This window comes from Zingiber officinale, chromosome 4B (genome assembly GCF_018446385.1).
Source record: "Zingiber officinale cultivar Zhangliang chromosome 4B, Zo_v1.1, whole genome shotgun sequence".
In the NCBI taxonomy this organism is placed as follows: Eukaryota; Viridiplantae; Streptophyta; class Magnoliopsida; order Zingiberales; family Zingiberaceae; genus Zingiber; species Zingiber officinale.
In genome coordinates this window covers 163,141-233,472 of record NC_055993.1, presented here as the reverse complement: position 1 = coordinate 233,472, position 70,332 = coordinate 163,141, and the positions used below count along the sequence as shown (strand labels likewise).

Sequence of the window (70,332 nt, the reverse complement as noted above, 5' to 3'; positions counted from 1 at the left end):
CAAGGAAATGGGGAAATGTGAGGAACATGCTGGTCCTTCGCTGTCCTTGCGTTCGCCTCTCTTTTGGCGAGGTGGATTTGGATGATTTCCGACCGCACATCAGAAGAGGAAGTGACGAGCCGGCGAGCGTATGGCAATTGATCGACACAAAGATAAAGCCTTGCTTGCCATCGATCATGCCACGAATTAAAGAGTTGTGTGATTCCTTGGCATTATTGAAGTATGATTGAGTCTAGTTGAGGTTTATGATTGTGGGTATAATCGATTCTTGGTCAAAGTTGATTAGGTTGAATAAACTCGAGTTGATTTGAGTTGGAATTTTGATATTTGATTAATATGTTAGTTGGTTGAGGAAGATGTTAAGTAGCTTAAAGTTGATTGGATACTTGATGATCGGAAATTCAACAGATAATCAGTAAGAGAAAAGTCCAAGTGGATTATGATTGACCGAACACTTGACAGTTGGAAGTCCAATAAATAATTGACATGAGGTGTGAAGTCTCGGCAAATTAAAGTTGACTGGATGCCAGATAATGATGAAATCTTGGTAGGTCAAGATTGATTGGATGTTAGACAACGAGGAAGTTTCGACATATCAAGGTTGACTAGATGCTAGGCAACGAGAAATTTCGGCAGGTCAAGGTTGATCGGATATATATCGGGCAAAAGAATTCCTGATAAGTTAAGGTCAACTGGATACAAGATAAGATGAAAATATCTTTGATAAGGTTAAAACAAGAGTATTAGTCGATTAATAAGATATATCAATCGTTTGATGGATGTAAAGCCCCCAAAACCTAGAAAATATAATTGCTACAGTAGTATTTAGGGTTGCTACAATACTGCTATAATACCTGATCCTGTCCGAATCGCCGAACCAAGGGACGCTGGGCACGTGGCGCTCTCCTAGTCGATGGCGCAGGCCTCCGAAGCTCCGGCGATCCTGCACAGAAGTCGGGCCGGGAAGGAGTTCCCGGCGGCGACCCTCCGACGCTCAAGTCAGGTAAGTGGTGGAAAAAGTGGCTGCTAAGCTTGTATTATATGTACCTTTTGAGAAGTAAGAGGCTCTTTATATAGGGCGAGGAAGGAACTAATGCACGTCCACCGAGGTGCATACGTGTCAGCAACCCATACCTTGGTATGCACTTGTCAGAGAGCTTACCTGACACCATACTGTTACAGTCCGAACATGCCTTCGATGGGACAACAGGACACCCCGTTGTCAGATTAGGAGTATGGCGTAGCCATACGACTTGACGGCTGTCAGAAGATGTTCCCGTCTTTTACCCACCGCCCGGCCGGGACGTCCGTCCGGCCGGGACGTCCGTCCGACCGGCCTGGCGAAGAACGCCGTCCGGACGGCCTTAATTCCCCGCGCCGGCCGGGAAGCACGTCCTTCCGCTCGGCCATTATGTACCGTTTCATTTGAGCGTCGGAACCCTAGTCCCTACCAGGGTGCCTTTTACTACCAGATGTCCCTTTCTTCCAAGTCCGATCGGCTCGTCCTTCTCCGACGGGCCACTGGGCCCTTTGACCTCCCCGTGGCGTTGACCCCTCGTTATGGGGTTTCGGATTCTTACCACCGGATCACTTGCCTTCCCATCGAGTCTAGTCGAAGGAGGCGAAGTCCGACTGACTGGACTGCCAATCTGACTGAGCAATGCTCATTGCATTAGGCCGCTCGGCCAGGCATAAGGATGCTTATCCGTTCGGCAGTATCTATCCGTCCGGCGATATCTTGTCCGTGCCTTGTGTTTTCTTGGAATCCACGTCCGCTGTTCTCCCATACTGCCCATCACGTGCTCTGCGCACGGTAAGGGGAGCTCATTAAATGCGGCTAGTAACCGGCTGACACGTGGCAATCGTGCGTTTGTCAGCGTATGGCGGTTGCGTCACTTCCGATGGGACAGCCGCCGTTTGAAATGGACGGCTAGATGACAACCTCGATATCAATGACCTGGATCGGACGGTGGAGATTGCTCCCGGGCGGCGATATAAAGCCCTCGACTCTGTTTCCGCCGCATTTCGTCCTCCTCGTTTCCAGACACCTGTTGCTCCTCCTTTCGCCGGCGACCTAGTGCTCAGGCTTTCCGGCGACCATACGGCTTCTTCCGACCATCTCCCTCGCTTGTAAGACCCTTCTTCTCTCTCCTGACGCTTTCTTCTTTCTGCTAATCGTCTCCTTCAGTCGATTTCCCTCCATTCCTTGCTTGAACTTTCCCCTTTGGTCCCGTATCCTTATTTGTCGACCATGACTAGCACCTCGCAGCCGACCGGCGGTGCTCCGGGTCTTTGGTACTCGAACATGGAAAGCCGGTTCGACGAGGAGGACGCCTTGCGCCTCACTCGAGCCTATGACCTGCCGATCGACTACCAAATAGTGTTAGCCACACCGGCCGATCGGCCTCACGATCCGCCGCCCGGCACTGTTGTTTTCTTCCGAGACCAATTTCTGGCCGGACTGCGTTTTCCACCCCACAAGTTTTTCTTAGAAGTTTGCAATTATTTCCGTATTCCGCTCGGCCAGGTAGTTCCCAACTCTATTAGGTTGCTGAGCAGAGTGATAATTTTATTCAAACTGAACGGCATCCCCTTAGAACCAAAAACTTTCCACTACTTTTTTTATCCCAAGCAAGCCGAGTGGGGCACCTTTGTTTTCCAGTCTAGGATAGGCTTCGTCCTTTTTGATAATATGCCGAGCTCCAACAAACATTGGAAGGAGCATTTTTTCTATTTACGTTTTCCCGAACGGCCAACTTTTCGCACCAAGTGGCAGACAGCGATGCCATCGCAACCGGAGCTCGGCAAATTTAGAGGTGACGCGGCCTACCTTCATGCAGCCGACCGGCTAGTCGGCCAGCGCTATCATATTGACAAGCTACTCCTCCCGGGAGTAATGCACATATTCGGCTTGTCCTCTACCACAGCTGATCTACCTTGCAGCATGAGTAAGTTTCCTTATCTTTCCATTTGTTTTGTTCTAACTGATTTATTTTTTGCTCCTGCAGCTAAAGTCATGTGGCTCGCCAAAGCTACCGAGAAGCTCAAACTGAAGGCCGCTCAGATTGAGGCGGTGACGAACAAGGAGGCCGCCGAACGGGGCCTTGCTCCGGCTGATCCGGTCGGCGAAGAAGGTGAGGGGGCACCAACTGTCCCCGAAGCCTCAGACGCCCCCGCCCCTCATGATGAGGCCGCCGGCGACATAGAACCTCCCACTGAAGCTGAGGTGGAGGGCCGTTCGGCCGATGATGTGCCGCTGCGCACTCGGAAACGCCGACGACCAGAGTCCGCCCCTGCCTCTACACCTGATGAGCCCCAACCCGAGCGGGGCGCGAGTGCACCGGTGCTGTCCGGGACGGTTTCCCTCGAGAGTACCCCGACCCCTCAGGGTTCTCCGAGGGCCAGCTCTGAGGTGCCGTCCTCCAGCCCTTCAAGAACTTTGCGCCGTATCAGGCGTTTGGGCGAGCTTCCTTCCTCATCCACCGGTAAGGCCGGTACTTCTCAGAGCGAGCCGAGAGGCTCGAACTTAATAAAGACCGTTCTGCGCCTCCCCTCAGAGGCGTACATGGCTGCTGCTGATCGATCAGTGGTCCCCGAGCAGCAGATTACCCTGACGGACCCTCTCGCACAAGCTTGGATAGATGCTCGGCGTCGAATAGCCAAGATGACTCCCGGGCAGCTCGGTGACAGCAACCTCCAACAGGCCACCGGGGTATGTTCTCCTTTTCTTTGTTTGCATATTCGAATTAAGTTCTTTAATCTGCGCACATTTGCTGGCAGAACTGGGTGGAGCAGATCGCTATTAGCGATCGATTGGCCGAACTGGAAGACGAGTTGAAAAAACAAAAAGCTGCGGGGGATAATGGGCAGTCGACGGCCGCTCTGGAGAAGTCCCAAAAACTGCTGGATGCCGAGCGGAAAAGGGCGTCCGATTTGGCGAGCAAGGTCGTTCGGCTTGAGGCGATGCTCAAACAACGGGATAAGGAGATCAAAACGGCGACCTCTCGGAAGCAACAAGCCGTCAATGATATGGATCGCATGAAGGTGGAGATCAGGGGGCTGGAGCAACGCATCAAAGATTTGGACGCCCTGCTGACCACCGAGAAGGAGAGCCGCTCGGCTGATCTCCAGAGATTTGATGGGGACTTGAAGGAGCTTCAAGCTGCCAGTGATGCCGCCCACGCCGCGCTCAAGGAATACCAAGAGGGGGAGTCGGCCCGCTCGGATGAAGTGAGGAAAGCGCTCCTCCGCTCGGAAGACTTCGGAGAGAAGTTTACCGACAAGATATCCCTCACTTTCGAGGAGGCGATCAAGGCGGCGGTGGGCTATCTGAAGACCAAAGGTCACCTGCCTGCCGAGCTGACCATCCCCCCCCCGAGGATCTAGCGAGCGTGATGGACACCATCCCCGACGCTCTTTTTGATTTTGACGTGTGAGGAGCGTTTTTGTAAACCCTTTTTTTTTTTTTTTTTTGAATTCCCGCCGTTCGGCCCTGCTTATCTCTGTAATGACTTTCTTGGCTTGCATAATAGATAATCTTCTGTTCTTTTCTCTTTTTATTTTGGCAAGAAATTTTTCCTTCGTCACAACTAAGTGTTCTTTAAAACCCTTCCGCTCGGACGTTTATAGACGCCGGCTCGTCTCTCGATCTTTAACGTCGGAGCTCGACGGCGCGGATATTTATAGCCGGTCGGCGCGGCTCTCGATCTTTAGCGACGGAGCTCGTCGGCCTTCCGCTCGGACGTTTATAGACGCCGGCTCGTCTCTCGATCTTTAACGTCGGAGCTCGACGGCGCGGATATTTATAGCCGGTCGGCGCGGCTCTCGATCTTTAGCGACGGAGCTCGTCGGCCTTCCGCTCGGACGTTTATAGACGCCGCTCTCGATCTTTAACGCCGGAGCTCGGCGCGGATATTTATAGCCGGTCGGCGCGGCTCTCTCGCCGACTTTTCGCGCGGATATTTATAGCCGGTCCGCGGCTCTCGATCTTTAGCGACGAGCTCGTCGGCCTTCCGCTCGGACATTTATGACGCCGGCTCGTCTCTCGATCTTTAACGCCGGAGCTCGACCGATATTACGGCCGTGGCCGCGGCTCTCGATCTTTAGCGACGAGCTCGTCGGCCTTCCGCGCGGATATATAGGCGCGGCTCTCGATCTTTAACGCCGGAGCCGGCCTTCCGTTCGGACGTTTATAGACGCCGGCCTGTCTCTCGATCTTTAACGCTCCTCGGCGCGGATATTTATAGCCGGTCGGCGCGGCTCTCGATCTTTAACGTCGGAGCTCGACGGCGCGGATATTTATAGCCGGTCGGCGCGGCTCTCGATCTTTAGCGACGGAGCTCGTCGGCGCGGATATTTATAGCCGGTCGGCGCGGCTCTCGATCTTTAGCGACGGAGCTCGTCGGCCTTCCGCTCGGACATTTATAGACGCCGGCTCGTCTCTCGATCTTTAACGTCGGAGCTCGACGGCACGGATATTTATAGCCGGTCGGCGCGGCTCTCGATCTTTAGCGACGGAGCTCGTCGGCGCGGATATTTATAGCCGGTCGGCGCGGCTCTCGATCTTTAGCGACGGAGCTCGTCGGCGCGGATATTTATAGCCGGTCGGCGCGGCTCTCGATCTTTAGCGACGGAGCTCGTCGGCGCGGATATTTATAGCCGGTCGGCGCGGCTCTCGATCTTTAGCGACGGAGCTCGTCGGCCTTCCAAGGCTAACTCCTTACCATGCCGGACGAACTGGGCCTTCGTATCATATCCCGTGCTTGAACAATATTTATGCCCGGCCGAACAGCACGGGTTATTTGCTTACAAGTCTTTAAACATATAAACCTACCGGCCGATCGGCTCGGGGGCCTTCACTTTTAGAGCGCTGGGCTCGGATAATTCACCTCCAGCCGAACGGCACAGGGCCTTCACGTAGTAAGCCATTCGGCGGAAGATGCTCAATGTGTTTTCATCTTTTTGCTTCCTGCATTACAAGTATATAGGCGACTAGCATATACACAAAAATGGATTACATTCGTGCACCTTTCATCCAGCTCGATAAGGCTGGAGATGATTTGCACTCCACGGTCGATCCAGCTGCCGCCCGGCTTCATCTTCCAAATAATAGGCTCCCGAGTGGAGCTTTTCAATAACTTTGAAGGGGCCTGCCCACGGTGCCTCCAGTTTGCATACGTCGCCGACCGGCTTGACTTTCTTCCAGACGAGATCGCCGACCTGGAATGATCTGGGGATTACTCGACGGTTGTAGTTTTGCTTCATCCGCTGCCGGTATGCCATCAGCCGAACGGACGCCTTGGCTCGCTCCTCTTCGACCAAATCTAGCTTCATGTCCCTCCGTTCGGCGTTGCCATCATCATAGCTCTGGATCCGGACGGATTCAACGCCGACTTCCACCGGAATGACTGCCTCGCCACCGTACACCAAATGGAACGGTGTGGCGCCCGTCCCTTCCTTTGGCGTTGTCCGGATGGCCCACAAGACGCCCGGCACTTCATCCGGCCAACTTCCTCCCAAATGGTCGAGCCGAGCACGCAAAATACGAAGGATTTCCCGATTGGCCACTTCGGCTTGACCGTTGCTCTGAGGATAGGCCACGGACGTGAAGTGTTGTTCGATGCCGTAGCTTTTGCACCAATCCTCTAGCACCTTCCCTGTGAACTGCCGCCCGTTGTCGGAAACCAATCGGCGAGGGATGCCGAATCGACAGATGATGTGTTGCCAGATGAATTTTTTAACCATATGTTCGGTGATCTTTGCCAGCGGCTCGGCCTCCACCCACTTGGAAAAATAGTCGACCGCCACTAGTAAAAATTTCCTCTGCCCGGTCGCCATCGGAAATGGACCGACAATATCCATTCCCCATTGATCGAATGGGCATGAAACGGTTGATGCCTTCATTTCTTCGGTCGGTCGGTGGGAGAATTTATGATATTTCTCGCACGAAAGGCATGTAGATACTGTCCGAGCGGCGTCTGCTTGTAAAGTTGGCCAAAAGTACCCGGCCAAGAGGATCTTCTTGGCCAACGAGCGGGCGCCCGGATGCCCCCCGCATGATCCTTGATGTACTTCCTGGAGGATGTAGGCCGAGTCCTCTGAGCTCACGCATTTCAGCAACGGGCGAGAGAAAGCTTTCTTGTAAAGCTGATCGCCGATGAGTGTGAACCGACCGGCCCTCCTTCTTAGCAGCCAGGCTTCATACTCACTGGATGGTGTGGCGCCCGAGCGGAGGAACTCTATGATGGGTGTCCGCCAGTTGCTTGGAAATGTAAGGCCTTCCATCCGGTCGACGTGCGCTACTAACAGTACTTTTTCAATTGATTGCTGAATGACGACCGGCGTTATTGAGCTCGCGAGCTTGGCTAACTCATCAGCTGCTTGATTTTCTGCTTTGGGTATCTTCTGTACAATAACTTCTCCAAAATCAGCCTTGAGCTTCTCGAAGGCTTCAGCGTAGAACTTGAGCCGAGCGCTATTGATTTCGAAGGTACCAGAGAGCTGTTGAGCGGCCAACTGCGAATCCGAGTGAAGAGTGACCCGACCGGCTCCCACATGCCGTGCTGCCTGCAAGCCAGCTATGAGGGCCTCGTATTCTGCTTCATTGTTGGTAGCTTTGTAATCCAGCCGGATGGATAAGTGCATCTTCTCTTCTTGAGGGGAGAGTAACAATATCCCAATCCCGCTTCCGAGCCGTGTGGACGACCCATCCACATATATTCTCCACATAGCTTCTGGCCCCGGCCTTTGCACTTCAGTCACAAAATCGGCCAAGGATTGAGCTTTGATCGCCGAGCGGGGCTGGTATTGGATGTCAAATTCACTCAACTCCGTCGTCCATTTGATGAGCCGTCCGGATGCTTCTGGATTTAGTAGCACACGTCCGAGCGGGCTATTGGTTTTGACAACGATTGTGTGTGCCTGGAAGTATGGACGAAGGCGCCGAGCGGCGAGAACCAGAGCAAAAGCTAGCTTTTCGAGCCCGGTATAGCGAGATTCAGCATCTTTTAAAATGTGACTAAGGAAATACACAGGCTCTTCTCCGCTCGACCTCACTAAGGCTGAGCCGATTGAATGCTCGGTTGAAGACAAGTACATATGAAGTGGCTCACCCGCAATCGGCTTGGCTAATACCGGGAGGGAGATCAGGTATGCCTTCAAATCTTCGAACGCCCGGTCGCATTCTTCGTCCCAGTGAAATTTTGTAGCTTTGCGTAAAATCTTGAAAAAAGGAAGGCTCCGGTCGGCGGTTTTGGAGATGAACCTAGACAGAGCGATTATCCGACCGGTCAAACGCTGCACCTCCCTTGTATTTCTTGGAGGCGGCATATCTTGTAGAGCTTTCACCTTGCTGGGATTTGCTTCGATTCCCCGTTCGGTCACTATGTACCCCAGAAAACACCACCCTTTTGCTCCGAACAGGCACTTCTGAGGATTTAGCTTGACTCCATATTTGCGCAGCGTTCGGAAGGTTTCCTCCATGTCTTTGAAGAGATCTGCCGCTCGGACGGATTTGATGAGAATGTCGTCCACATAAACTTCTAGGTTCCACCCGATCTGCTCTCTGAATACTTTATTCATCAAGCGCTGATATGTGGCTCCCGCATTCTTCAATCCGAACGGCATCACATTGTAGCAATAAGTGTCGTCGGCCGTCACGAAGCTGACTTTTTCTTGATCTTCACGGGCGAGCGGCACTTGGTGATAGCCCTGGTAGGCATCGAGCATACAGATTAATTCGCAGCCAGCCGTAGAGTCCACCAGTTGATCTATCCAGGGCAATGGATAAAAATCTTTCGGGCAGGCTTTGTTAAGATCCCGAAAATCTATGCACACTCTCCATTTGTTGCCCGGTTTGGAGACTAATACCACGTTTGCCAGCCAGCTCGGGAACTGCACCTCGCGTATATGACCGGCTTCCAGAAGCTTTTCCACCTCCGCCCGGATGATGGCATTCTGCTCGGCGCTGAAATCTCTTTTTCTTTGCTTTACTGGCCGAGCGTCCGGTCGGACATGTAACTCGTGCTGCGCGATGCTCGGCGAAATTCCGGGCAACTAATGTGTCGACCAGACGAAGACATCATGATTTCTTTTAAGGCATTGGATCAGCTCCTCTTTCTGCTTCTCCTCCAGATCGGACGCAATGAAGGTTGTGGCCTCCGATCGGGTGGGGTGAATTTGCACTTCCTCTTTTTCTTCATAAATTAAAGTGGGTGGCTTTTCGATGATGACGTTTACCTCAATCCGGGACGTTTTCCGAGCGGAATTGGCTTCTGCTCGGACCATCTCAATGTAACATCGCCGAGCTGCTAGCTGATCTCCTTGTACTTCTCCCACTTGGTCCTCCACGGGAAACTTGATCTTCTGATGAAAAGTTGAGACGACCGCCCGGAATTCGCTGAGCGCCGGTCGTCCCAAAATGACGTTGTAGGACGAGGGAGAGTCCACCACCACGAAGTTTATTGTTCTTGTCCTCCTGAGCGGCTCTTCTCCCAGCGAGGTAGCCAGCCGAATCTGGCCGACCGGCTGAACTTCGTTACCCGTGAACCCGTAGAGCGGAGTCGTCATAGGTAGCAGCTCGGCTCGATCAATTTGCAGCTGATCGAACGCCCTCTTGAATATGATGTTGACTGAGCTCCCTGTGTCAACAAATACGCGGTGAATAGTGTAATTGGCTATTACCGCTTTGATGAGTAGAGCATCGTCGTGGGGTACTTCAACTCCTTCCAAGTCCCCGGGCCCGAAACTAATTTCGGGTCCTTCCGCTCGTTCTCGGCTACAGCCGACTGCATGAATCTGGAGCTGCCGGTTGCTAGCCTGTTGGAGTCTCCTCCGGTCGGCCCGCCAGCAATAACGTTGATCTCGCCTCGGGAAGTATTGCTTCTATTTTCCTCTTCCCGAGCGGACGGTCGGGACCGTTCTCTGGACGCTCGGCGATTCTCCTTCCTTGGAGAATGATGTCGATCGGGAGTCTGTCGTTGTCGTCTATCAGCTTGCGTCCGATCGACTTCATTAGCTCTTTGTCGCCTGTCGACTGAGGGAGACCGTCGTCCGGCGTTCCGAGGCACAGGATGAGCCACGAAGGGAAGACTTCGACAATCCCTTATGTTGTGGGTATCCGTCCGGTGGAAGGAGCAGAACATCGGGGTCTATCTCTTCTTTATCTTGGGCCGAGCGACAGCTACCTCTTGCACATGGGACCTAACGTGGGGGGATCGGATTGCTTCAGCCCTGGGTCCTCTGGGCGGCTGATGAGCAGCAGATTGTTTCCGCTCGGACGGAGGGGGTCGCTCGGCTGGAGTTTCTTTTTTTCCGAGCTGCTTGCGCTTCTTCCACATTGATGTATTCATTCGCCCGGTGTAGCATGTGATCATAGTCTCGGGGCGGCTTTCGGATGAGCGATCGGAAGAAATCTCCATCCACTAGGCCTTGTGTGAAGGCATTCATCATAGTTTCCGAGGTGGCCGTTGGAATGTCCATCGCCACTTGGTTGAATCGTTGGATGTAAGCTCGGAGCGATTCACGGGCTTCCTGCTTGATGGCGAACAGGCTAACGCTTGTTTTCTGGTAGCGTCTACTGCTGGCGAAGTGGTGGAGGAAGGCCGTTCGGAAGTCCTTGAAGCTGGTGATGGATCAGTCCGGCAGCCTTCGAAACCACCGTTGGGCGGATCCCGAGAGAGTGGTAAGAAAAACTCGGCACTTTACTCCATCTGTGTATTGATGGAGGGTTGCCGTGTTATCAAACTTACCTAGATGATCATCTGGGTCGGTTGTCCCATTATACTCGCCGATCGTCGGAGGTACGTAATGCTTGGGCAGAGGGTCTCGTAAAATAGCCTCTGAAAATTGGCGATTGATCCGCTCGGGCGATGCTTCCGCTCGGGTGGCTTTCCCCTTCCTATCATCTCGTCTAGGCATTTCATCCGAAGAAGACCCCCTATCTCTGTGAGTTGGTACGGCTTCAGGGGTGCGAAACAGAGCCCGATGAAATGCGACGGTGGCAGGTGGTGCTTCCGCTCGGCCACCAGATGCTGAGATTGCTTGCTGCTCCGGCCGCTCGGATGCGACTTTCTGTTTTTGCTCCACAAGCTTGGCGGCCCTTATCTCGATCAGAGTGTCGAGTTCCTCAGTAGAAAGTGTCACCGCGTGTTGTCGTCCAGCCTCGTCCATTGTTTCCGATCGGATGCAGGAGCGTTCCCACAGACGGTGCCAAATTGATCCTGTCTGAATCGCTGAACCAAGGGACGCTGGGCACGTGGCGCTCTCCTAGTCGATGGCGCAGGCCTCTGAAGCTCCGGCGATCCTGCACAGAAGTCGGGCCGGGAAGGAGTTCCCGGCGGCGACCCTCCGACGCTCAAGTCAGGTAAGTGGTGGAAAAAGTGGCTGCCAAGCTTGTATTATATGTACCTTTTGAGAAGTAAGAGGCTCTTTATATAGGGCGAGGAAGGAACTAATGCACGTCCACCGAGGTGCATACGTGTCAGCAACCCATACCTTGGTATGCACTTGTCAGAGAGCTTACCTGACACCATACTGCTACAGTCCGAACATGCCTTCGATGGGACAACAGGACACCCCGTTGTCAGATTAGGAGTATGGCGTAGCCATACGACTTGACGGCTGTCAGAAGATGTTCCCGTCTTTTACCCACCGCCCGGCCGGGACGTCCATCCGGCCGGCCTGGCGAAGAACGTCGTCCGGACGGCCTCAATTCCCCCCGCCAGCCGGGCGGCACGTCCTTCCGCTCGGCCATTATGTACCGTTTCATTTGAGCGTCGGAACGCTAGTCCCTACCAGGGTGCCTTTTACTACCAGATGTCCCTTTCTTCCAAGTCCGATCGGCTCGTCCTTCTCCGACGGGCCACAGGGCCCTTTGACCTCCCCGTGGCGTTGACCCCTCGTTATGGAGTTTCGGATTCTTACCACCGGATCAATACCCATAAATAGTATTTTAGTATAGTGTTCTATAGTCACAATCGACTAATAAGTTCGAGTAGTTGGGTTATTGTAGAAAATAGAAGAAACAAAAGGGTTCTGTTCGGGTTTAAAAACTCGATATCAGCGATTGATTACGGGTATCAATCGATTGATGTCATTCATAATCGAACAGAAGCAAGTTGATTTGATTGTTCAACTTGACTGACGACATTAATCGATTGATGGTTGTTATAAGTCGACTGATGTTGATCAAGAGTTAAATAGAAGTAGGTCAATTCAATTGTGAGACTTGACTAATTGTTATCAGTCGATTGCTAGATGAATCAGTCGACTATTCATAGGTCGTTCAACAACAAGAACAATGTCGAAGACCATAACAATCGACTAATAGATAAGATTAGTCTATTAATAGGCCAAAATCAACCCTGGCCAAAAGGCTTTAAAAGAGGCATTTGAGGAAAAATTTCCAACCGGTTCTTGAAGGTTTGTGTTGGTGCAATTGTTCTCGAGTTAAGATTGACCAAGTTGACTAAGCTTGGATTGACTTGAGCTTGAGTTTTAATGTTTGACAATATGTGAGAGAGAAGTCAAGTAGGTCAAGGGAAGACCGAATACTTGATTGGGAAAGTCCTAACTGGAGGTTAGGTAAGGGAAAACCCTAATTGGATGTTAGGCAAAGGAAAGTTCTAACTGAGGTTAGGCAAGGGGAAGTCTTTACTAGACGTTAGGCAAGGACGAGAAGTCTATCGAATGACTAGTTCTAACTAGAGGTTAGGCAAAGGAAGTCTTAACTAGATGTTAGGCATGAATGAAAAGTTTATCGAGTGATTAATCATAACTGACGGTTAGGCAAGGGAAGTCCAACGGGAAGATTGGCAAGAGAAAAATTTAAGTAGGTTAAGAAGGACTAGATAGTTGGTGAGAAAGTTCAAGTAAGTCAAAGATTGACCAAACATTTTGTGATCGAAGTCCAACGGGAAGTTGGCAAGGAAAAGTCCAAGTGGGTCAAGGAGTACCGAAAACTTGGTGAAAATCTCAGGCGGGTCAAGATTGATCGGACACTAGCTAACATGAAGTCTCAACGAATCACGGAGTTAGGCAAAGAAACCCTAAACTCGGGTTCAAAGTTTAGGGTTAGACAATTGATTTGGGCTAATAGATTAATTAGGAGGTTTTTCACAAAGCACACTAGGCTTCAGATGTGTCAATTGATTAAAACAATCGATTAACTGGTTTTTACGCGAGCATAGAAGACAGTGGAATCAATTGGGGCGATCGATTCAGACCTCATCAATTGATTGGAGGTTCTTCGCGAGAGAACAAAAAACTTTGGAATCGATTAGGCTAATCGATTAGAAGTTGGTAATCGATTGGTATGACTCATCAATTGATTAGACGTACGATAAAGAGTTTTTTTTTTGTAGGTTTTGAATGGTCAATTTTATATGACAATTTATTAGGAGTAAAACTAATCGATTGGGAGTCATTTTTCAACCCTAGAGAAACCCTAGAAAAGGGGGTTTCATGATGTTTTCGATATACCAATTCTTGGGAGGTTAAAGAAAAAGTGTTGTTGCATTTCCAACTTATCAAGAGGCATTTCCAAGCAATAAAACAAGCTAAGCAATATTTCATTATTATAAAGTCATTTTTTTTCATTTGCCTTTGCTTTTGTTTCTCTTGTTGTATTTTTATGCTTGAGTTTGTATGAGGATTATCCGCCCCTAGATTGTTTCCAAGAAAAATGTTTTCATAGTGCATACTATGTATGAAGAGTTGACCCTTGACTTAGTCACCTCAAGTAAGTGGATACCAAGTAAAATCTAAGAGTTAGCATTGTGAAGATTCTTCGCTTCAAGTTTCCGCTGCAAATCAAATTTGGAAAATGAAGCGAGTTATTCACCCCCCCCTCCCACTCGTGTCTAGCTCATACATGTCCTAATAGTTTGAGGATAAGGTAGTACTGCATTTCCAAACCAACAAGAGGCAAATCCAGAGCGACAAATAATGATCTAAAACAAAGTTCACTTGTAAAGTTATAGCTTTCATTTGTGTTGTGTATTTATTTTGTATTTTGTTTGTGTGTTGCTTTGTAACAATAAGTGTAGTAAGAGATCTTTCCACCTTCAAAAAATATTCAACAATAAGAAGATTTAGTGGTGATAAATTGTTAGGATTAAACCTTAGATTAGTCGTCTTAAAAGTAGATACTAAGTAAAATTATAGTGTTGTGCATCTGACGTCACGTTTGATTCAAATATTCCTCTGTTCATTCACACAACGAGCATGTAATCAAGACAAAGCTATCAAAACTATGTACCCTCTCTAACTCACAAGGTACAATAATGATGATTATTATATCTTGTTTCATATCTTAGGAGGTTTAGTGGAGCTCAATATGGATTTAATTAGTATTTAATTATGCTTATTAAAGAGTCTACGGAGCTCAAATTTTTATCAATATTTCTTATGGGTTTTAAGAATGAGTTCCAATTAATAAAGCATATAAATAATTAATTTGGTGACCTACTATATATAATTTTAACCTACCACATATAAATAATTATATGTATATTTTTATTGTATATTTGAATTAAAAATAAATAAACTAACAATTCATAAATAAGTTATTGATAATTTCCTAAATAAATTTATTCAGCACTCGTTCAGTATTATAAAATTAATAAATTAAATCTAGTCTATTAAGCTTTAAAATATTCTAAATTGAATACCTACTAGTAACTATGTTGAGAGCTGCGTCAATAGAGCTTGACTTTAGCTTTTGCCTAATCAACACGTGGCAAGTTAACCATTTAAATGAGTAATGTTCTCAGATATTTATATTACATTTAGTCCTTTTTTTATTTTTTCATTTATCCCTACTAATTTGAAATCAAAATTATAGTTTACTTCTCATTTTTTCAATAATTCCTCAAAAAAAAATCATTTTACCTATCTCGGACAATATCAGAAAGTTTTCACTTTATATAGTCATGTAAAAAAAGTCAAATTAATATTGATACGATACATAAAGGAATAATTTGATAAGATCATAAATGCAAATTTCTTTTCCCACCCTGACAGCCCACCTCCCTCTTTCTCCTCTATTAAATGACATTTTCACCCTTCTTTCTTTAAATAACAAGTTTTTTTTTTCTAATTTTATTTACTTCTTCAATTTTTTTTCAATTTTATTTACTTCTTTAGTTTTATTTTTTTAATAAATTTTGTTTATTATTTTTTCATCAATTTTTTTTTTATTTTTTATCCCTATTTTACTTTTAAATTTTTTATAAATAATAACCCCTAAAATCTACTATTAAAAAAATAAAAGATTACAAGAGATCGAATCCTCTATTCCAATATCACCTGTTCTTGTTCCCACTCGTCGCCTCAGCCCACCGTCGGCAGCACCGTCGGAGGCCCTCGGTTGCCGCCTTGATTAAAATTATATCCTAGGGAGAAGGTGAACATAGTGAGGTCGCATCGGCGCGATCAGCGTCAAAATTTGGCTGGATCTGAACAGACTTTCCTTCACCGTCGATTTGAGTCCCTGCTCAGATTCGGTCGAATACCGATGTCGATCGTGTCGATGGCGATCTCCCTGGGTTCACCTTCCCCCTAGGGTATAGTTTTGGTCGGGACGACGACCAGAGGTCGCCGGTAGTGGACTGGAGGCGATGAGTAAAATACAGGGACAGAGAAAATTACGGACATAGAATCCGATCTCAGATTACAAATATGATATTCTTGTCAAAAAAATACTTAATAAAAACACAAAAAAAATGAAATAAAAAAATAATATAAAGGTAAATAATATGATGGATGTGGAATGTGAAAAAATACCATTTAAAAATAAATAAAATATTAAAAAATTATACTATTTTTTTAATATTAAATAAATATTATTTATCATGGTAAATATATAATAAAAAATTATTTAAAAAGAAAAAAATTGATAAAAAAATGATAAAAAAACTGATTAAAAAATAAAACAGTTAAAAAAAATTTGATAAAAAAACTGATTAAAAAGAAATATAAATGTGAAGAAAAAAAACGTGGAGTGAATAAGGGGTATAAAGGTCAAAAACATGGGTGGGCCCGGGAGGTGAGGGTGTCAGGGGAGGGGGGAAAAGCAGGTCTCATCATAAATTTATAAGTTAAGTGGATGTGACAGTTAAAAGTTAAGGAGATGTGATAGTTAATAATTTAAAAGACGTGATAGTTTAAAGTTAAGGAGATGTGGTGATCAATAGTCAAGAGTTAAGGAAAGATGAGAGTTAGACCGTCTCGTATCAACCGCATAATTCCTAGTTGGTCATAGGCAGGGCAGGTCCTCAGATCCACATAATTTCTAGTCGGTTATAAGCAGGACAGGTCTCCAGATCTGAGACGTAAGACGAAGCTTGGACTAGTTCCTGGTTTGCCCCCGGCTGATTGGATCTCCCCGGTTCAGACTTTATAGATGGTCTTGGTACTTTACTAAGATAATTCCCAACCGACTCTTCAACGGTTAAATCATGAAAAATGAGTTTCTCGCCGCAGTCTCATATAAAATCGGGTCGGTTCACCACAGTTCATACTTTTCATCAAGGCTCAGTCCTGGTATCACATCTGAGTAGTCATCCCGAGCTGTCTGTAGCTGAACCTGGGCGGGACGGAAAGCACTAAGCGACAATAATGTCAGGGAATCATAACCTCCTGTCAAAGAATAGCGGTTGATCCGGCGGTAAAAATGAGGGACCCACAGATGGGGTCCCGTCCGAGCTGAACCAGAGATTACCCAGCCAAAGGGTTGGGTCTCCGACGCCAAAGCAGGAGAACCGGAGCCGAGTGGCCAAGCGGAGGTGTCCGCTCGCCCGAGGACAGAATGGCCGAGCGGAGGTGTCTGCTCGGCCGGAATCGTGGCGAGGGAACAGTGGTTAGCCGAGCGGCCTATTCGCTCGGCTCAGGATATGGTATGTCAGTAGAGGCATGATGATTAGACTTGACGCAAGATGGCACTATTAAAGGCCCCACCATCACGTCACGGAAAGGTTGATACAGTAGCAATATGGTCTTATGGATGCCCTTCTGACAGACCCACACCTAGGCATGGTCGAAAGCAGGTGATCGCTTCGATTGGTGTGCCCAGGCTCCTTCGAGAGGTCTATATAAGGCCTCCACTTCTTCAACCGGAGGTACGCAAATCTACATTTTCTAAGCCACTTCCTTATTCCTGCGCCTAACTTGAGCGTCGGAGGGCCGTCGCCGGGACACCCCCCCCCCCCGGCTCGGTTTTGTTGCAGGATCGCCGGAGCATCGGGCAGTTAGTCGGAGACTCACATCAGCAGCAGGGGAGCGCCACGTGCCCAGCGTCCGTTGGTTCAGCATTCGGACAGGATCAAATTGGCGCCGTCTGTGGGAACGCGCCTGTATCCGAGCGGAATAGATGGACGAGGCTGGATGACCTCACATCGTGATGCTCTCCCAGGAGAGGCCCGACGCTCTAATTGAGACAAGAGCAGCTAAGCTCGTGGAGCAACAGAAACAGATGGCTCAAGCTGAGCGGATAGCACAGTTGAGCGGACCGACCGGAGCAACAGGCGAAATGGGGGCAAAATGGGGGTCCGACCGGAATTCAAGTGGGAGCAACGCCTGCCCCGATATCGGTCCGACGAGGAAGCCTTGATGAGTTTCGACAAGTATATATATTCTTCTCACTCCACGGGTATTCGGGAGTCAAGAAATTGGGTCAGATCCCCTGCTGGTCGGCAGGTCAGTTCTTCAATTATTTCTGTTGCTCATAAATTTGTAGTTTCTTGAGTAAAAACTCCCGTGCCGCTCGGCCGGGAGTGTATTAACCGAGCCAAAGGCTCGATGGGAAGACCCCGTGCCGCTCGGCCGGGAGTATATAAACCGAGCCAAAGGCTCGATGGGATAAATCCCGTGCCGCTCGGCCGGGAGTATAGAAGCCGAGCCAAAGGCTCGAGGATCGAAGGCCCCGGACCGTTCGGCCGGAGGTATATTGTAAGAGCCGCACGCTTGAGGATCGAAGGCCCCGTGCCGCTCGGCCGGAGGTAAATTATCTGAGCCAAGCGCTCGACGACGAAGGCCCCGAGCTGCTCAGCCGGAGGTATAGTATCTGAAGGCCCCGTGCCGCTCGGCCTGAGGTTAATTATCCGAGCCAAGCGCTCGACGACGAAGGCCCCGAGCTGCTCAGCCGGAGGTATAGTATCCGAAGGCCCCGTGCCGCTCGGCCGGAGGTAAATTATCTGAGCCAAGCGCTCGACGACGAAGGCCCCGAGCTGCTCAGCCGGAGGTATAGTATATGAAGGCCCCGTGCCGCTCGGCCGGAGGTAAATTATCTGAGCCAAGCGCTCGACGACGAAGGGCCCGAGCTGCTCAGCCGGAGGTATATTGTACAAGCCAAAGGCTCAATTCCGAAGACCCTGTGCCGTTCGGCCAGGTAAACGTTGTCCAAATTAGGCTTAAAAGCCCGACGAGCTCCGTCGTTAAAGATCGAGAGCCGCGCCGACCGGCTATAAATATCCGCGCCGACGAGCCCCGTCGTTAAAGATCGAGAGCCGCGCTGGCCGGCTATAAATATCCGCGCCGTTGAGCTCCGACGTTAAAAATCGAGAGACGAGCCGGCGTCTATAAACCTCCGAGCGGAAGACCGACGAGCCCCGTCGTTAAAGATGGAGAGTCACGCCGACCGACTATAAATATCCGCGCCGTCGAGCTCCGACGTTAAAAATCGAGAGACGAGCCGGCGTCTATAAACCCTCCGAGCAGAAGACCGACGAGCTCCGTCGTTAAAGATCGAGAGTCGCGCCGACCGGCTATAAATATCCGCGCCGACGAGCTTCGTCATTAAAGATCGAGAGCCGCGCCGACCGGCTATAAATATCCGCGCCGACGAGCTCCGTCGTTAAAGATCGAGAGTCGCGCCGGCCGGCTATAAATATCTGCGCCGACGAGCTCCGTCGTTAAAAATCGAGAGCCACGCCAACCGGCTATAAATATCCGCGCCGACGAGCTCCGTCGTTAAAGATCGAGAGCCGCGCCGACCGGCTATAAACCCTCCGAGCGGAAGACCGTCTAGCCCAGACGTTAAACCATAAAGACGAGCCGGCGTCTATAAATCCCCGAGCAGAAGACCGACGAGCTCCGTCGTTAAAAATCGAGAGTCGGTCCGGCGACTATAAATACCCCGGGCGGACGAACAAATATCAGAGAATAAGAAACCGCGGAAACCACAAGTATTAAAACATTTAGGCCCGCTTGGGCGTTGGTCCTTCGATACTTGGCGTTTGTTGACTTCACACAGGCTAGATACGTGCAGAGCGAGTAGGCCCTCCCGCTCGGACTTTGTTTAATGGGTTAAGCTGATCGGCCGCGTGACGGAGAACACTTAGAGCATGACTAACTCTAAGCATAAACGTTAAGCAAACAGAAGAATATTATGGATAATGATCAGGAAGACGCAAGCAAAGACATAATTGCATTAAAGGGAAAGCATGCCGAACGGCAAGTACAAAAAGTTGCGCTAGGCGTAAGAAATGCAAAAACAAGATAGAGACGAGGAACACTCTTCACTCCGGGTCTTCGAAGTTGAAGAAAGCGTCCGGGATATCGTCAATCATAGCCGCCAGATCCGAAGAGGGAATGGTCAGGTCAGCAGGAAGGTGCCCCCCCTTCTTCAAGTACGCCATGGTGACCTTGACCGCCTCGGTGAAAGTTGAGGAGACGTTGCCACCGAATTTTGCGCCGAACCGCTCCGAGTGGAGGTATTCTTGGCGCGCTGCTGCTAGGCGACTCGGCTCTCCCTCCTTATATTTTCTGAGCGCCGCCCGGGAGGCAATTAGCGAGTCTTGGAGAACTTTCTGGTCCACCTCCGCTTTAGTGCGTTCAGCTGAGCGCCTATCCCGTTCGGCAATTAGTTGGGCTTCGAACTCCTTAGATCGCTGATCTAGGGCTCGGACTTCAATTTTCATCTTGTCCATATCAGCGATCGCCCGCTTCTTCCGGCTACTGGCGCGCTTCACGTCTTCGTCGCGCTTCTTCACCAAGCCTTCAAGTCGAGCCACCTCTGTAGCCAGGTCGGCGGACTTCTTCTGTTCGGCCTCGCGGGCTTGTTTCTCCCGCTCGGCCGATGGACCCCTCGAGACTTGGAGTTTTTCCATAAGATCCTCCAGCTCGGCCAGCCGATGGCTAGTGGCGATTTGCTCAGCCCAATGCTATAAGGGAAATAATAAAATCAGGAACCGAACAGTAGCATGACACAGGAAGAAAAATGAACCTACCTGAGTGGCCTGCTGCATGTGGTTATCGCCGAGCTGCTTGGGCATCATGAGGGCCACCCGAATCTGGGCGTCCTCGAAAAGTTTGGCGAGTGGACCCGTCAAGGTTATTTCGTGAACGGGGCTCGATGGCCGATCGGCAGACAATAAATATTCCTCCGATGGGAATCGAAGGGTAGTCTTGATGGTCGGGTGGCCGGCCGGCACTTCTTCAGCCGCAGTCGCCTGGCCCGAGGACTCCCCTATGGTTGAAGTTTCGCCCAACCGTCGTAAGTGACGACGAGTCCGTGGAGGAGAGCCAGAGGGCTGTGCGGTGGGCGAGGCCACGGAGGTCCTTATCTGCGACGGCGTGCGATCTGGAGAAGCGATCTCGATCGACGCCTGTGGTTCGCCCTCTTGGGTCGGCGGAAGGCTGGAGTTTCTTCGACGTTTCCGAGGAAACAGGATCCGCCTCAACCTCCGTGGAAGCGGGTTGGGTGACTTCTGTTTCAAGGGCGGACTGCGTCCCCCCCTCTCCTGCATCTGCCAGGCGGCTGGGGATAAGACCCCGCGCGGCGAGTTCTTTTTTGGTAGCAGCCTCAATTTCCACGGCCTTCAATTTCAGATGATCGGTAGCCTTGGAGCGCCACATGACTTCAGCTGCAGTGGAAGAAATTAAAATCAGTTAGACAAAAAAGGCGAAGGGAGTAAAGAGTCCTTACCCATGCGGTAGGGGAGATTGGCCCGAACGGGAGATAATCCAAAAATGTACAACACCCCCTTGAGAAGCAACTGGTCGATCTTGTACCGCTGACCGGACAAGCAATTTGCCGCATGAAGGTAAGCCGGATTGCTTCTGAATTTGCCGAGCTCCGGCTGGGTCGGCACAGCGGTCTGCCATTTGGTTCGGAATGCTGGCCGCTCGGGAAGTCGTATATAGAAGAAGAATTCCTTCCAGTGCTTGTTGGAGGTCGGCATGTTCTCAAAAAATTTGAAGCCTATTCTACTTTGGAAAATAAAAGTACCCAACTCGGATTGTTTGGGGTAGAAGAAGTAGTGGAATATTTTGGGGTCAAGTGGGATACTGTGCAGCCTAAAGAGGACGACCACCCCGCTCAGTAGCCTAAAAGAATTCAGCACAAGTTGGCCGAGCGGGACGCGGAAATAATTACAAACTTCCAAAATAAATGGATGGGTAGGAAAACTAAGGCCGCCCTGGAATTGGTCCATAAAAAAACAAATGGTACCGATCGGCGGGCTATGGGGCCGATCGGTCGGGTCGGCTATAACTATTTCATGGTCGTTCGGGATCCCGTAGGTCCTAACAACGCGTCGGGCGCGCTCCTCATCGAACCTACTCTCCATACTCATATACCACGGACCGTGAACCTGGGCAGCGGGTTCGGAAGAGCTCGCCATCTCGAAGAGACAAAAGGACAGCAAGAAATCGAAGGAATGGGAACGAAAGAGAGGCAAAATGAGTAGAGAAGACCTAGTAAGCGAAGAAAGAAGGCTCACTGAGAAGGAGACGGGCGGAAGAGATCACCGGTGAGATGGTAGCCGCCGAGAAACAGGAACTGGATCGCCGGAGGCCGCAGCAGTAGAAGAGTCAGAAGGACAAAGCACGAGCAAAGGTGCGGCAGAGGAGGAGGACTAAGGCTTTATACGGCCGAAGTCGATTGGCCTCCACCGTCCAATCCAGGTCACGAGAAACAAGGACGCCATCGGGCCGTCCATTTCAAACGATGGCGTCCCATCATAAGTAGTGCTGCTGCCACGCAATGGTCGACGCGTGGCGCTGAGTGATCCAGCACATTTAATGTGCACCATACCACGCACGCGCAGCCTTAATGTAATGGATTTCCGCCGTTCCTGAGGGGATTCGGACAGGCGGCAACGACGACAGGCCGCATGAGTCACATCTGAGCGAGCGACCTGTGAAATACTTTTAAAACAAAAGGCGACGAGCACCCGCTCGGACATACAGTCCAGTCAGTCGGACTCCCTGCCTCCTTCGACTAGACTTGAAGGGGAGGCAAGTGATCCGCCGGTAAAAATGGGGGACCCACAGATGGGGTCCCGTCCGAGCGGAACCAGAGATTACCCAGCCAAAGGGTTGGGTCTCCGACGCCAAAGCAGGAGAACCGGAGCCGAGTGGCCAAGCGGAGGTGTCCGCTCGGCCGAGGACAGAATGGCCGAGCGGAGGTGTCTGCTCGGCCGGAATCGTGGCGAGGGAACAGTGGTTAGCCGAGCGGCCTATTCGCTCGGCTCAGGATATGGTATGTCAGCAGAGGCATGATGATTAGACTTGACGCAAGATGGCACTATTAAAGGCCCCACCATCACGTCACGGAAAGGTTGATACAGTAGCAGTATGGTCTTATGGATGCCCTTCTGACAGGCCCACACCTAGGCATGGTCGAAAGCAGGTGATCGCTTCGATTGGTGTGCCCAGGCTCCTTCGAGAGGTCTATATAAGGCCTCCACTTCTTCAACCGGAGGTACGCAAATCTACATTTTCTAAGCCACTTTCTTATTCCTTCGCCTAACTTGAGCGTCGGAGGGCCGTCGCCGGGACACCCCCCCCGGCTCGGTTTTGTTGCAGGATCGCCGGAGCAACGGGTAGTTAGTCGGAGACTCACATCAGCAGCAGGGGAGCGCCACGTGCCCAGCGTCCGTTGGTTCAGCATTCGGACAGGATCAGCGGTCATATGTCAAAGAATATTCCAGTGGTCTGTCACTCCTTGAGAGTGGAACCTTCCTTCCACCAATAAGAGGCATACATCCTCTCTCACCCGACAGGCCCTGACACCCGACATTCTCCGGCAACGATCAGGCTCAACAGGTATACAGAGTCATATAAAAAGGGAGGCCCTCTTCCTTAGCCATGTACGCACACATCCGCACTCGTCTTCAATAGTTCTTTTTCCCATCGTACATTGATCTTCCAGAGAAAAAGAACCTGATTTGAATGTCAGAGGACCTGTGCCGGGGACTTTCCCCCTGATTTATGATCTCTAACACTATGTGTGTCTATCTGAGTGTATACAGAGTTTGAGTACCACCAGTTCTCCTATCACAGTCTTTGGAGGTTCCACGTGGGGTTCACCTTTCCAACGTATATATACAAGGTGCGTCAAAGTCGCCTCTCCATCAACACCAATGTCATTTCTATCGGTCTCTGTCTAATTCAGATTTCAGACAGATCAAATATAGGCCTAATTTATTTTTTAAAATATATAAAAATTTAATCTAAGTTATGAAACATTAATAAAATAAACTTATCCTATCGTTTCTTAAATCAATTTGTGCATTGTACAAATTGACTTTTATCATTTTTTTTTAAAAAAATATTTTCTAAATAATTCAAAATTTTAATGTGTTTTTGGTAGTTTAATATTTATTATTTAATTAAATAGAAAAAAATAGTCACGCTTTGTTTGAATCTAGTATTAACTCGAATTATTATTTTTTAATGATTTTAACAAGTGAAACGGACACATGGTATTAAACATTCGAGAGCATTGTATTAAACATTTGTGACCATTTTTGATATGGACATAAACATTTGCAGAATTAGGTGGTTCCAACCAAGAACCGACAATAAAATAGAGTTTGGATTCGTAATATAGTGAGTTATTGGACTTTGTTTTTTATAAACTAATTAACTAAAACTCAGCTAAAAAATTTCTCAAATAAAATACTGAAAAGTAAATTGAAAAGAGCGTTAGTATATTTCATATCAATTACTAAACATGTATTTTTCACATAATTTTTTTTCACTCTAATTAACTATACTAGTCGTTAACTATAAAATTTAATAAAATACTTATTAGGCATTTGATATTAACTTTCACTCAAAATTATATATGATTTAAATGTATAATAACAAAATAATTCAAGAATTTTAGCATTTAGTGTTATAAAGAAATATTAAAATCTTTTATATGAAAAATGTATAAGTGGAAGTATTTAAATTGCTGAGTTATCCTTCATGGAATTACTATCAGTGCATGAGTTAGAATGATGACTAACACTCTATTTGAAGATTAGAAAGGCCAAGGCTAGATCTTCATGAATTCAATAACAAGAAAAGAGCCCAGTGAATATAAATGCACATACCATCAACCATCAAATGGCTAAGAGATTGATTAACAATTCGTTATCATTTTTTCCAAACTGAGGTCTCTGTGTTTTAGTTTGTTCTAATCTCAGACCATTTGGTACAGATATGTTAATTTATGTCAATTGTAGAAAAGATACATACTTTGCCCCCAAAACATGAATGTATAGATTTTTCCATTGTACAATAATATAATCAACAACAAGCTCAAGTCTTAAGATGCTGATTATCTCTCTATCACTTGCTTCAATAAGGCAAATTAAAGCACATATAGGAAATAATAAAGAAAACAAATAAGTAACTTTATTCAGTTTATTATTGTTATTGATAGACTTGTGTTTGCTTAACTTTGAAGATAAGTTATATGCTTTTCGAATTATTTTTTTCTCAAATATTGGCTAACTTACATCCATTAAATATTTATTATTTACATATTATTATTTTAACTTATCAAAGAATTAAATATTTTTACTTTAATTTTTGAGCTTCTCTCAACTATCCAAGGGGGTTTTCACGTGCCCTGTGAAGAACAAATAAGACAGAGAGGAAGAAAAGTTACAGTGATTAAATTCATAATAGTCCCAACAATTCAATTAATGTAGCGGAGCCACTGGAACCTGATCCCGGAGCATAATGGATCCCATACAGCGGCAGCTGATTCCTCTTAACCGGGCCCCTCTTAGCTTTCAAAACATTCAACAGGTGCCTGACCCGAACCACGACTTGGAACATTTACGAGCCTGGCCCGTTGACAGCATCATCTATAGTTCGCACCTACATGCCTAAATACTAACGGGACAGTTAGCGGACCCGTGCAAAGAACCGCATTGGTCCTCGGCGCTCGGCTAGCGCGAGGTAGGATTATGATTCAGGGGATGTGTCATTCATATTTACGGTCGAATCATAGTCGTGATTCGGTCGTAAATAGTTGTGATCCCTTCCTGGGTTAATCATTCCCATCAGATTATAATTTTTGTTCGGAGCGAGTGACCGGAGGCTATCCGGAGGACACCCTCGCTCGGCGTCCATTAACCTGGCCACTTATCCATCACCGGAGGCCTCCGGGCAGCCTCCGGCCGTCCGCTTGGAATAAAAATTATAATCTGATGAGGACGATGAATTCAGAAAAAAATCACAATCATTTACGGTTGGATCGTGACCATGATATGATCACAAATACGAATGACATATTTTTAAATTTTACAAAAGTGATCCAGAAGATTTGTGCTCAGCTAGTGGTCGGCTGCGGCAGTAGCAGCAATAAATTAGCAGCAGGAGCAGTTGCACTGCAGCAGTTCGGAGGAGACGCTCATCGGACCCACATTCTCTCTTTTCTCACATTTTAGACTTGGACCAGAACGAAAAACCCAAGCAGGGCAGGGCAGCGCAGCGCAGGGCTAGGCGGCCCTCTCCCCCAACCCGTTACTTTCTTCCTCTTTCTCGGCTTCACTCCTCTCCTCCATTCGCATATCCAGCTCGCGCTTCGAGATCTGGTTCCGCGCGGAGAAAATCCACAGCGATCTGGAGACGGAGGGTGTGAAGAGGAAGCGGCAGCAGTTGTGGCGACGGATTTATGGCTGCAAATGACAATGGCGGCGCTGGAACTGGAGGCGGCGGCGAAGGCAGCGGCAGGGGCGCTGGTGGAAGCCCCGTGGCCTCGATTACCAACGCGCCGGCGGGCACCGCTATTGGGTCCGCGGAGCTGCGGCTCCGTCCTCAGGAGAGGGTATGGCTATGCCTTTTTGATCGCTTATCTTTCTTATCCTTTATCGGTTTTTGCCGTGGGAGGCCGATTTGACGCGTCGTACATTTAGATCTAGATTTGAGTAATTGCAGCGATGGGGTTCTTCGGGGTAGACGTACGGCATGGATATACTACGTGCTGATATTGAGTGTGTGAGAATTATTTACTTAATGCTGTTTGTTTAAATCTCAAACCGCAACTACTTTCTGTTGATATTTACTTGATGCTGTTTGCTTCCGATTTTGTAAAACTAACTTTGAATATCTTGATCTTCTGTATTTTGATCTTTAGGAAGGCAAAATATCAGTGGTTTCAACTAGTAGAGATCTTAAAAAATTAGGATCTTGCATATTTAGGTATCTAAGAAGCCAAAATAGTAGGTTTTTCTACTAATGGAAATCTCCAAATCTTCTCCCAACTATATTCTAAATGATTTAGCACAAAAAATCTTTGTCCCAGTTATGCTACGTTGGTGGAAAATACTGACATTTTGCAGACGCTCTGGTGTATGAGCTCAACCTAGCTTTCATTAACTGTCTCCTTTCATGATGTTTTCTCGTTGGATATTGTGGATCATGATGATGGTATGTATATGATTTTCAACTTTTCCATGCATGAACGAACAGTTATACACTTATTTTCCACTCTCAAATTCCTTCCTATGCAATTTGTGCATCTGTTTATTCTGTTAGGCAAAAGAAGCTCAGTACTTCTTTTTAATCATCTGACTTTATCTCTAGTTCAAGTACCAGATCTGCAACCTTAGAGTGAATTTCCATTAATGCTGTTTGCCATAAAACCACAATTCTTCTTGTTCTCTTTATTTTTCATACTTGATTAGAGCTATCATTTACATATTCTCTGTGCATCCTATAATGAAGTTGGCGTATCTATCTTCTGGCTATAGATTGCTGTCATTTGTTGCTTTGAGAAGCACATACCATCCTATTTCTTTTATTTCTCATCTTTTAAACTAACAAGTCTTTAGTTGGTATGCTATTCTTGGTGACATTGGAGTGTCTTAACTTAGATTTGGATCTTAGATTCACTTGACAAGTTGATGATGATTATTCGGCGCCAAAATTTATGGAACAAGGTTATGTCTCTAGGGAGGCAGGTTGATCCTATGGATTAAGAAAATCTCATCTAAGATGAGAGAATGATCTCATAGCAATCTTCTAGTTGTTGTGATATTAATGAACACACTCGTCAAGAAGACAAGAGAATTCAAGATCTGTTAATATGTATTCTTATGGCACTCATTCTTAACTTGAATTAGGATTTGTTAATATGTTATTCTTATTAATATGTTGTAATCTTCTTGATTCTCTCGTCAAGAAGACAAGATGAATTTGTTAATATGTTATTCTTATTAATATGTTGTAATCTTCTTGATTCTCTCGTCAAGAAGATAGGATGGATTTGTTAATATGTTATTCTTGTTGGCACTAGAGAGTCTTAACTTGGATTCAGATCTTAGATCCGCGACAAGTGTTGACTTCGGTTATTCTCTAGGAGGTAGGTTGATCCAATGGATTAAGAAAAATTCATCTAAGGGGGTGATCTCATAGAGATCTCGCAGTCGTCATGATCTTTCTTGTCAAGAAGACAGGAGGATACGCGAGTCTGGTTATCATATTTAGACTTGCTTTCAAGTTTATATTTGAGCTCACACTCTCATCTGAACCAAACAGGAAATATGCATGGATTCCTCTATTACTCGAGTAGCTTAATGTTTGATATTAAATTCTTATTCACTTGAGAAATTGGTCTATGTCAATTTACTTTTCATATAAATCATCCATATTTACTCGATCTCATTGGTTAAAAAAACTAATTTTAATAAGCCTCCACATAAATGAAAATTGACTTGGTGAGTTCCAGTGAAAGACTTGCACTAGGTTTTGTAGCTTTTGGCATTAAACTGTTCATAGTAGAATATGATCCGATCTACTTGGTTGAACATAACCTTTTGTCTTGAATAATTATTCATTAGTATAGACTAAAATAACCACACCTACATAGTAGTTGGGATAATTATGCTGACATAGTAGCCTCCTTAGGAGTTACTTGGATTTATTCCTTTGTGTCCATTTTGACCTTCAATTTGATCTTAATTTCTTAAGTTCTTTTAACTTAAAGCAGTCACACTTCACATTTCACACTTGAATAGGTGATCTCCTATACAAGAGTATCCTATTATACTCTCTTATATCCAGAGTAATACAAGATGGGGATTGCTAAAAGCACAATGCTTAACCTCCAACCTTATTTCATACCTTTTAATCCTAGGAATGGGTTCATAGTGCAACTTAAGGTGATTTCCAAATCTTGTAGTTCATTTGTATCTTTTGAAGCATGATACTACTAAGATTAATTAATTAATGGGACGTCTTCAACGTATATGTGGACACTTAAAATTATATGTACTATCTTATTCTCTCTATAATTGCATGACTATCATAATATATCGTAATTATGTCATATTTTTTAAATATGAAATATCCTCTAGGAAGTTACATTGCCTTTCGGCTTCTTCTCCTTCTTTGTCCAACACTGTAAATTTAAATTCAATTGTGGATCCAGCTATGCAAGTTATTTTTGATGATCACTGAGAGACTGCTGCTCCTTTTATATTTGTAATCCTTATTGTATTTGATTTAGTTATATCCTTTAATATAGTTGCATATCTTGTGGAATGTAATATGTAGGTTAAGGTATGATTTAGATATCTTAATACCTTAGTCAATGTCTTTCGATGGTATTATCCGAATTACTTGTAAATAGGTTCAACAAAGTGCCTACATATGTTATACTTGGCTTATTGCATTTCATAACATACATGAAATTGCACATAATATTCCTTATGATCTAGTATATTTGAGTTGAGAATCTCACTCAATTCTTCCTTAAGTGTGGACCAAGGATTACTGGGTTTTGAACATTAAGGTTGTCATGCATCACACCTCCTTATTATTGTGTCAATATAATGAGATAACATCTTCAAGTTACATGCCTTTCATCTCACAGGGTCTAATCAACATCTTTGTGTTTGTGACAATATCTTGATCGCTTTCTAGTATTAAGGCATTATCAACATAAAGACATACAATCACATATGCCTTGATGTTTGGTTAATTTAGACACATTTGCCACACTGGTTAAACTTTTTACGCCACTATTTTAAAGTTAACTTATATAGAGATTTAACAAATTTGCACAATTTGCCTTCTTGGCCTAAGAACCATAATCCTTTGGGCTCTTCCATATAGATATCTTCTTCTAGTTAAACATTTCGAAAGACTATCATGACGTCAATTTTAAACCTTATTTAAATTTATACAAAGATTTAATGTGCATGCACAGATTGCCTTCTTGGCCTAAGAACCATAAATCCCTTGGGTTGTCTATATAATCCCTTCTTCTAGTTAAACATTAGAAAGACTATCTTCATGTTTATTTGATGTTTTTCGAGTTCATAAATATTGGTGCAATAATGCTCTCAAGTGGTCTAGTGTGACTAGGTTGTTTTGATGTGTTGAGAAAGAATTTAAGTTAGATTTGTCCATGGTATTGATATGTGCGTTAAGTGTGCATGGAGCTTGGAGAACTTGTGACTCCACGTAGTCAAGTTAGGTTGCTAGTTAACACAGTCAAGTGGCTCATTGGCATAGAGATTTCTAATAAAGTGGACTCCTAGATGATCTGTAAAGCATGGTATGGGAAATCTAAAACATTAAAATTTCTTAGGGTGGCGAACTCTAGGACGAGGAGCATAGAGCTATTGACGACATGCAAATAAATGTCTTTCGTTTCCCTTTTCCTCGATTAATGCATGTATTTGTCGTAATCTCACATCGCCTAATTGGGGCATTTATTGGACGCCCAAGTACATGCTCATACCATTTTAAAGGCATCTCTCGAAGTTTTCCCTTAATAAGTGCATCTTCGACTTTTTTTTTAATGTTCTCATTTTTTATTCTATCCATTTTCATATGCCCACACATCCACCATAACATCCTCATCTCTACAACTTTTATCTTCTACTCATGTGCTCGTTTCATAGCCACATTTAGCGTCATATAATATAGATGGTCTAATGGTCGTTTTGTAAAAGTTTCCTCAAAGTTTTAAAGGAATCTTACAATCACAAAGAACACATGATATTCTCTTCGATTTCAACCATCTTTCTTGTATTCTATATAAAATATCTCTATCAACATTTCTATGCATTTACAAAAATGATCCTAAATATTTAAAACTTTATAATTGTCTCACTATGTCTACTACTACTAAATATAAATTTTATATATTTTGTCTTTACTTTAAATTTAGAACCTTTAACTTCCAATGTCTTCTGCCAACATTCGTTAATCAATCAAAAATATATTCATGAATCATGAAGTTGGATGAAGGAGCTTTGTGATTTTCTGCCCTATTCTAATTGTCTGAATAGTAAAACTAGACAAATACACATAGTAAATTTCTTTTTATGGATTCAATTTAAAAATAAATGTAATCAAATGATTCAAAGCACCAACAAGATAAAAAGAATTAGATCATTATAAGAATTGAGAAGAAGACTCCGATCAAACTTGCAGGAAAAGAGTGTAGTTAGTTAGATGGTTGTTGACTCTCACTATTGGCCACTTTTTTTTATAGTCACTGCAATGAAGTATGCTCTCTGCAGCTTTTAGAAGAGGAGAAAACCACCAAGACAATTGCGTAAATGAAGAGGAGAATGCTGTGATTAAAAGTGTTGAAATAAGGAAGAGGAGATGATGGAAAAGAAGATGGATGATACCATACTGTTAGGTGCAAAAAGTTTGGACTCTCTAGTGATAGAAGAGGAAAATTGCAAAGATTAGAAGTGGAAGCTGCTATTCAAGGAGGAGAATAAATAGACAAAAGAGGATGGAAAACATACCTTGTGGAGAAAAAAACCCGGAAGGGTGATTTATTTTTCACTAATTGGCATTCATGTGGTGTTGTTCTGTGAGTTTGACTGTCGAGAATCAGAAAGGAGGATAATAGTTGTAAGGGGATGAGAAAATATTCAATTTAAGGGTTTTATTAATTACATGAATTGGTTTTCTTAAAAGACCTTCTGTTTGGAGGGTACTGCAAATCACATATACAATGCAGTCACCTACCAAACTGACTTGGCAGCTGCCTTGCTTTCGAAAACAATGACAACTAAATTTTTGGTGAAAAGGTTATGATTAGAACCATCAACACAAACCTTAATTGTATTCACTCATTGAAAAGAATGACCAAGAAAAAGAAAAGATGATAAAGGAACTACACTAGTGTCCCAATTGTTTTTTGCACTTGGAATCAACAATATACTGACAATTTATTTGGAGTTGAGTTCTCCTTCATGGGGAGAATGATGCAAATTAAAATTAGAAATTTCTGTATTAGCAGGTTTTGAATTTTGTTTGTTTTTAAAAGTAAATTTTATTTTTGTTAGTTAGAGTTAAGCTAGGTAATTATAGTTCATGTTGAATAATTTATTTTAGAGATAGATTGTTTAGTTACCATGTTTTTCTGTGGTAATTTAGAAATAGATTATTTGTGACTAAGTTTTGTGTGAAAAGATCTTGGTTGCTTCATGGGGAGAATGATGCAAATTAAAATTAGAAATTTCTGTATTAGCAGGTTTTGAATTTTGTTTGTTTTTAAAAGTAAATGTTATTTTTGTTAGTTAGAGTTAAGCTAGGTAATTATAGTTTATGTTGAATAATTTATTTTAGAGATAGATTGTTTAGTTACCATGTTTCTCTGTGGTAATTTAGAAATAGATTATTTGTGACTAAGTTTTGTGTGAAAATATCTTGGTTGAGACCTTTAAAAGAAATCCTAACCTCGCATTACTTAACCTTCAGTTTAATAAAATTTTGTTCTCTCTTTAAGAGAGCCATTTGTTTTGATTCTCATCAGTCCCACTTTCTGGACTCATATTGCGTTCAAGGACTGGAAATTAATTTTAAACTGAAATCTTTGAATCAATGACAAAAAAATGTTAGTCAAGGGCTAATTTTATATCCTTTTTCTTATAAGATCAAAGCTTAAGCTTTAAGAACTCACATTCTGCAGAAACTAGAGCTCATAACATATGTTTGGTCATTTGCAAGCTCAATGGTCCCATGACTTTAGCATTGGAGAGGTTAGTGGTCAAAAAGACATTTTCAGGACTAATGTTTTGGAATGCAGTCCAGTTCCTACACTGATACTTTGTCAGACTAACATTTCAATGATATATCATGGGTTTAAAAGATGGAAAAGATATCTTCATTGGTTTGAGGCATTTTGGATGGAGTCTAAAAATAAATTTATGAGAGCTTAGGTCCAAAGTAGACAATATCATAACATTATAGAGATATATGAATTCTTTTTGTCCAAAAAAAAATCACATTCAAAGTAGCTACATTGATATTAGTGATGAAAGATGCCCTTAGAGAGTAGAAATAGCAATATGGATTTTCTCCATTACCTCTCAAGTTGTCAAAGGTTCCAAGGCCAGCATTAGGGCTGTAAATGAACTAAGTGTTCGTGAACAAGCTTGGTGTTCGGCTTGGTAAGAGCTTATTTCTGTTCGTTCAATATGCATAAGATTAATTAAACAAACAAGCTTGAACAACTCGTTAAGCTAAACAAACAAGCTTGAACACATGTGTGTTCAGCTCGTTAACGTTCGTGAACAACGTTCGCGAACCATATTTATTAATAAAACATTTTTCAATATGCTAAATAAACAATAAAATAAAATAAATAAATAAATTTAAATTATAAATCTTAATAACCAATCAAACAATTAAAAGTTTCAAACAATCAAATAAGCTTGAATTGAGAGCTTGATAACATCTAAACGAACCAAGCTCAAGCCAAGCTCAAGCCAAGCCCAAACCAAGCTTGAATTGAGAGTTTGATAACATCTAAACGAACCAAACTCAAGCCAAGCTCAAACCAAGCTTGAATTGAGAGTTTGATAACATCTAAATGAACCAAGCTCAAGCCAAGCTTCAAACAAGCTCAAGCTCATAAACAATAAACCAAGCCAAGCTTGAACACTCATTTCAAAAGCTTGGTTCATTTTAAGCTCGGCTCTGTTATCTTATCAAACAAGCTTGAACACCCCAAAGCTCGGCTCGGCTCGACTTGTTTACAACCCTAGCCAGCATATTAGTGAAAATTTAGTTAAATTACAATGTCAAAGCACATGTATTTGCTATAAAGTTTATCTGATAAATCGTTAGATGATAATCCGTAGTTAAAAAACAAGATTTGCTCTTTGCACAAAGGAGTACAAGAATCAAACAATTCCCGAGAACTTTGGTTAATCCTATTAGGCGAGAACTGCCTTCAAAATGTTGATTAGTGCACCACCTCCAACTCTACGGGCATGCCCATACCTAACCCAAATAATTGAGTGTTGCCTAGCATTGTTAGCAGAATATTGCTTGCAACTCATAGTACCTATATCAGAAACAATGAATCGGATTTCTATGGAATAATATTGTCCACTTTGGGCCTAAGTTCTTATGGATTTATTTTTGGGCTCTACCCAAAAGGTCTCAAACCAATGAAGATATCTTCTATCTTTTAAACCCATGATCTTTTTTATATATTTCCAATATGGGACTTTGATTGTATTTTCAACAATTTTCGTGCCAAGTAACTTAGCTCCTAAATCATGCTTTGACATCGCATGCTACCAATTGTTTGATCTATGGACCGCCAGTCTAGTTCATATATCTTCTCTTAATCAAAATTTATAATTTATGTACCTCCACATTTGGTTTGATTTGCACACTTTCATAATATATCTTGTTGAAGTTTGTTGTGCTCCTGGATTGCAAATTAAAGGCTGTACAGTGTTATCTAACTTGTACATTTTTCTTTGGACCAGTGGAGTAGATGGGGAGGCTGCTTTGGAGGACTGTCCTGTTTTGGGTCACAAAAGAGAGGGAAACGAATTGTTCCAGCATCTCGAACTCCAGATGGGAATGCATCATCTAGTCGTGTAAATGGTCCTCAATCTGCTGGAATTTCTAGTGAAAATACAATTCTAAACTTGTCTATTCTTGCCCCACCTTCATCTCCAGCTTCTTTCACAAACTCAGCACTCCCTTCGACAGCCCAATCACCAAACTGTTTGTTGTCAATGTCAGCTATTTCTCCTGGAGGACCATCTTCAACCATGTTTGCAACTGGGCCATATGCTCATGAAACTCAATTGGTCTCACCTCCTGTGTTCTCTACTTTTACAACTGAACCTTCCACTGCTCCATTGACCCCTCCACCTGAACTTGCTCACCTTACAACTCCATCATCCCCAGATGTGCCTTTTGCTCGGTTTCTGTCATCGTCTCTGAATATTAGAAGTGCTACAAAAGAGAATGGAATGCCTTATTTATCATCTAATTATGTTGGAAGTGAATTCCAGACAAATTATCCTTTTTATCCTGGAAGTCCTTCTAGCAGCCTCATATCACCTGCCACCGGAACCCCAAGAACTGGGATTTCATCTCCTTTTCCTGAGCGGGATACTCCTAGACAGTGGGATGCTTCTGCATCAGCACAGGATTCACCATGTTGCAGAAATGGTGCATCAAAGCTTTTTGGACTTAATTCAGCTGCAACCAGAAATTTTATACTATGCCCCGATTCCAGTTTCTTCTATCCTGCAACATCAGCTCAATTTCACTTGGACCAGGCACAACAATCAGTTCCTCATAGTGCTGGGAGACATAGTATGTCCAGGGAAGCTGATGTTCACTCCAGTGGAAACAGACATAGTAAAGCCTGCAAACAAGATGCAGAAGAGATTGAAGCATACAGAGCATCATTTGGATTCAGTGCTGATGAAATCGTCACAACACAACATTATGTGGAGATGTCGAATGAAGTAGATGAATCCTTTACGATGTCTCCATTTGCAAATACTAAAACTGGAACTGATCTGTGTCGCACTAACGAGTTTGCCAACAAAGGGAAAAAGTTATCCAATTCACTAGATCCTCTGCTGACAAAGCAAGTTGCTGCTCAGCCTGAAGTTGGATTGGATGGCAGTTCTGATCGGGATAACATACATGCAGGTAAGATTAATTGCTTTGAATAGGATTTTTTTTCTCCCAAGAAGAATCATCCTTGCTTCCATTCTAAGTATCCTTATCCCTTATGTCCTGTAACTGGCAAAAAAACACTGAACGCAAGCGATACTGTCATATCATTACCATTTTCTTTGAGATAACGTATCTGTCATGCTGTCCAGGTTCTAAACCAAACCGTCTGTGTGAAAATGCCTCACCTTTACTTCATGGTAACACTGACTCCATTGGTGGAGAGGGAGGTAGCTCAAGGTCATCAACCGATCCCCAACTTGGCAAGCGAGCACAGCCGGGGCAGTCATTCTCAGATGCAGAAATTGATTATAGGAGAGCGAGAAGTTTGAGAGAAGCCAACACCGCACTGACCTGGCGCAATTTGCTGATTAACTGATCTGCTTCTGTGCTAGTTAGAAGGATGATCAAATCTCCTCTCTATTATCAAGTCTTTGAGCTTGCATGGAAAATTTTCTTTCTCCTGATTCAGTCTGTGACTACTAGTAGGTCCTAGCAGCTCGCGCTGTGGTTATTGGTGAGTTCCTCTCATGACTCCCTGTGGTCAAATCGTGATTATGATGAAGACCTTAGTTCCTCTGATTAATGTTGTACAGTAGTATCCTTTAAGCTTTGCCTCTTTGTTTAAGTGTAGGTGGCTTTTAGCTCACCTGTAAAAAGACCTTGCAGATCATAATGAGAGTCGAATTGCTTTAAATTATTATTTGCTTGTGATGAGAACCGAACTTTGTTCTCAACAACTTCTATGACAAGTAATTGCTCTATTTCGCAACCAGTTTCTAATCCTTTTTCATGAAGATTGGCGATGCATCAAGGGTGGGGGTATCAGTAGTGAGGATTGCGTCTGAGAAGGAAAGCCAAGTTATTGAACTCTTGATCCTTTAAAGACATAATTATTGATCATAATTATTGATTAGTTATTTAAAGGCCAAAATCACAAGCCAATAATGATTATAGGTGTCCTACAATTATTATATGTACATTAAAGCACTATTGCTTACATTCATTTAAGCCATATATCTTACATTGAAATCCTCCTCATGTAACATGAGGTGTTACCATCAATAAGGTCTGAGATTCGAATCTTGGTAAAGTCGAGGTAAATGTCCTCTTTTATATGTCAATCACTATTCCAAAGGCTAGTAGCCGTCCGTGATTTAATTCCTCCGTGTTGACCCTGGGACGGGTTAGCGGGGGCGAGTGTATTCGCCTTTTGTCACCAATAAAAAATTGAATGTATAATTAGTATTTACATGAGTAGTTATTTAAATAGATCTTAAGAATAATTTTTAACCGGTGTAAAATATTTCATTAAATATTTGACCTCTCAATTTAAAGGGCCCCTATGATTTATAGGTGTATATCTTACTATGAAGCCCAACTGAACCGATTGGGATGATATTGGACCAATTGAATGAGAAATTAAATGTGCTATATTTCCTCTTCAAATTACATGCACAACAAGGCATTTGCACTAAAAAAAGTACCCATTAATTGTTCTATGTTATTATTTTTCTTCATATTACAGAAATTATAAACAAATTCAACCTTCATCAGTTCAAATATTTTACATACCTGATACCATGTTCAATTATTTTTTCTTTTAAAGGTAAATTAACAACAGACAAAATTGAAGAGGAATTTTATCCCTTTATAGGTTTTTTACCAAGTGGAAATATCTCTATCACAAATTGAACAAATAAAATTTCATCTCAAAGGTGATTTATAAAATTATAACTTCTCCAATTATGCAAGGTTCCAAAGCACATAAAACCTAAGCAAATGAATTCCATAAACAAGTCATAAGCTTAAATACCCACTTTAAATAAAGCAAAGCAAACATTCATGACCCAAAATTACTTGGCTCAAAATTGCGAAAAGGAAAATGATTCGTCCGAAAGCCATTAGAAGGTCCTAGAATAGGAAATACACAAGAGGAATAACAAAACCACAATAGAAACTTCTGACATTTCTTCAACTGGGGCAGCGTTTACTTCAGTGGGATGAACCTGGAGGAGTGCGTGGCACCAATACCAGGTCTTCCGTGCTTCACAGGCTTGTATGAGATGGAGAACTCGGCCAAGTAGTGACCAATCATTTCGGGCTGTGATGCCATAACAAGGATCATTATTCAGCAAAAGAAAACTACTAAGTTCAGTTGCAGCTATGAAATGGGATATCAGCATATGGCAATTAATCTTCTTTTAATTGCCAAAATTGACCCCTTTGCAATGGCTAAAGATTCATGCTATGCTAATCATGGCTGGTATATTTTGAGATTCGTGAACAAAGAAAGTGAAACTAACAATTACAGAACTTAAAAATTGTTAAATATATTGTAAATTTGCCATATCAAAAAAAAGTTACCTTTATCTCAACCTGGTTGAAAGTTTTTCCATTGTAGACACCAATGATGCTCCCAATCATCTCTGGAACTATTATCATGTTCCTAAGATGCGTCCTCACGGGCTCAGGCTTCTCACCAGGAGGCGCATCTCGTTTCTGAATATAAAGAATGAATAGGAATTACAAGTATTCAGAGTAATAAAATTGCAGTTGAAAATTTGACAGAGATAAATGGAAAACCTTCAGTTAACCCACTTGATCTGCACAGAAGATTAAAAGATGCATGCGACTGAGTTAATCATTTATAAATGCATTACTTAGCATTTACCAATCAAATTATCTCTTCAGCTTTTATTAATTGTAATCTTATTATCGATATCTTATTACTACAGCATGAATCTAATAACATTGCCAAGCTTTGAGAGTCCAAAGAACTTACTCAACTATATTAGTAAACTATTTTCAATCCTCATTTAGTTCAAAGACACCAATCATTGCTCATGCAAGGCCATTAACACAAACATTGATCATGATGAATAATGTTGTATAATTTGACATCAATGAAAGTTATGACAATTTCTGTAACCAACAGGGTTGCAGCCATAAATCAGCATAAATCATAGAACTAGTTATCATATCACAAGCAAAGCGAAAACTTTCTATGCAAAGAAAAGACAGAAAGGGGGCAGCTTACAGCTTTGCGAAGCTTCTTAATCAAAGCCATTGGCTTTCTCTTCAATCCCCTCTGAAACCTGCGCGGCCTCGCGTTCATTGTCAAGCATAGCAAGGAAAACCAAAGAACAAGAACACAAGGAAACGAGATCCAAACCTTCTGCGAGCACGTGCACCGAAGAGCTTGACGAGCTCGTCGAGGCCCATGTCAAGGAGCTGATCGAGATCGACTCCGCGATAAGAAAACTTCCTGAAGGTTCTCTTCTTGGGAGCCCCTCCGACGTCCACGGCATCTGAAGCATCCGCCTGTAATCAAAACCAACAAAGAGAAAATCTGTGGATATCAAAAGACTGTAGTGATCACTACACACTAACACACAAGAAGAAAGAGGTCGAGGCTAACCATGGCGTGCGAGTAGTGCTCTTGTTAGGGTTGCCGGTGGCGGCTGTTTGCACAAGCAAAGCGGCTATGAGGAATTAGGTTTTTGTGGGCGCGGGAGATATTTATCGGTGAGAGGAACAAATAAAATATCAATAAAAAATAACCAAAAATCAAATTAACCAATGTATTGAAACTATTAATTAGAGATTTACAGATTTATTTATTTAGAAAATTTATCGAATGTTTTTTTATTTTTATTTATTTAATTTAACTGAATAAATAATTTTAAAATTTAAACTGAACCGAATTAATTAATATATTCATTTAAAAATATATATATATAAAAATTTAAATAACCCAACTAAATTGTTATAATTAATATTAAAAAAATCTCATAATTTTTTAAAAAATCTTTTTATATTTTTATAAATAAACAGATGTTCATCAATCACGTTAATATAATATTTTTTAAGTTTTATGGGGTACACATAATCATCTTCTTACTTACTGTAATAGCTAATATTTTATATATTTATGCAATAATAAAAACATATATTTAAATCAATTTGGTTTGTTAAAGTTTATAAAAAAATACAATGTTTTTAAATCAATTTTTTAATTTAATATTTAAATAAACCAAAAATTTATTTAATATTCAAAATTTTAAATCAACAACATATATTTTGTCATGAACAAACTAATTTTTTTTTTTTAACTTTAACATATAATGTTTTTTTTATATATTTAAATCGTTCACGTATTTTTCATGTCGTATCAAATATTTTTGTAAATACTATATTATTCTATTTTTTCTTTGGCCTTCATTGTGCCCAGGGGCTATGGTGCAGCGACAGGACATCCAGGTTGTCACCCCAGTTATGACGAATTTGCAAGAATTTTTCCTCCAAATGGGACACGCAACTAAAGGATGCTGGGCTCCTAGGTTGTCCGCTACGAGCGCTTCCCGATTTACCCTAGTGGTCGGTGGGAAACTTCCGTGAGACCGACCGGTCACCCTAGACTCAACGTTATCCAACCTAATTAATCATTTTTTTTCTTTGGCCTTCATTGTCCTTGAATCAAATGCTGGTTTGAAGATACAAATTGGAGATTAGGGTTGTAAATGAACCAAACGTTCGTGAACAAGCTTGATGTTTGACTTGGTAAGAACTTGTTTATGTTCGTTCAATATACATAAGATTAATTAAACAAACAACTTTGAATAGCTCGTTAAGCTAAATAAATAAGCTTGAACACATATGTGTTCAACTCGTTAACGTTCGTGAACAATGTTCAATAACCATATTCATTAATAAAATTCTTTTCAATATGCTAAATAAATAATAAAATAAAATAAATAAATAAATTTAAATTATCAAGTTCAATAACCAATCAAACAACTAAAAGTTTCAAACAATCAAACAAACTTGAATTGAGAGCTTGATAACATCTAAACGAACCAAGCTCAAGCCAAGCTTGAATTGAGAGCTCGATAACATCTAAACGAACCAAGCTCAAGCCAAGCTTGAATTGAGAGTTCGATATCATCTAAACGAACCAAGCTCAAACTAAGCTTCAAACAAGCTCAAGCTCATAAAAAATAAACCAAGCCAAACTTAACACTAATTTCAAAAGCTTGGTTCATTTTAAGCTCGGTTCGGCTTGGTTACCTTATCAAACAAGCTTGAACACCCCAAAGCCCGGCTCACCTCGACTTGTTTACAACCCTATTGGAGATGATCAAATAATGGTCCTCCATTGTAGGTCAATCCCAAAGGTTCTCCATTGAGTAGGAAAATGGCCGATATGTTTTTAGCAATCAGAAAATTTAGGTTTAACAAAACAAAACCAGTGTCCATAAACTACTAGTAATCTTCTTCCAATATGACAAATGCTAAACAAAACGAAGCAAAAAATTTGATGCCCACAATTCTCGGAGTATTATTTGCAAGTTCACTTGTCATTCAGATTCCACAAGTTCCCTTCTCTTGCAGCAGAGTGTAAATCAACATGGCAGAGAAGTTTTTGCAATTACCTAGAAAAAGATTAAAAAGGTCCTCCTGATGCCTTTGCCCCAAAGAACACCTCCCAAATCAATGGCGAGAATGGTCCTTTCTTGTTCAAATGCTCTCTGATAGCTTTGTCATCCAGAAACAAACCTCTCTCGAGCAACTTTTTCACAAACTCCATCCTTTTCTCTTTAATGAGCTCATCCACCAGACCGATTAAAGTAGCTGCATTTGGTTGATGTCCATACAGAACTCGACAGAATCCTCCAATTTCTTTCCTTGACAGAAGCCCTGAATGAGAACCTTGCAGCTGAATGCATTTGGTGCGATTCCATTGTTCTGCATTTTCCTGAAAATCTTCTTAGCATCATCAAATTTTGCCGACTTGCAGAACCCTTCCACAACAGCAGTGTAAGTGACAACATCATAAATCGAAACAGCTTCATCGCCTCTTGAACAAGCCCATCTTTGCAGAGTCCATCAAGCATGGCGACAGCATTAGGTATGAGGGCATTCTCCTTCATCTTTTCTCCAGTGTGATAGATTTTGTCGAGTCTAAAGTTTCTTGATTGGCTTCATCCGTTTTATGCTGGTCAGATCCTCCAAGATTAAATTTTTGTGCTAGCGAATCCCCAACTCGATCGCTAGGCAATCCATCGCTTGAATCCTCAATCCTGTCTCCACTGGCAGATCCTAATGGCGATCGATATCGTGGATTGTCAAAGTCACCCACAAAATCTCGGCCGAAATCCTTGAATGCCGACTGCGTTGATCGACTAAAATCCTCTCTTGGAGGGGTTCTCCGTCTGGCTCTGCTACGGGAACGGCCACGCAGACCACTACCAGTCAAACCAAGCTCGTCTTCGCCCAAATCAAAATCAGGGAAAAGATCACCTGAAGAGGCGTCGATGCCGTCCTCCTTTGCCAAAGGCGGCACTTTTCGGCTTTCCTTGCCGCCCTGAAACGCTGGCCTAGAGGAGGGCCGTCCAAAGGAGGCTTCTTGGTACGATCGTTGATTTTCCTCCTTGTCATCGTTCCCAAAACTGAGACTACGAAGGAAGGGATCTTCGGAGCTGTCGTCACCGCCCCTTTCTCCTCTCACGGGCCGGCCGGGTTTGCGGCTCGTACTGAAACTGATTCCCGGTGCACATCGCCCACCTATCGATGTTTTAGGAAGACGGTGCAGCCTTCTCGAGAGTTTGGATAGGAGAAGCTTGGATAGGGTAGTTTGCACGACTGGTCTCTACTGGGGCAGCGGAGGGAAGAGCCGGAGGAAGAGACTGAGATGGCCTGGAGAGGCGGTGACGCACTTGGGGTTAGGGTTTTAATTTGTGAAAATTATTACAACATCCTTCCATTTTTAAATATTTTATTTCACCCACAAACCATCAACTCCGCTACTTAGACTTGCACCGTGGCAGTCAAATTTTTAGTGAATTTCAAAATCAACTAATTTATTATATAACTAGCATGCATGAATGCACGTAAGTCAGTCCATAAATTTAACTGGATAAAAATAAATAATTTAATTTTTATATCAAATATTAAATGTTAAATTGATAAAAATAGACATTATATTCTATCTTAATAAAAAGATTGAAAAAAATATATTTCCTATTCACAATATTATTAATCTTAAAGTATAAGACTAACAAGAACACAATGAATATCTTTTATAAAAAAACCTAAAAAAATATAATTAATAAATTATTAAATGTGAAAAGAAAAAAATATTTGATCCAATGGTAAGAATCGGGGGCCCACATAGGGAGGGGTCGACGACACGGGGGAGTCAAGGTCCCGGCTGAGCGGGGGGAAGCAACCTGGCCGATCAACCGGAGTAAATCCCGGGCCGACGTGTAGATAGCTCGACCTCGGGTCGAGCTTCCGACGCTCACAAGCTCCCTTATAGCGGAACTATCGTGCCGAGTGGCCGATCCGCTCGACCGAACTATAGGTCAACCAGATCGCACGCCCGTCCGAGTATTTGACCGAGCGGCCTTCTCGCCCGGTCCGATGCGCATGCGCACCCGAGCACCCTGGAGGCCGAGCGGGCATCCCGTCCGGCCCAGTAAGAGACAAAAGACTTAGAAGAGGACAAAAGGGCAGCTAGTGATATCATTCTCGAGACACCTGCCACCGACAATCAGCATGGTCGGCGGTCGGGCTGTACCGAGGATCGTACGGTGGAAGTTTCCGCTGTCGTGGTAGAGATATGCTCGGACAGTTGCGATATGACATCTGACATGTTTTTCTGACACAACCATTCTGAGGTATGCTTTGAGGAGCGTGCACACCTCGGGAAGTGTGCACACGCCTCTCCGGGGTCCTATATAAAGACCTCCGGACTTCGACGGAGGTATGGTTTTCTCTCATCTACTGTAGCCACAGTCTCGTTATTTTGACTTTGCTTCATTTCGACGTTGCCTGACTTGAGCGTCGGAGGGTCGCCGCCGGGAACAAAACTATCTCCGCTCGGACGAATTTGGCGAGAAGTTTAGCGATCGGCTAGTTCTAGCCTTTGAGGAAGCCATCCGGGCGACAACGGTTTATTTGCAGGCTAAGGGCCAACTTCCGGAGACGGCCTCCATCCCTCCTAAAGACTTTGTCGGTCTGCTAGAAACCATCCCCGAGCCCATTTTTGAAGCCCTGGAGTGAGGAGCGTTTTCAGCTTATCTTTGTCTTTATGTTTTGAACTGTATCTGTATGCTTATCGTTCTGCGAGTCACAATTATCACCCTTGATCCTGTCCGAATCAGGAGTCAAGGGACGCTGGGCACGTGGCGCTTCCTGCGGAGTCCTCGAATGCTCCGGTGAACCTGCAACAAAACCGAGCCGGGAGGGGTGTCCCGGCGACGGTCCTCCGACGCTCAAGTCAGGCGAGGAATAACAAAAAGGTGGCTCCTGAATCAAGATTTCGCTTACCTCTGGTGGAGAAATGGAGGCCTTATATAGACCTCTGGAGGAAACCTGGGTGCTCCAGTCAAAGCAACCACATGCCTTTGACCATGCTCAAGTATGGGTCTGTCAGAAGGGCCATGCCTGAATCATGGATCTGTCAGGGAGACGTCCATGAGAACATACTGTTACTGCGCCAACCTTCCCATGATGTGACAGCAAGATCTTCCATCGTGCGATTTTGTGCAAGGCATAATCATCAGACATGCTCCTGCTGATATCCCATAACCCGAGCCGAGCGCATAGGCCGTTCGGCCACCTTTGTACCCTCGCCCCTATCCTGGCCGAACGGATCACTCGATCGGCCCTTCGGTCCCAGCCGAGCGGACTTCCGCTCGGCCCTTCGACCTTCTTGCCTTGGCGTCGGAAACCCAAGCCCACGGATGGGTTATCTCTAGCTCCGCTCGGACCATTACCCGCTTGGCCAGCCTTCCATCCGTCCTTAGGTTGGGACCCTTCAGAAGGTGGGCCCCCCATTCTTACCGCCGGATCACTTGCCTTCCCTTCAAGTCTAGTCGAAGGAGGAAATGAATCCGACTGACTGGACCATATGTGTCCGAGCGAGCAGTCGCCGTCTTTCTGTAGCTTATAATATCCATGGGGCCGTTCGGCCCTTCTGCCAGATTCAGCCGCTCGGCTCTTTATTTTGGTTGTCTTGTCGTTCCCTGTTGATGTTCACTTGTCTAGATCTCCTCGAAAATTGTGCAAATCCTCTCCATTAAGTGGGAGCATGCGCGACGTGGGCGCATTAATTGCACTCGGTGACAGAGCGCCACGTGTCGATCTTTGTGTGGCGGCGACGTCACTTACGATGGGATGCGCTCGTTTGAAATGGACGGCCCGATGGCGTCCTTGTTTCTCGTAACCTGGATCGGACGGTGGAGGCTAACCGGCCTCGGCTGTATAAAGCCTCCGTCCCTTTCTCGGCCGCACGCTCGCTCGTGCTTCCTCCTTCTGCCTCCTCTGCCTCTGCAGCCTTCGGCGATCCAGTCCCACTTTCCGGCTGCTACCTCTTCCCCGGTGATCTTTTCCGCCCGTTTCCTCCTCAGTGAGTCTTCTTCCTTCACTTACTAAGTCTTCCCTGCTCATTTCGCCCCTTTCGTTTCCCTTCCTTCGCTTTCTTGCTATTCTTTCGCCTCTCCGAGATGGCAAGCTGCTCCGAACCCGCGGTTGGTGTTCAGGGCCCTTGGTACCTGACCATGGAGAGCCGATTTGATGAGGAGGGTGCTCGGCGACTGGTTCGGACATATGAGCTTCCTGATGACCACGAAATAATCATAGCCGACCCGACCGACCGGCCACATGACCCGCCGACCGGCTCTATTTGTTTCTTTCTAGACCAATTTCAGGGCGGCCTCAGATTTCCTACTCATCCCTTCATTTTGGAAGTTTGTAACTATTTCCGCATCCCGCTCGGCCAGCTTGTGCCGAATTCCTTTAGGTTACTGAGCGGGATGGTCGTCCTCTTTAAGTTGCACAGTATCCCCCTCGACCCTAAGATATTCCATTTCTTCTTCTACCCCAAGCAATCCGAACCGGGCACTTTTATCTTCCAAAGCAGAATAGGCTTTAAATTTTTTGATAACATGCCGACCTCCAACAAGCACTGGAAGGAGTTTTTCTTCTATCTCCGACTTCCCGATCGGCCAGCCTTCCGAACCCAATGGCAGACCGCCGTGCCGGCCCAGCCGGAGCTCGGCAAATTCAGAAGTAACCCAGCCTATCTTCATGCGGCGAACTGGTTGTCCGGTCAGCGATACAAGATCGACAAATTGCTCTTGCAGGGGGTGCTATATATTTTCGGATTATCTCCCGTTCGGGCGAATCTTCCTTCCGCATGAGTAAGGACTCTTTACTCTCTTAGTCTTTTTTGTCTAACTGATTTTAATTTCTTTCACTGCAGCTGACGTCATGTGGCGATCCAAGGCTACCACTCACTTGAAATTGAAGTCTGTAGAAATTGAATCGGCCACCAAGAAGGAGCTCGCAGCGCGGGGTTTAATCCCTAGCCGCCCGGCAGGTACAGGAGAGGGAGGGGCACAGTCCGCCCCTGAAACAGAAGCTGCCTCGTCCGATTCTGCGGCGGTTGAGGCGGAAATCGATCCTGTTTCCTCGGCTCCCGCCGAGCTGGGCGTTCCGCATGTCGAGGATCCCCCATTGGAGGTGCGGCGGAAACGTCGAAGAGACCCGAACTTTCCGCCGACCCAGGAGGAGGGACCACAGGCGCCGATCGGCGTGACTTCGCCCGACCGCACGCCATCACAGATCGGGACCCCTATGGCGTCGCCACCGGCACAGCTTTCTGGTTCTCCTCCCCGGACTCGTCGTCGCCTGCGACGGTTCGGCGAAACTTCCACTATAGGGGAGTCTTCGGGCCAGGCTACTGCAGCTGCAGAAGCGGCGTCCGGCCATCCGACCATCAATACCACCCTCCGATTCCCATCGGAGGAATATTTGCTATCCGCCGATCGGCCGTCGAGCCCTGTCCACGAAATAACCTTGACGGGTCCGCTCGCCAAGCTCTTCGAGGACGCCCAGATTCAGGCGGCCCTCATGACGCCCAAGCAGCTCGGCGATAACAATATGCAGCAGGCGACTCAGGTAAACCCATCTTCATTCCCGTGTCATGCTATTGTTTGATTCCTGACATTATTATTTCCTTACAGCGCTGGGCTGAACAAATTGCCACTAGACGTCGGCTAGCCGAGTTAGAGGGCCTTCTAGAAAAACTCCAAGTGTCGGAAGGTTCCACGGCCGAGCGGGAGAAACAGGCTCTCGAGGCCGAACAGAAGAAGGCTGCCGACCTGGCTGCTGAGGTAGCTCGGCTAGGGGGCTTGGTGAAGAAACGCGATAAAGAGGTGAAGCGCGCCGGTAGCCGTAAGAGGCAGGCGATCGCTGACCTGGACAGAATGAAAGTGGATGTCCATGCGCTAGGTCAGCGATCCAAGGATCTGGAGGCCCAGCTGAACGCCGAACGGGAGGTCCGTTCGGCCGAACGCACAAAGGCTGAAGCAAACTTGAAGGCCCTCCAAGATTCCTTAATTGCTTCCCGGGCACTGCTCAAAAAATACCAGGAGGGAGAGCCGAGTCGCCTAGCTGCAGCGCGCCAAGAATACATCCGCTCAGAACGATTTGGCGAAAAGTTTGGCGGCAACGTCTCCTCAACCTTCCTCGAGGCAGTCAAGGTCACCACAGCGTACTTCAAGAAGGAGGGGCATCTTCCTGCTGACCTTAGCATCCCATCTCCCGAACTGACGGCCATGCTCGACGACATCCCGGACACCTTTTTTAATTTTGAGGATCCGGAGTGATGTGTGTTATTTAAGTATTTTTTTGTACTTCCTCCGCTCGGCGGATGTGAACTTTTTGTATGTGCCGTGCGGCATAATTTTTCTTCTATGGAAACGTTCTCACTCCTTGTCCATGATATTCTCTGGTTTGCTTAACATCAATGCTTGTAAAATTTTTGCCAGCCGTGCTCTTAAGCTTTCTCCCTCACGCGTCCGATCGGCTCGGCTCGTGTCCCGCTTGCGTGGAGTCAGCAGACGCCGAGTGTCGGAGGACCAACCTCCCTTCGGGCCTGACTGTTTTAATATTCATAGTTTCCGTAGTTTCTTACTCTGATATTCGTTCCGCTTGTTATATTCATAGCCGGTCGGCGCGACTTTGCGGTTTAACGTCTGGGCTAGACGGCTCGTTCGCGCGGACTATTTATAGACGCCGGCTCGTCTCTCGATATTTATCGTCGGAGCTCGACGGCGCGGTTTTTATAGCCGGTCGGCGCGGCTTTGCGGTTTAACGTCTGGGCTAGACGGCTCGGATTATTTATAGACACCGGCTCGTCTCTCGATATTTATCGTCGGAGCTCGACGGCGCGGTTTTTATAGCCGGTCGGCGCGGCTCTCGATTTTTAACGACGGGGCTCGTCGACGCGGATATTTATAGCCGGTCGGCGCGGCTCTCGATATTTATCGTCGGAGCTCGACGGTGCGGTTTTTATAGCCGGTCGGCGCGGCTTTGCGGTTTAACGTCTGGGCTAGACGGCTCGTTCGCGCGGACTATTTATAGACGCCGGCTCGTCTCTCGATATTTATCGTCGGAGCTCGACGGCGCGGTTTTTATAGCCGGTCGGCGCGGCTCTCGATTTTTAACGACGGTGCTCGTCGGTCTTCAAGTGAGACTATATACCCGGCCGAACGGCTCGGGCCTTCACATCGAGCGCTGGGCTCGGATACCATATACCCGGCCGAACGGCTCGGGCCTTCACATCGAGCGCTGATATCATATACGCAGCCCGGCCGAGCGGCCTGGGGTCTTCAGGATATCCTTCCCGATCTACCGGCTCGGGATCTTCTATTTCAAGCATCGCTCGTATCCCATACGCAGCCCGGCCAAACGGCTCGGGGTCTTCGGGTTCGAGCCCGTGGCTCGGATATAAACCTCCCGGCCGAACGGCTCGGGGGCCTTCGGCTCTTAATGATCAAGCCTTATTTTTGCTCTTCTGACTTTCCATTTCTGCATTTTCAGTAATCGGTCGGAAAATGTACACGTGGTGATTTACAGTGATACCCCATTCACCCCGCCCTATAAGGCTGGAGGTGGTTCGCGCTCCACGGCCTATCTAGCTGCCGACCGTCTTCATCCTCCAGATAATATGCGCCCGAGCGGAGCTTTTCGATGATTTTGAAAGGACCTGCCCATGGAGCTTCCAGCTTACCGACGTCGCCAACCGGCTTGACCTTCTTCCAGACAAGATCACCGACTTGGAATGATCTGGGAATGACGCGTCGGTTGTAGTTCTGTTTCATCCGCTGACGATATGCCATCAGCCGGACGGACGCCTTTGCCCTCTCCTCTTCGACCATATCTAGCTCCATATTTCTCCGCTCTGGATCCGAGCGGACTCGACGCCGACTTCAACCGGAATGACGGCCTCACCTCCGTATACCAAATGGAACGGGGTGACTCCTGTCCCTTCTTTTGGCGTCGTCCGGATGGCCCACAAGACGCTTGGCACTTCATCTGGCCAACTCCCTCCCACATGGTCGAGCCGAGCGCGCAGAATACGAAGAATTCCCCTGTTGGCGACTTCAGCTTGGCCATTGCTCTGAGGATAGGCCACGGATGTGAAATGTTGCTCAATGCCGTAGCTATTGCACCAATCTTCTAACATCTTCCCTGTGAACTGCCGCCCGTTGTCGGACACTAGTCGGCGAGGGATGCCGAACCGACAAATGATGTGTTGCCAGATGAATTTTTTCACCATTTGTTCAGTAATCTTTGCGAGCGGCTCGGCCTCCACCCACTTGGAGAAGTAATCTACCGCCACTAGTAAAAATTTCCTTTGCCCGGTCGCCATCGGAAATGGACCTACAATATCCATTCCCCACTGATCGAACGGGCATGAGATGGTTGATGCCTTCATCTCCTCTGCCGGTCGGTGGGAGAAGTTGTGATACTTCTGACATGAAAGGCAGGTAGATACTGTCCGAGCGGCGTCTGCTTGTAATGTTGGCCAAAAGTACCCGGCCAAAAGGATCTTCTTGGCCAACGAGCGTCCTCCCGGATGACCGCCGCATGATCCTTGGTGTACTTCCTGAAGGATGTACGCTGAGTCCTCTGAGCTTACACATTTCAACAAAGGGCGCGAGAAAGCTTTCTTGTACAGCTGATCTCCAATGAGTGTAAACCACCCGGCCCTTCTCCTGAGCAGCTGGGCTTCGTCCCGGTTGGCAGGTATTTTTCCCGATTGGAGGAACTCTATGATGGATGTCCTCCAGTCGCTTGGAAATGAGAGGCCTTCCATCCGATCGACGTGCGCCACCAGTAGTACTCTTTCGATTGGTTGTTGAACGGCGATCGGCGTTATAGAACTTGCTAGTTTGGCCAACTCATCGGCTGCCTGGTTCTCCGTTCGGGGAATCTTCTGGATAAGGACCTCTCGGAAAGTGGCTTTGAGTTTTTCAAAGGCTTCAGCGTAGCGCTTAAGCCGAACGTTATTGATTTCAAAGGCACCAGAAAGTTGTTGAGCGGCCAACTGTGAATCGGAATAGAGTGTCACCCGACCGGCTCCCACATGCCGTGCTGCCTGTAATCCGGCTATAATAGCCTCATACTCTGCTTCGTTGTTGGTAGCTTTGTAATCCAGCCGGACGGATAAGCGCATCTTTTCTTCTTGTGGTGAGATAAGCAATATCCCAATCCCACTTCCGAGCCGAGTGGAAGACCCATCCACATATATCCTCCATAGAGCTTCCAGTTCTGGCCTCTGTACCTCGGTCACAAAATCAGCCAAGGATTGGGCCTTAATCGCGGGGCGAGGCTGGTACTGGATGTCAAACTCGCTTAATTCTGTTGTCCACTTGATAAGCCGTCCGGACGCTTCAGGATTCAACAGGACTCTTCCGAGTGGATCCTGTGTTCGGGCCAAGATTTATCAAATGAAGATGTTCGTAAGCTCTGGACTAGAACCAAAGATCAAATTTGCTTTCAAATTCTGCAACTTAAATACCTGCAAAAAGACCTCATTTGAGAAATTAAGATCTAAGCCTACTATTTTACAGTACATATACAAAGGTGAAGTTTCCCAGTACAGTAGGGAATTTAGATATGTCTTCAACTCTTCAAATGCTCGGTCACACTCTTCATCCCACTGGAATTTAGTAACCTTACGCAGGATCTTGAAGAACGGCAGGCTCCGGTCGGCGGTTCTGGAGATGAATCTGGATAAAGCAATTATCCGACCGGTCAACCTTTGCACTTCTCTTGTATTTCTTGGGGGCGGCATGTCTTGCAGTGCTTTCACCTTGTTGGGATTTGCTTCGATCCCCCGCTCGGTCACTATATACCCCAAGAAACGCCCTCCTTTAGCTCCGAACAGGCACTTCTGGGGATTTAGCTTGACTCCATATTTGCGCAGTGTTCGGAAGGTTTCTTCCATATCCTTGAAAAGATCGGCTGCTCGGACGGATTTGATAAGAATGTCGTCCACGTAAACTTCCAGATTCCGCCCGATCTGCTCCTTGAATACCTTGTTCATCAAGCGTTGATAGGTGGCCCCGGCATTCTTCAATCCGAACGGCATCACATGTGTCGTCGGCCGTTACGAAGCTCACTTTTTCTTGATCTTCCCGGGCGAGCGGCACTTGATGATATCCTTGGTAGGCGTCAAGCATGCAAATTAATTCGCAGCCTGCCGTAGAGTCCACCAGCTGATCTATCCGGGGCAGAGGATAAAAATCCTTGGGGCACGCTTTGTTCAAGTCTCGAAAGTCGATACAGACCCTCCACTTGCCACCCGGCTTGGAGACCAAGACTACGCACAACCAGCTCGAACCGCAGCGGCTCGGCCTCCGAAGTTTTTCTACTTCCGCCCGGATTATGGCATTCTGCTCGGCGCTAAAATCTCTTTTTTTCTGCTTCACTGGCCGAGCGTCCGGTCGGACATGTAACTCATGCTGCGTCAGGCTCGGCAAAATTCCGGGCAACTCATGTGTCGACCAGACAAAGACATCATGATTTCGCTGAAGGCATTGGATCAGCCTCTCCTTCTGTTTTTCCTCCAGATCTGAGGTGATGAAAGTGGTGGCCTCCGATCGGGTCGGATGGATCTGAACTTCCTCCTTTTCATCATAAATTAAAGCAGGAGGTTTCTCGGTTATGGCGTGTACCTCGATTCGGGGGCCTTTCGAGCGGCGCTCGGATCATCTCTATATAACATCGCCGAGCTGCTAGCTGATCTCCACGCACTTCTCCTACTTTGTCTTCCACGGGGAACTTTATCTTTTGGTGGAAGGTTGAAACAACCGCTCGGAATTCGCCGAGCGCCGGTCGTCCCAAAATGACATTGTAGGATGATGGGGAGTCTACCACCACGAAATTTATTGTTCTGGTCCTCCGGAGCGGCTCTTCTCCCAGCGAGGCAGCTAGCCGGATCTGTCCGACCGGCTGAACTTCGTTGCCCGTAAACCCGTAGAGCGGGGTCGTCATGGGCAGCAGCTCGGCTCGATCGATTTGTAGTTGATCGAATGCCTTCTTGAAGATGATGTTGACTGAGCTCCCTGTGTCAACAAATATGCGGTGAATGGTATAATTTGCTATTACCGCTTTAATGAGTAGTGCGTCGTCGTGGGGCACTTCTACCCCTTCTAAGTCTCCGGGCCCAAAAGTAATTTCCGGTCCACTCGCCCGCTCTTGGCTACAGCCGACCGCATGGATCTGCAGCTGCCGGACGGCCGCCTTTCTCGCTCGGTTGGAGTCTCCTCCGGTCGGCCCGCCAGCAATGACGCTGATCTCGCCCCGGGCAGTATTGCTCCGGTTTTCCTCCTCCCGAGTGGACGGTCGGGATCGCTCCCTGGACGCCCGGCGATTCTCCTGTCTTGGGGATCGGTGCCGATCGGGCGTTTGGTGATGTCGCCTCTCGGTGCGGGTCCGGTCAGCTCCACAGGTCCTTTGTCTTCTATCGACGGGAGGAGACCGTCGTTCGACTTTCCTGGGAACGGGGTTAGTCACGAAGGGGAGACTTCGACAATCCCTCGTGTTGTGCGTATCTGACTGGTGGAAGGAGCGAACATAGGGTCCACCTCTTTTGGCTTGGGCGAGCGGCAGCCACTTCTTGTACGTGCGATATGGTATGGGAGGATCGAATTGCTTCACCCTCGGTCCTCTGGGTGGTTGCTGAGCGGCGTGCGGCTTCCACTCGCATGAACAGTGCGTTCGTGGTTGCTTCCTTTTTCCGAGCCGCTTGAGCTTCTTCCACGTTTATGTATTCGTTGGCTGCGATGTGATCATAGTCTCGGGGCGGCTTTCGGATGAGTGACCGGAAGAAGTCCCCATCCACAAGGCCCTGCGTGAAGGCGTTCATCATCGCCTCCGATGTGGCCGTTGGGATATCCATTGCCACTTGGTTGAATCGCTGGATGTAAGCTCGGAGCGATTCTTTTGGTCCTTGCTTGATGGCGAACAAGCTAACACTTGTTTTCTGATACCGCCGACTGCTAGCAAAGTGGTGGAGGAAGGCCGTTCGGAAATCCTTGAAGCTTGTGATAGATCCGTCCGGCAACCTCCGGAACCACCGTTGAGCCGATCCCGATAGAGTGGTAAGGAAGACGCGACACTTCACTCCGTCGGTGTATTGATGGAGTGTGGCTGTGTTGTCAAACTTACCCAAATGATCATCCGGGTCCGTTGTTCCATTATACTCGCCGATCGTAGGGGGCACGTAGTGCTTGGGCAGAGGATCTCGCAGAATGGCCTCCGAAAATTGGCGGTTGGTCCGCTCGGGAGATGAGTCCGTCCGGGGGGCTTTCCCTTTTCTGTCATCCCGCCTTGGCATTTCGTCTGAAGAGGAGCCTCTATCTCTTCGAGCTGGTGCTGCTTCAGGGGTGCGAAATAAGGCTCGATGGAATGCGACGGTGGCTTGAGGTGCTTCCGCTCGGCCACCGGACGCAGATGTCGCTTGTTGTTCCGGCCGCTCGGCTGTTGCTTTTTGTCTTTGCTCCACTAGTTTGGCAGCCCTCATCTCGACCAGAGCTTCGAGTTCTTCGGTTGAAAGCGTCACCGCGTGTTGTCGTCCAGCCTCATCCATTGTTTCCGATCGGATGCAGGAGCGTTCCCACAGACGGCGCCAATTTGATCCTGTCCGAATCAGGAGTCAAGGGACGCTGGGCACGTGGCGCTTCCTGCGGAGTCCTCGAATGCTCCGGTGAACCTGCAACAAAACCGAGCCGGGAGGGGTGTCCCGGCGACGGTCCTCCGACGCTCAAGTCAGGCGAGGAATAACAAAAAGGTGGCTCCTGAATCAAGATTTCGCTTACCTCTGGTGGAGAAATGGAGGCCTTATATAGACCTCTGGAGGAAACCTGGGTGTTCCAGTCAAAGCAACCACATGCCTTTGACCATGCTCAAGTATGGGTCTGTCAGAAGGGCCATGCCTGAATCATGGATCTGTCAGGGAGACGTCCATGAGAACATACTGTTACTGCGCCAACCTTCCCATGATGTGACAGCAAGATCTTCCATCGTGCGATTTTGTGCAAGGCATAATCATCGGACGTGCTCCTGCTGATATCCCATAACCCGAGCCGAGCGCATAGGCCGTTCGGCCACCTTTGTACCCTCGCCCCTATCCTGACCGAACGGATCACTCGATCGGCCCTTCGGTCCCAGCCGAGCGGACTTCCGCTCGGCCCTTCGATCTTCTTGCCTTGGCGTCGGAAACCCAAGCCCACGGATGGGTTATCTCTAGCTCCGCTCGGACCAGTACCCGCTTGGCCAGCCTTCCATCCGTCCTTAGGTTGGGACCCTTCAGAAGGTGGGCCCCCCATTCTTACCGCCGGATCAACCCTTAATCTGACTTTCTAGCTACTTGACTGCGTTATTTTTGTACGTCGTGTTAACATAAAATTCAGTCTCTGTTAATGTTACTTTTCCGCACGTATTTCCCCCAAATGGTATTCAGTAGTCTTCGGGCCGGTGTGTTTATAATCGCCGGTCCAACTTAGGGATTTAACGTCGCCGCTCGACGGTCTTCAAACCGAGGGGTTTATAGTCGCCGGTCCGACTCTAGAGTTTAACGTCGCCGCTCGGCGGTTTTCAAGACGGGGGTTTATAGTCGCCGGTCCGACTCTAGAGTTTAAGGTCGTCGCTCGACGGTCTTCAAGCCGGGGGGTTTATAGTCGCCGGTCCGACTCTAGAGTTTAACGTTGCCGCTCGACGGTCTTCAAGTCGGGGGATTTATAGTCGTCGGTTCGACTCTAGAGTTTAACGTCGTCGCTCGATGATCTTCAAGCCGGGGGGTTTATAGTCGCCGGTCCGACTCTAGAGTTTAACGTCACCGCTCGACGGTCTTCAAGTCGGGGGGTTTATAGTCGCCGGTCCGACTCTAGAGTTTAACGTCGCCGCTCGACGATATTTAAGTCGGGGGGTTTATAGCCGGGGGGTTTATAGTCGCCGGTCCGACTCTAGAGTTTAACGTCGCCGCTCGACAGTCTTCAAGTTGGGGGGTTTATAGTCGCCGGTCCGACTCTAGAGTTTAACGTCGCCGCTCGACGATCTTTAAGACGGGGGGTTTATAGTCGCCGGTTCGACTCTAAAGTTTAACGTCGCCGCTCGACGGTCTTCAAGCCGGGGGGTTTATAGTCGCTGGTCCGACTCTAGAGTTTAACGTCGCCGCTCGATGGTCTTCAGGCCGGGGGGTTTATAGTCGTCGGTCCGACTCCAGAGTTTAACATCGTCGCTCGACGGTCTTCGAGGAGTCTTGCCGTTCGGCAACAAATGCTCATATCCTTCATAATTTTTCTTATATTCAATCCTGCAACCAAAGGATACAGACGAACGGAACATACATGAAATGAATTACACTGGTACACTTTTCATCCAGCACGGTACGACTGGAGGTGGTTTGCGCTCCATGGTCGATCTAGCTGCCGTCTGTCTTGATCTTCCAGGTAGTATGCACCCGATCGGAGCTTCTCGACGACTCTGAAAAGCCCCGCCCAGGGAGTTGGCATCTTACTCACATCGCCGACCGGCTTCACCTTCTTTCATACTAGGTCGTCAACCTGGAATGCTCTGGAAATTACATGCCTGTTATAATTTTGCTTCATTCTTTGCTGGTACGCCATCAGCCGGACGGCTGCTTTAGCTCGTGCTTCGTCAACTAGGTCCAACTTCAGCTGTCTCCGCTCGACATTGTCCCCATCGTAGTTCTGGATCCGATCGGATTCGACTTTGATCTCGACAGGGACGACCGCTTCGCCCCCATATACCAAGTGGAACGGTGTTACCCCCGTTCCCTCCTTTGAGGTTGTGCGAATGACCCATAGCACGCCGGGCAGCTCGTCCACCTAGCTTCCTCCCATGTGATCGAGCCGAACCCGAACCCGCTTGGCCATTGCTTTGAGGATACGCCACGGAAGTGAAGTGTTATTCGATGTCGTACCCTTTGCACCACTCTTCGAGCTGCTGACCGACGAGCTGTCGCCCGTTATCCGAAATGAGCCGACGAGGAATGCCAAACCGACAGATTATATTCTGCTAGATGAACTTCTTAATCATCTGCTCGGTTATCTTGGCCAGTGGTTCGGCTTCGACCTACTTGGAGAAATAGTCGACCGCCACTAGTAAAAACCTCCGCTGCTCGGTTGCCATGGGGAAAGGCCCTACTATATCCATACCCCACTGGTCGAACGGGCAGGATACAGTAGACACATTCATCTTCTCCGTTAGCCTATGGGAGAAGCTGTGGAACTTTTGACAAGAAAGGCAGGTAGCGACGATTCGAGCGGTGTCTTCCTGTAGAGTTGGCCAAAAGTATTCGGCCAGCAGGATCTTCTTAGCCAATGATTGCCCGCCCGGATGACCTCCGCAAGATCCTTGATGCACTTTCTGGAGGATATATTCTGCGTCTTCCAAGCTGACACACTTCAGTAGCGGGCGGGAGAACGCCTTTTTGTAAAGCTGATCCCCAACGAGCGTGAACCGACCGGCTCTCCTACTCAGTAGCTAGGCTTCCTCCCGATCGGACGGCGTGGCCTCCGAACGTAAAAATTCTATTATGGTTGTTCTCTAATCGCTCGGGAATGTGAGGCCTTCCATCCGGTCGATGTGCGCCACCAAGGACACCTGCTCAATTGGCTGTTGGATGTCGATCGGCGATATTGAGCTAGCGAGCTTGGCTAATTCATCCGCTGACTGGTTCTCGACTCGGGGAATTTTCTGTATGACAACCTCGATGAAGTTACTTCTGAGCTTTTCAAAGGCCTCCGCGTAGAGCCGGAGCCTTGCGCTGTTTATCTCGAAGGACCCCAAGAGTTGCTGAGCGGCCAATTGGGAGTCAGAGTACAGTGTCACCCGATGGGCTCCCACATGCCGAGCGACCTGTAGGTCGACTATGAGGCCCTCATATTCTGCCTCGTTATTTGTTGTCCGATAATCCAGCCGGACGGACAGATGCATCCGCTCTTTTTGAGGAGAGAGCAGCAAGATGTCGATCCCACTCCCGAGCCGAGTAGACGACCCATCCACAAAATACCTTCCACAAAGTTTCAGGTTCAGGATTTTGTACCTCCGTTATGAAATATGTCAAGGACTGCGCCTTGATCGCCGAGCGGGGTTGATACTGGATGTCGAATTCACTGAGCTCCGTCATCCACTTAATGAACCGCCCGGACGCCTCAGGGTTTAGGAGTACTCTTCCAGCGAGCTGTTTGTCATAACGATGATAGTGTGCGCTAAGAAATAAGGACGGAGCCTCCGTGCGCCGTGCGACCAGGACTAGGGTGAACGCGAGCTTCTCGAGGCCAGTATAGCGGGACTCAGCATCTTTTAAGATGTGGCTCAAGAAATACACTGGCTGCTCTTCTCCGCCTCCCTTTACCAATGCTGAGCTGACAGCATGCTCGGTTGATGACAGGTATATGCGGAGCGGCTCACCCACGTTTGGTTTAGCCAATACAGGTAGTGAGTTGAGATAGACTTTTAGCTCTTCGAACGCCCGGTCGCACTCCTGATCCCACTGGAACTTGGTGGCCCGGCACAGGATCTTGAAAAATGGCAAGCTCCGGTCGGCTGTCTTAGAGATGAATCTTGACAATGCCGTTATCCGACCGGTGAGGCGTTGCACTTCCCTCAGATTCCTGGGAGGCGGCATGTCTCGCAGTGCTTTCACCTTGCTAGGGTTCGCCTCTATACCCCACTCGTTCACGATATATCCCAAGAAGCGCCCGCCTTTTGCCCCGAACAGACATTTTTGGGGGTTCAGCTTGACTCCATACCTCCTCAGTGTTCGGAAGGTTTCCTCTATGTCTGTACAAAGATCGGCCGCTCGGAGTGACTTGATTAGTATATCATCCACGTAGACTTCCAGGTTGCGCCCAATCTGCTCCCGGAATACTTTGTTCATCCGTCGTTGGTAGGTAGCCCAACGTTCTTGGGTCTGAACGACATCATGTTGTAGCAGTAGGTGTTGTCCGCAGTAACGAACCTCACTTTGTCCTGATCCTCCCTAGCGAGCGGCACTTGGTGGTATCCTTGGTATGCGTCCAGCATGCATATCAGCTCGCACCCCGAGGTAGAGTCTACCAGCTGATCGATCCGGGGCAGAGGGTAAAAATCCTTTGGGCATGCCTTGTTTAGATCCCGGAAGTCGATGCAGACTCTCCATTTGTTGCTTGGCTTGGAAACCAGCACCACATTGGCGAGCCAGCTCGAGAATTGCACCTCCCGTATGTGGCCGGCCTCCAGCAGTTTCTCAACTTCAGCTCGGATGATGACGTTCTGTTCAGCGCTGAAGTCCCTCTTCCTCTGCTTTACCGACCGAGCGTCTGGTCGGACGTGGATTCATGCTGCGCTATGCTCGGTGAGACCCCCGGCAGTTCATGAGTTGACCAAGCGAAGACGTCGCAGTTTCGCTGGAGACATCCGATCAGCTCCTCCTTCTGGTCTGCCTCCAGGTCGGACGCTATGAAAGTCGTGACCTCCGATCGGGTAGGGTGGATCTGTACCTCCTCCTTTTATTCATAAACTAGAGAAGGTGATTTTTCGGTTATAGCGTTTACCTCGACTCGTGGCACTTTCCGAGCGGATTTAGCTTCGGCTCGGACCATCTCTACATAGCATGCCGGGCTGCCAGTTGATCCCCTCGGACTTCTCCAACTTGGTCTTCTACTGGGAACTTTATTTTCTGGCAGAAGGTGGAGACGACCGCTCGGAACTCGTTGAGAGTCGGTCGCTCCAAAATCACATTGTACGCGGAGGGAGCGTCTACTACAATGAAGTTAGCAGTCCTCGTTCTTCTGAGCGGCTCCTCTCCCAGCGAGATAGCCAGCCGGACCTGTCCGACCAGCAAAACTTCATTACCGGTGAACCCGTAGAGGGGGGTTGTCATCTGCAGCAACTCGGCTCGGTCGATTTGCAATTGGTCGAATGCCTTCCGGAAGATTATGTTGACCGAGCTGCTTGTATCAATAAAGATGTGGTGAACAGTGTAGTTAGCTATTACCGCTCGGATGATGAGGGCGTCATCATGCGAGACTTTGACTCCTTCGAGGTCCCTAGGCCCAAAGCTGATCTCGGGCCTGTTCGCCCGCTCCTGACTGCAGCCCACTGCATGGATCGTGAGCTGCCTTGCATGCGCTTTTCGTGCCCTGTTGGAGTCGCCTCCGGTTGGCCCTCCGACGATGATGTTGATTTCACCCCTCGACGCATTGCTTCTATTCTCCTCCTCCCGAGCGGATGGTCGGGGTCGTTCATGTGATGCCCGAGGAATGACCCTGGGCTGCTGGTTATGTTGTCGCTCGAGAGATCTCCTTTCTGTACGTCGACCAGGGCTCTGGTGTTGCTGTCGTCGATTCGGCGAAGGCGATCGACGACGATAGCTCCTTGGCGTAGGATGAGCGATTGGGGGAGACTCCGACAGTCACGGGTGTTGTGAGTTGCTGACTGATGGAGTGAACAAAACATGGGAGTCCATACCTTCCCCCTGGGCTTAGGCCGATCGGCCGCTACTTGTCGAACGACGTGCGACCTTGTTTGCTGATGAGGCCAGGCGGCTTCTGCGCGGGGTCCCCTGAGTGGTTGATAATTGGAAGGCGGCTTCCGCTCGGCATGAGCTGGTGGCTCGGATGGTGCTTCCTTTTTCCTCGCCATCTGAGCTTCTTCCACGTTGATGTATTCGTTGGCCTTGTTCAACATGTGGTCGTAGCTGCGAGGCGGCTTTCTGACGAGTGAACGGAAGAAATCACCGTCCACAAGCCCCTGTGTGAACGCGTTCATCATAGTTTCTGAAGTGACCGTCGGGATATCCATGGCCACCTGGTTGAAACACTGGATGTAGGCTCGGAGTGACTCCTTCGAGCCTTGTTTGATTGCGACAGACTGGCGCTGGTCTTCTGGTAGCGCCTGCTGCTCGCGAAGTGATGGAGGAAGGCCGTGCGAAACTCTTTGAAGCTCGTGATGGATCCGTTCAGTAGCCTCCGGAACCATCGTTGCGCCGATCCAGAAAGGGTGGTGAGGAACACCCGACACTTCACACCATCCGTATATTGATGCAAAGTGGCTGTGTTGTCGAACTTACCCAGATGATTGTCCGGGTCGGTGGTCCCGTTGTATTCCCTAATCGCCGGGGGTGCTTAATGCCTTAGTAGTGGGTCGCGCAGGATGACCTCGGAGAATTGTCTATTGACCCGCTCGGGGGACGAGTCTGTCCATGGCGCCTTGCCCTTCCTTGCATCGCGGAGGGGCGCCTTATCGGACGAAGAGGCCCGGTCGAGGTTGGCTTGTGCGACTTCCGAGGGTGTTTGGAATAAAGCCCGAGGAACGGTATTGAGGCGGGCGGGGCTTCCAACTGAGTGCTGGTCGACCCATTGTTCTGGCCCCATATTGAGAGCTGCTCCGGTCGGTCCTCTGGTGCCGCCTGACCGCCTGATGCCGACGTTGCCTGTTGCGCTATCCGATCGGCTTGAGCCTTTTGCTGTTGCTCAACTATCTTGGCTGCCCGCGCTTGGATGAGCGTGTCTAGTTTTTCAGGAGAGAGTGTCACCATGAGTTGACGTCCAGTTTCTTCCATTGTCTCTGCTCGGATCCAAGAACGTTCCCACAGACGGCGCCAATTTGATCCTGTCCGAGCGCTGAATCGATGGACACTGGGGACGTGACGCTCTCCGCTGTATTCGACTAGTGATGTGGATCTCTGGCGAACCTGCAAAGAAGCCGAGCCGGGAGGGGTTTCCCGGTGACGACCCTCTGACGCTCAAGTCAAGCAGTGGAGAAGAAGAGGAGCAAGGTAACGCTACTGTGGCTACAGTGATCAGAATCGCATACCTCCGTCGAAGTCTGAGAGTCCTTATATAGGACCCCGGGGAGGCGCGTGCACGTTTCTCGATGCGTGCACGCTTCCCCAAACATACCTCAGTAGGGGGTGTGTCAGAAAAGCATGCCTGACGCCATTCCGCAATCGTCCGAGCATATCCCGGATGTGACGGTGGAAACTTCCACCGTACGATACTCTGTCCGTTCCGGCCGCCGACCATGCTGTTTATCGACGGCAGGTGTCTCGAGAATGAAGTTACCAGCTGTCCTTTTTGTCTCCTAGCGCTCTTACCTGTTCCCGGGTCGAGCGGACCAGTCGCTCGGCGCTCATGGCCTCCGGGACTGCGCATATCTCGGCCCGGGCGGGGAAGCCCTGCTCATGTGCTCGGATGCGCCCGGCCTATAGACTCTTTTACCTTGAGCATCGAAAACACGACCCCTGGTCGGTCTGTCTTTCTTCCGGTCCGGGAGACCCCTGGTCGGATGTCCGGTCGGCCGGATGCTCGGTCGGCCCGCTACTCCGCTCGGCACGACCTCTGTCCACTCGGCACAACCTTGGGGTTGACCTTCTTGACCATTGACCTCCACGTGTCGTTGACCTCCCGCTAACGAGGGTCCCCCGTCCTTACCACCGGATCAATTATAATATGAACATTTCATCAATTAATAATGATCAATATTATATTTTAATAATATTTCGATTTTAAGATTATTAATACGGTATTGTAGTAACTATATTAGTCAACAACATGTTATAGCTAATTATGAGATTATAGCTACTATAATTATATAGTTGTAGCAACTACCGATTCCATAGTTATTATAATTACATAATAATTTTAGTTATATAGTTGTAGTAACTATCGATTCCATAGTTATTATAATTACATAATAATTTTAGAATCGTAATTGCTATAATTATATAGTAATTATTTGTAAAGCAAAATATATACAAGTGAAATGGAACATAATAAGTGGTTTAAAATAAACACCCTTTTTGAATTTTGACCCTAAACACTATGCTTTTTAAGAGTGCATTTTACCTAAAAGGGAAAGTTGAAAAATAAAAAGTCAATATTTTTTACTATATTTTTAATGTGTCAGATATAAATAGTGAGAAATCATAATAAAAATCAGTAAAATTGGCCTAAACTAATTGACTATCCAAAACCTTTTTTTTATATATCAATGTTAAAAGGGCACGAATGAAATTTGAGAATGTTGTGATAGAAAAAAAAAAGAAAAAAAAAAGAGAGAAAATGATGGAGAAAAAAAGAAGGCATGGATATGCAGTTGCACATATTGCAATATATAGATAGATAAACCTTCTTCACAAAATTAAACGAAACACAAATAATCAATCCTTCTTAATTAGTTCCAAATGGCCTACGTTTGATATATTTTCTGATCGATTAGAATGGAGATCGATGAGGTATGCCTTTTCGCCGGGACGTCGGGCGCCGCCAACCAGTAGTCTCCGAAGAAACGCTACTTCCGCCAGAGCTGCCACCGGCGGCCGGCGCCGACGATGTCGTCCTCCGCGGCGACGTCGACTCGTCGGATTCGGATCGGCGCGTCAACTCACGTCGGGGTTTCGGGCGGATGGCGAACGTCAGCTCCGGGTCCGTCCGCATTCCTTCAAGCTGACAAGTTAAAGAAAGATTCTTTCTTTGTCGAGGATTCGATCGCCCAATGTCGGTTTGAATTGTGATTTGTTGAAAGGTTCGGGAGCTCACCTTGCAGCCGATGGAGCAGAAGCGGAAGGAATCCAAGAGGCCGCGGCCGCAGGTCGCGCAGCCGGCGGCGACGCCCTTCCCGGCCCTCTGCTGCGGACGCTCGTTGAGGAACACGATCTTGGCGCTGTTGATGGTGTAGGTCTGGATCGAGGAGATGTCGATCAGCTTCGACACTTCCGACACCCTGATCACATTGTGATACGACGACCTCCGAATCTAAAGAGAGACCCCCAATCGCATCAAGCTTCGATTTTTATTAGTTTATTTGGATTAATTCGAGCAAGGAAAAAAAAAACGGCGAGAAGAACCTGAACGCATCGGTGGTCGTTGTGCTCCGGGAGGCAGTAAGAGCAGAGCGCGTCGCCGGTGCAGTCCAAGCAGTACATGTTGCACTCGCTCTTGTTGGAGTCGCCGTGGACTTCGCAGTGCGTGAAGAAGCTCGTCCGCAGGAGCGGCCACAGCCATGTCGGCGATCGAAGCATTGGACTCATATCGCTCATCTGCCTTCCAAAATCGAGGAGAAAGAATAAAAACAAACAAAAAGATCCAAGAAGCAAGAAACCGTCGAATCAGAAGAGTGCCAAGATCGCACCTTTATCGATCGCTTACAAAAAAAAAAGGGATGGAAGGAGGAGAGCAATGGGGCTGCTAAAGCATCCAATGGCGCCGCCTTTCTGGGAGATTTCCAAGAAAATGGAAGAGGAAGGGGAGGAACGCAAAAGGAAGATCCAAAGGCGCCGCCTTTCTGAGAGATCGAAGACAATGGAAGAGGAAGCGGACGAACACAAAAGGAAGAACAGGGGTTTTGTTTATATAGGGAGGTTTGTGGAAATCACAAGGCAACTATTAAATGAAACAGGGGAAGGAAACCAAAAGGGGGAACGGACGATGTTATTTTTTCGATTTTTTTTTAAAATAAGATTTTATTCTTTATATAGATATATAAAAAAAAGGAAATGTGATGGAGGGATATAGAAGGGCATATTTTGAAATATCTCATGATTTATATTAAAAAAATATATGATTAACATTGGCCTAAGGGAGGTATTTGGATGAATTAAACAATGTTTGAGTTTATTACGAAAATTTGGGGCAATACATAAATTCCTACCATCTTTTACAGTTTTCTAAAATATAGTATAATATTTTATTTTATAAAACTAATATAATATTCATAAATTGGATTACAATTTATCACTCATTAAATATTAGACAGCTCGAGGAAAATTTTTAGTAACTCAACCATCCTATAAACAAATATAATTAATATAATTAGTGATAGTATTATTAATAATTTTTGTAAAATTTTCTCTAAATACAAATGCTCTTTCATCTCTTGCCAAATGCAAAAATTTTTTTTCCATCCAACATTCGTTCCCTTGTTTGTTTCATAAAAAAAAATAATAAATCAAATTTAGAATGAGAAAATATTAAGTTGTTTAGGAAATATAATATTCCTAAACAACTCATGAGAAAATCTATATTACATTGCATTTTGTATATTAGTTAACCTTAAATAGTTATTAATTTTATTTGTATTTGACTAAACACAGAAAACTGATTCGAAAATTACTTTAAAGTTTTCCATATTTTAAGTAAAATAAAAATACACATGCATGTAAAAGTAAGACATTTGACAAAAGGAATCCCTGCTGTGCACCAGGTACAAAGCTATATTAAAATTGAGGTTATTCAAAGATAATTTGCAAATCCTAGGGAGTTGAGATAAACAATGTTCAAACAGATTATCATCTATTAAGAATAAAACAATCAGTTAGACTTTAGAAAGAAGTTTAACTACTAACTTTCCCATCCGAGTAAGTTTGAAATTACAGAAACTGAAAAAAGCACGTAAACTAGACTTAGATAAATACAGATATGAATCATGATAAATACAGAATTCTTACTATCTTAAATTTAGCCAGCACATAAGTAACTCGATGTCCCAACCGAATCAATAAATATAGTACTATCGTTTAAAACCAAATCACAAACCAAAAGGATCATATTATGTAGAGAGCAATCTAATGAAAGAAAACTGGATATGATAGTGCACAAAGAATGGTTGCCAGTTGCCACGCACGTATGACACCCATTCCCATCCTCTGTAGACCATAATCTTAATATTATGTCTGTGTGTGTAGTGTATGCAACTAGAATGCGTTTAAAGGCCGATTTGTTGGAACCCAAAAGTGGAGAAGGGGATGTAATCGCCCGCGAGGAATAGTAAGACTACTACTACGGCTGTCAGAAGCACCCACATCCATGCGGACATCTTCCTCTTTCCCTTCTTACGAAGTGGCAAAGGAATGGGTTGTGGCTTGTTGAATTGCTTTGCTGCAGCTACTGACCTAGAAGGTTTCTTTGTCAATGGTACTGCTGTAACATTGAGTTCCTTAGTAGTTTGTGTAGTTACGGAAGAGGGGGCAATGCATTCGTCGGCACCATGAATAGACGTTGTGTCTTCAGCAGCAACGACTTTCTTTTTCTGCTTCTTTGTTCGCATCTACAAATATGCAAAAATAAATAAATAAATAAAAATAGAGGTGGAACTTGAGTTGGTGTCAATACCTTCTCCCTTTTCTCAGCTTCCTTTTGTGCTCGGAACTCTGCTCTAGCCTGTGCCTTCTGAGCTTGCCTCCTTTTCCTTTCTTCTGCCGCCTTGGCTTTTGCTATTTCTTCTAAGCGATGTTGTTCTTTTAACTCTGCTGCAGCTTTTTCTTTTCTCAATTCTTTTTGCATAGCCAACTCTTCTTGTTTCTTTAGGAGCTCCTCTTCTGCCTGTGTTTGAACGCTCAGCTTCTCATCAATTTCAATTTCTTTATCTGGAATTCTAGCGGTTATAGCTACATTAGAGATTTCTGAAGCAGGCTTCGATGATTTTTTAGGTTTAACAGGATGATCTTTTCTTGCTGCTGGCAGAACCGGAAAGGATTCAACTTCCTTGGAAGTGCCAGCTTTTGTTTCCAACGATGTAGGTGGATCAGAATAACTTATTTTGGGCTGTTGTGGAAGAGAGACCGAAACCCTGAATTGGTTAGTTTGAATAACAGGCGGCTCCTCATCTGGACCAAGAGATCTTCCATCAGCTGTCTTAAGTCTCCACAGCGTGCTGTTCAAGTTGGATTTAACATATTGCATTCTAAACTCCTCATCATTGTTCCATAGGTCCATTATATTTTCAACCTAGAGTGGATGACAACATTAAAACCCACATGTTGTGCCTTTGTAAAATCCCAAATATATACCTGTTTGCTACAATGTGTGTGGAGTCCCTCAAAATCTCTTGAATATAAATACCTTTGAGCAGATATCTGATCACCCTTGTACATGCTAAAATGTTTATTCTGCAGACAATATAGATTCATTTAAATCATATTTTATACAAAAGAAACCAGAGTGCCAAAGTAATCTTGTTAAGAGATTTTTCATACAATAAATATATAAAAAAATAGTCTCACGAGTGAAATCTCATTCTATTGAAAACCACATGCATTCACCATAAGAAAGGTCACAAATTGGGCAAATGAACTGCATTAATCTTGTCATTTAGAGATCCAATGGCCATAGGTATAACTTCCCAATGATTTTAAGCATGATATTTGAAGATGATAAAATTGAAACAAATGCATTATAAAACAGCTCAGTTTCTGGCTTAACAGCAACTTGGCTTATGGCAACAAATGATATAAGATGGGTACTAAGGGAGGTCAGAGGAAAGATCCTATGAGTAAAACAACCAAAATGGAAACAGTGCAAAAAATTCAGCATCAGTTGAGTCGGCCTTATTGAGCATGCATGATAAATTTCATAAGATAAAGTGATATGCCCCCGGGCTTGGCTGAGTTGGTCACCATATGGTAGAATTGCCAAATTAAAGAATGGTTGATTCCCAAGAAAACCGGGAGAAATATCCTCCCATATGGTGGTCTGTTCAATTTCTTGATTTATCTCTATACAGATGGCTATGGGGTGGTCGGGATTAGCGTATGACCTTTTGCCAAATAAGATAAAGTGATATGCGCAAAGAAGTGACATGTAATCAAGGTTTAGACCAAAACAATCATTATTTAAAGCAACACCTCAGAATTTATATAATTGAGATTAAGCTAGCATAATAATTGCTAAGTAATGATTTCCCGGCGTATAATAACAATGCAAAGAATTAAGAACTTGGAGATGAATTTTGGAATTTAAGTGTGGACATCAAGTTTTGTGATGAATAAAGATACAACACTTTCTATTGAATAAACAAGGAAATTATACAGTGAGTTTTAGTTAAATTTAGAGAAGAAATTATTGAGTCAATACCATCTCTACATCATAACAGACTACATCACATTGTTGAAGAGATTAAAAGAAGTATGGGCAATTTCCTAGATAATCAGAGAACTCTTAGAAATCTCACATTGCACAAACCAAGTTTGTGAAGATACACGACTTTCTATTGAATAAACAAGAAATTATACAGAGGGTTTAAGTTAAATCTAGAGAAGAAATTACTCAGTCAATACCATCTCTCCATCATGATAGAGAGACTAACAGCACTTTGTTGGATATATTAACAACATATTGTCGGACTAAAAGTATGGACATCTACATAGATAATTAGAGAGCATTAGGAATCTCACATTGCACAATTAACATTTGACTGAAAAACATACAGCAAGAGAAAAATAATCTATGTTGAAGTCTAAAAACAAATGTACTTAGATAAAGGGATCTCACAATCACACTAGTTCATCGATTCGCCACTTATCCAAGAAACTCGTATATTTAAGCAACAGACCAATTTATATAATGGATTACCACACTTGTCGAAGTGGGATTAATGGGGCATGGAGCATCCTCATATCAATAGCTGTAGGAGTCAAGATACACTTTTTCATTGGAAAAAGGAGATCTCAAATTGTTTGACAATATTATCATGATAAAGATATATACAATGGATAGAAAAACAGGCAGCAAAGAAAAAACAATATCTGTGTTTAAAAGATATCTACTAACATATAGAAAAGAAATAATAATCAGATCATATCAGTGCATCCACTCTTAAATATTAAGGATTAATTAAATTACAATAAAACAATAGAAAACAGTTTACCCTTTCAGTTAACTTATTTTTGAGTTCTCGCCAATGCCCATATGCCTTCTGGCGAAGAGCATCAGCATCCCTGAATTGTTGTTGAAGACGTCTCAAAATCTGTTGTTCCTCATCATATTTCTTCCTTGCAGCGTTTGCATTGGCTTCAGTTCGCAGCACCTCTGTTCTAAGAGAATCCAGTTCCTTCTTCAAAAGCTGCAGGCAAAAAACTAGTTTGTAAATAAAACGAAAGGAAGGCATTAAAAAGATTACAACAGTTCAACTAAAATACATTAAATTGCTCATCAATCTGTTCCTTTTGGTCAAATGCCTCATTGATTTCAGTACTTGAGTACGCATATGAAGTGAGTTGGTCCCGCTGTTGTCTCAACTGTTTAATCTCATGAATATACTTCTTTTCTTGTTTCAATGGCATGGTTACATGCTGAAGCTCAAATTCCATTGATTGTATCTGACCAAGAAAACATGTAACTGAAGATGAATAAAAAGAGAAACACTCTCAACCAAGATCACCTGAAACTCTCACCTTGGAATCAAGTTCCTCAATTGATTGTACATTTTTCAACTTGTTTATCCTTAACTGGAGAGAGTCCATCTGCTGGCGTTTAGCAGTAACCACAGCTCTTGCAGCTCGCTCTTCTGATTTTTCATCTTCAAATTTCTTCCAGAATTCATTACATGTCGTCTGAGGATAAAACAGAACAATAAAAAAAACTAAATAGGAAAGTAATCTAATAAATCATCAGGATCCACTGATACCTTCTGCCTCTCAATAGAAACTTTTATAGAATCCCTTCCTTGTGTTTTCTCATTCACCTCTGACTGTGCTGTTTGTATGCTTACCGAAAGTTGATTGTCAATAAATCTTGGAATTTTAACTATGTGACAGGCTTGTGGTTTACAAAAACTGGTCGTCACCTTTTCAACAGATAAATTTGATGCAGTATGATCTTTGACTAGCTCCTGACTCTCTTCTAGAACTCCAGCTTCTCCATGGACACTATTGCTTCCACCATCCAATGACCTCTCTACTTCATTTGAACTATCCAAAGAAGTGCTAGATTCTACAGGTTCCTTTGAAACAGCAAATTCAGATTCAATGGCATCGACATCATTTACAACTTCATGTTCATTAGTTTCAGCTATACAACTACCATTTTCAGCTACATCATATCTACCCGCTGCACATGTAGTAGCAACATCAGAAAAGATAGTTTTACCTGAATTTATAAATTCTAATACTAGAACTGCTTTGTTAATTGTACCTGTTGGGCTGGGAACATCAACTGCACTTGGCGTGCCAGCTTCCTGTTCTGAAGGGCATGCATCTTGGCAGCTAGAAGATCCATTGTCAGAATTTGACAGAGTCTGGGGACAAATAGAAGAATCCAGTGACTTGCTCTCAGCAACACAAGATACATCTGAGCTGCAGCAATCTTCTTTGGGATGCAAATCATTGGACTGTTCAACAATCAAAATGCCACCAATGGTCTCATCACTTGCTACAGCTTCATCAATCATGGCACTAATCTCAGGTGCAGGAAGATCGTTGTGAACTTTGGAACATCCACTACTATCTACTGTTTCTAAATTGGCTATACTATTGACAACTATATGTGTCCTATTTTCTTCTAAACATTCTTCTGAAGTAGGCCGACCAATATGCTCATGATCAGCAGAATATTCATAAGGCTGGTTCTCTGTAACCAATCCCTCAAAATTCTGTTCTTGTTGAACTTCAACAGCTGATATCAATTCACCTTGGTTACAAATACACATCCTTTGATCCTGAGGCTCCTCAATCAGTTCTACTTTGGTAGCTAATTCTAAAGCTTCTTGCTCTTTATTGTCTGAAACATGAGTTTCAGGAATAACCAGCTTTTCTTGGTCATGCTTTTTTGTTGCTTTAAACACAGACTCAGACCCCTCTGTCTCCAGCAATAAAACATTCATCTCCCTATATGCTTGGCTATTATCATCTGTATTCAAAGTGAAAATTTCTTGCTTTTCATCAGCTATGACAACTGTCACCTCTTCTTTCTCATAGTGGATATTGTTAAGCTTAAGTTCGTTTTTGCTTTCTTGTTTATCATCTTCTACAGAAAATATTTTGGATTCCTCTTCTAGTTGTGTCTCAATACCTAAACTCTCGCATTGTTGATTTTCATCATAAACTGATAATTCTAAATTGCTATGTTTATCAATTGCTGTAACCAGAGCGTTGCTCTCCTTCCCTACTTCAGCAGTTGATTCTTCTTTTTCAAAGTCCGCATCCTTGACTAGAATTTTGCTTTCTTGTTTTTCTACCTCAACATGCAAGTCTGGCTTAGCAGCTTCTCGACTACTACCATCCTCTACGTGATCCTGACCATTCTCCAAGCTCAGCTCCATAATGCCCTCTTCACTGCATGCCTTTTCGTTCACTCCACAGATTCCACTTGCAATGTCTCGTACCTTCTCATCTCGCACCTCATTACCTAGACTTCCCTCGAGCGCTTCACCTATTCCTTCCTTGGCCACTGATCCTGAATCTGATTCGACTCCTTCCTCTTCCACAACACAACGGGTGGTAACATGTTTGCAATCATCATCCACGGTCACTGATACATCTGTAGTGGAATCAGTATTTCCATCGAGATCACCCACTTTCTCAGGAGTCAATTCCCCATTTTCTCCTTTCACCTTGATCGGTTCTAGATCTCCTACAGCAACCGGATCTAATTTGACATCCACATCAAGATCCTGCTGCCATGATTCGTCCAAATTACCATTCCCCATCGCGATCAATCTTCCAGTCCGACCACTGACCTTCTCCTCACCAACCAAACAAGCAATGCCATTAGCGTCCCCTGAAACCTTTCGATCACCGTCCTTCCCTAAACCCAGACCAACCGACCCCTCGATTTCGACCCGAGATCCAACACTAAACTCGATCGCATCCGCCGTCATTGCTCAAGCTACGATAATTTAGCACAGGAATTACTATAACAACTCTTCAAAACTAACTCGTAACTGCATCGCTAATAAGCAAATAGTCAAAAGCCAAAAAAAAAAAAAACAAATTAACCAAGTAAAAAAAATTCAGCAAACCTCTGGAGATCAGGAGTGATCGCTCACAGAATC

General features: G+C 45.6%; 4 protein-coding genes and 1 pseudogene across 6 annotated transcripts in view; 1 reads left to right on the top strand and 4 right to left on the bottom strand.

Moving 5' to 3' along the window:
* The first annotated feature begins 25,647 nt into the window (after positions 1–25,647).
* On the top strand, positions 25,648–35,893 carry LOC121974287 (uncharacterized protein At1g76660-like). The gene is made up of 3 exons (XM_042525275.1): positions 25,648–26,050; positions 33,981–35,169; positions 35,346–35,893. The coding sequence occupies exons 1-3, from the start codon at positions 25,898–25,900 to the stop codon at positions 35,570–35,572; spliced, it is 1,569 nt and encodes a 522-aa protein (XP_042381209.1). The 5' UTR covers positions 25,648–25,897; the 3' UTR covers positions 35,573–35,893.
* Positions 35,894–36,996: 1,103 nt separating this feature from the next.
* LOC121974286 (40S ribosomal protein S15-like) lies at positions 36,997–38,739 on the bottom strand. The gene is made up of 5 exons (XM_042525274.1): positions 38,615–38,739; positions 38,369–38,517; positions 38,234–38,291; positions 37,561–37,695; positions 36,997–37,297 (listed from the first exon to the last, which is right to left on the bottom strand). The coding sequence occupies exons 1-5, from the start codon at positions 38,615–38,617 to the stop codon at positions 37,184–37,186; spliced, it is 459 nt and encodes a 152-aa protein (XP_042381208.1). The 5' UTR covers positions 38,618–38,739; the 3' UTR covers positions 36,997–37,183.
* Positions 38,740–40,418: 1,679 nt separating this feature from the next.
* LOC121974285 lies at positions 40,419–41,295 on the bottom strand (annotated as a pseudogene).
* A 20,486-nt stretch (positions 41,296–61,781) lies between these two features.
* On the bottom strand, positions 61,782–62,596 carry LOC121977222 (protein RGF1 INDUCIBLE TRANSCRIPTION FACTOR 1-like). The gene is made up of 3 exons (XM_042529816.1): positions 62,420–62,596; positions 62,106–62,321; positions 61,782–62,012 (listed from the first exon to the last, which is right to left on the bottom strand). The coding sequence occupies exons 1-3, from the start codon at positions 62,594–62,596 to the stop codon at positions 61,782–61,784; spliced, it is 624 nt and encodes a 207-aa protein (XP_042385750.1).
* Positions 62,597–63,984: 1,388 nt separating this feature from the next.
* The window catches only part of LOC121974284, a 6,664-nt gene continuing 316 nt past the window's right edge, over positions 63,985–70,332 (bottom strand). The window contains exons 1-9 of one of the 3 annotated variants that reach the window (XM_042525273.1): positions 70,300–70,332; positions 68,475–70,229; positions 67,969–68,390; positions 67,736–67,894; positions 67,481–67,660; positions 67,210–67,404; positions 65,354–65,452; positions 64,677–65,291; positions 63,985–64,611 (exon numbers count right to left, since the gene is read on the bottom strand). The exon at positions 70,300–70,332 is cut by the window's right edge and continues 316 nt beyond it. In XM_042525273.1, coding sequence (XP_042381207.1) covers positions 64,270–64,611; positions 64,677–65,291; positions 65,354–65,452; positions 67,210–67,404; positions 67,481–67,660; positions 67,736–67,894; positions 67,969–68,390; positions 68,475–70,158 — 3,696 coding nt within the window. In that variant the 5' untranslated portion in view covers positions 70,159–70,229; positions 70,300–70,332 and the 3' untranslated portion in view covers positions 63,985–64,269. The remainder of the gene's footprint in view (positions 64,612–64,676; positions 65,292–65,353; positions 65,453–67,209; positions 67,405–67,480; positions 67,661–67,735; positions 67,895–67,968; positions 68,391–68,474; positions 70,230–70,299) is intronic. The other 2 variants (XM_042525271.1, XM_042525272.1) reach the window with 2 other exon arrangements.

What these genes read in the sequence shown, in the direction of transcription:
- LOC121974287 (XM_042525275.1), top strand. Translation starts at nt 25,898, where the DNA reads ATGGCTGCAAATGACAATGGCGGCGCTGGAACTGGAGGCGGCGGCGAA. An exon ending in GGCTCCGTCCTCAGGAGAGG is followed by an intron (nt 26,051 to 33,980) that starts GTATGGCTATGC and finishes TCTTTGGACCAG; the next exon opens with TGGAGTAGATGGGGAGGCTG. An exon ending in TCGGGATAACATACATGCAG is followed by an intron (nt 35,170 to 35,345) that starts GTAAGATTAATT and finishes CATGCTGTCCAG; the next exon opens with GTTCTAAACCAAACCGTCTG.
- LOC121974286 (XM_042525274.1), bottom strand. An exon ending in GGTGCACGTGCTCGCAGAAG is followed by an intron (nt 38,292 to 38,368) that starts GTTTGGATCTCG and finishes GAGGCCGCGCAG; the next exon opens with GTTTCAGAGGGGATTGAAGA. An exon ending in TTAAGAAGCTTCGCAAAGCT is followed by an intron (nt 37,696 to 38,233) that starts GTAAGCTGCCCC and finishes CTTTATATTCAG; the next exon opens with AAACGAGATGCGCCTCCTGG.
- LOC121977222 (XM_042529816.1), bottom strand. Translation starts at nt 62,596, where the DNA reads ATGAGTCCAATGCTTCGATCGCCGACATGGCTGTGGCCGCTCCTGCGG. An exon ending in AGCACAACGACCACCGATGC is followed by an intron (nt 62,322 to 62,419) that starts GTTCAGGTTCTT and finishes GTCTCTCTTTAG; the next exon opens with ATTCGGAGGTCGTCGTATCA. An exon ending in TCTGCTCCATCGGCTGCAAG is followed by an intron (nt 62,013 to 62,105) that starts GTGAGCTCCCGA and finishes TTAACTTGTCAG; the next exon opens with CTTGAAGGAATGCGGACGGA.